Source organism: Strongylocentrotus purpuratus, unplaced genomic scaffold (assembly GCF_000002235.5).
Source record: "Strongylocentrotus purpuratus isolate Spur 01 unplaced genomic scaffold, Spur_5.0 spur5_scaffold_1, whole genome shotgun sequence".
Classification (NCBI taxonomy): Eukaryota; Metazoa; Echinodermata; class Echinoidea; order Camarodonta; family Strongylocentrotidae; genus Strongylocentrotus; species Strongylocentrotus purpuratus.
In genome coordinates this window covers 8572011-8644099 of record NW_022145594.1, presented here as the reverse complement: position 1 = coordinate 8644099, position 72089 = coordinate 8572011, and the positions used below count along the sequence as shown (strand labels likewise).

Genomic DNA, 72089 nt, shown 5'->3' with positions numbered 1-72089 from the left:
TATCCCGTGGAAAAAAAGATAATAATAATAACAATAATAGGTCTTGTTTACTCAAGATAGCCTCATCAGTATTCATACTGTACTCCTCAAGGGCCCTGTAATCATGTTATTCCCCCTTCTTGAGATTGATTTTCTTTCTCGAGAAACTTACCAATACTTTATTAAAGGTATGTAAATATTTCCCTATAGGCTGACATACTAATGCATTCAGATTGTATGGATTATTCTTGCACAAACATTTCTAGTTGGGCAGTTTGTGATTTATCTTAATTTTCCAATATAGAGCCAAACAAAAACTGTAAGCATACCATGTAACTTTTTTGCCATTATCAAATGGCATTTGTCACCAGGATCTTTCAAAACCAACAATTAACATACAGTAATCCTCTAATTTACAACATGATGAAAAATTCATCAATATTTTTTCTTCTAACTGGCAATTTCAACTATTTACATCTTATCTCTCCATGTTCAGCTACATTTTAAAATGTAATTGAGCAATAAATAAAATGTGTTGCCAATTTGATCATATAGCCCTCAAAAATCCTTTGAAGAATGAGTCAAGATCACTCTTTGATGAGTTGACAAAAGACAACATAAAAGGAACAAAAAAATTGAATCATCACTGTCACTGTTAGTCTTCCCTCAATCTTCACTCCAGCTCCTTGCTCCATACCAATGTATTCCAGTAAACCATCCTGGTCCTCGACCCACATATTCCATTCACCATCTCAGATTACCTCACGCAACCCAATACATTCAGCCCTACATCTCTTCATACACAATCCTTCCAGACAAATGTTTGGTCTGTCATATTGCTGTCATTCCCTTCAAAACGACAAAAATCAGGCTTTTCCACTCCGTATTTATAGTTCAATAGACGCTGGCGGATGACCGAGCAAGCCAGACAGCAAATTGTCAAACAGCATTTTTTTCCTTCCCCATGCAGTGACTGTACTTAAACATTATCTGGATATAGTTTCCTATTCAGACCTTTTAGCATCTTTTCATGAATAAAGATGAATTGAAAAATAATATGAATAAGAAAGGTGGTCCATAATAAGTCATGTACTCAAATTGATACAAGTTTACTTAGCAATGACCTATTGCATTAACATGTACCTGCTACTTATTATGGTTTCATTAGTTAGCATGTGAAGTGCATACAGTACATTAGTTGTTGCTAGGTAGGACAAACATTATATGGCTTGTCCCTTACTTTTACACCAATTCTACATTTTTCTACTATTTGCTTTGTCTAGATTGCTTTGTGTTTATTTATTATTCACCAATCTAATGCTTATATTCAACAATCTGCTTGATATGTTTATCTAATTTTAATTCATACCTTTGATGCTTAAAGTTTATATTTATTTTTAATGTTAACTATTATTGTAAACATGATATTATTAGTCGTCAGACTACATTCATGTCTCATCTTTTATATTTTTATTTTCTATATTAATAAGACCTAAATTTAATTGAATTTGATAATGTATCATTAGTTTAGCATTGCAGCATTCTTCTTAAAATTCTAATAATATTGGATTTGAACTTTAGCTCAATCATTGTATTCTGGTATACAAAATAACAACCCTTTGTATTGTGTAAATTCTATGGCAGTTTGCCTGAAGCTTGTAAGAGAAGTCAGATTACCTAAAGGAAAAACTCAGAAAGTATTTTGTATCCCCATAGCAATTCTACAGCCTGTTTTTAATTCAGATGAGACTTGTAAAAGCTAAATCCTATTAATGCAAGTTCAGTAAGTGCAACTACACCTTACTAATAGTAATGGGCGCCTACAAATATAAAAATAACTAGACATGATTTTAATATGGAAGTATTTGAAAGGTTATTCAACCCTTTGATAAATGAAAGTATATGTTTGACTATCTAGACATATGTATCAGTATCTTTTTTTGTTTAAGTACATTGTATACTCAAGTGAAGTTTTAATTTGAAATCCTATTAATGAAAGTTCACTAAGTGCAACTATACCTTACTAATAGTAATGGGTGCCTACAAATATAGAAATAACTAGACATGATTTTAATATAGAAGTATTTGAAAGGTTATTCAACCCTTGGATAAATGAAAGTATATGTTTGACTATCTAGACAGAAGTATCATTATCTTTGTTTGTTTAGGTACATTGTATACTCGAGTGAAAGTTTTGATTTTGATGAGACTTGTAAAAGCTAAATCCTATTACATAAATTTCATCAAGTACAACTACACCTTACTAATAGTAATGGGGGCCTACAAATATATAAATAACTAGACATGATATTAATATGGAAGTATTTGTAAGGTTATTCAACTCTAGCTTGGATAAATGAAAGTACATTTGACTACCTAGACAGAAGTATCAGTCTCTTTTAGTTTGAGGTACATGCACATTGTATACTCCAGTGAGATTATATCTGGCTTGTTTGAATAGAGACCCACAGGGAAACAAAACACAACAAAACATGTTCATAGTTCTCACAACCTTAAGAACAAGAACATAACAATAAACAACCATTAATTCATGTCTGCATAGACCTAATTAGTTTCTAAGTGAACTTGTCCCTTCCTCAAAAATGAAATGACAATGATAAAATAGCAAATAAATATAAAGGCCTTAAAAAATATATGAATATATTAGTTAATCAATGCATATATAAAATGAATGAATTAATGTTGTCTAATTTTAATAGGCGGTAACCTGGACAGAAATAACTCTCTGGTACGGGGAATTCTTTAAATAAAACTGACATTTGTCAACCTTCCACATAGGCCATTGCGTCAGTAGAGCGAGACATATTTTCAACAACCGTAGATATCAGAGACTAAGGATTTTGATCTAGGAGTACACTGTACTCTCTTAAAAAAAGAGAGTGAATAAGTAGAGTACCTAAATAAATAAAATTAAAATAAATAGATAGATCTAGGGTCTAAATAAATTACTTGATTATTATCAATTTAAATACAGGCTATAGTCTACAGCCAGGTGTAAGTAATTTTTGTTTTAACGAGATAGATATCTATAGACTATGCCCTCAAGGCTAGACCTAAATAAAGGGATAAACAAATAAATAAAGGAATGATGTAAACAAATGAAAAAATAAAAAGGGTCTAGATCTAGACTAGATCTAAACATAGTTTGGTCCTAAAAATAGAATTTTAACTCCTCCTGGTTCTCCTAGGATAAAAACAACCCGACTTATAGTTGTACATGTACCGTGATTGCAGCACCAAATACGGGACCAAATAATGCCGATAATAGAATACTAGTACAAATCAATGAACAACACATCTTTCTTACCTTCCCAAATTAGCTCCACTCCAGTAAACGGCTATAGGCTACGCTATCTCTGTGTCAGTTTCGTTCACAAGGTCCAGCCAGGTTATAGACAGTTCCAAGTACCCGTCTAGTACATTTCATATGGGGATTTGTTGTTTATAAAACTGAGATTTGTCAACCTTCCCCACACACAGACGGTCACCCTTGACGCACGCACAAATAATGGGGGGCTAATTACAGATTTTTTTTAAATATACCATCTCTGCTTAGCTTTGTTGCTGTTCCTTCCTTGAGCCAGGCTTGCGAAGTTAGATCACCTATATTTCCTCTTTACGTCCATGCAAGATTTGAATGATAAGACACCGAAATTTGTTCGAAAAGTCGGGACGTACGCAAAAGTGACAAAGTTCTGCCAGCGTTGACGTAACAAGTTTGTTGAACTTTTCAAACAAAATCCCTAAAATTCTTGACTAATTTACAGTGGCGGATCCAGGGGGGGGGGGGGGCCGAAACGGCCGCGGCCCCCCATATTGGCGGCGCAAAAAAAAAAAAAGATAAAAAGAGGAAGAAAAGAAGAGAAAAAAGGAAAGGAGAAGGGAAGAAAAAAAGGAGAAGAGGAAAGAAAGGAGAAGAGAAAAGAAAAGAGAAAAGAAAAGAAAGAAGAGAAAAGAAACAAAGAGAGAGAGAGAGAGAGAGAGGACAAAAAGTTGAAAATAAACCGAAAGCCCCCCCCCCCCCCCCTCACCCCCCCCCCCCCTTCCCTCCCACTCCGGGGTCGGAGGGACCGAATTTGTGTTCCCAAAATCTCCAAAAAAAGGGTTACTTTTCACGCAACAAAGTCCGGCCCGTAATACACAAAAATGGGGGAAGAGAAAAGTCGGGTGAGAAAGGGGGAAAGACAAGGAAATGGCGCTAATTGACAGTAACGACGAATAAGGGAAAAACTGTAATCGGGAGATTTGAGGGGGCCGGGCCGGCCGCATAAAATCTCGAGCTGCGGATTCAAAGTTAAACGTTAAAAACAGCCCCTGCACTACAAAGGTCATCACTCTTCAGTGAGAAATTTGAAAAGGGCACCATATTTTGGATGTCTTTTAAATAGAAGCTATATACTCATATAATTTTTAATTAACGGTAGGGCCGCTTCACAACTCTTATTTTGCCCTTCATTTAAATTCAGCTCATACCGACTCGCTTGTTCTTGTATTTGAACTGTTCGTAGTAATCGTGGACAGGGGCGGCAATCCTGGGCCCGATATAGGGGGACACGTCCCCCAGGAAATTTAGAAATATAGCTAGAAAAAAATATAGCGGAAAGGAGGTATATATTGGGCATAGGTATTTTCTAGAATGCATAATTTCAGCATTCAACATTGCAAAATCTCGATTGGCCGCTACGCCCCGGCCCTCGCCCGATAACACAAAACTATGATATACCGGCCGTGATTTATCCATGGTTATAGATCTTTCTTTCCTCCCCTTTCATTTCTACTAAACTAATTTTGTGCTATCACAATCATGATCGTTTCATTTTCCCTTTAAAGCAGGCGCGTAGCCAAGGGTGGTAGGGGCAGTAAACAGAGCAGACAAGGAAACATTTTTGAAAATTCTGACAAGTCTAGAACGGTACAACGAATCGTCTTCTTTCTCTAATAACTAAATGAAATGTCAAAGCTTCCGCGCTTCGCTCGAGAGGGGGGCCGCAACTAAATTCAGGCAAGGATTAAGAGTCGAGAATGGTACAACGAATCGTCTTCTTTTTCTAATAATTTAATGAAACCTCAAAGCTTCAGCCGCTTCGCGCGGGAAGGGGGAGGGGGAGGAACTCAATTCAGACATGGACAAAGAGTCGAAGACGGTACAACGAACCGTTTTCTTTCTCAATTATACTTTAATGAAACGTTAAGCTTCCGCGCAAAGCGCGGGAGGGGGGAACTGAATTCAGACAAGGATTAAGAGTCGAGAATGGTACAACGAATCGTCTTCTTTCTCCGAAATTAATGAAAGGTCAAAGCTTCCGCGCTTCGCGCGAGCGATATAAAACTGACTTCAGACAAGGATTACGGGTCGAAAATAGAACAACGAATCCTCTTCTTTCTCTAATAATTTAATGAAACATCAAAGCTTCCACGCGCTTCGCGCGGGAGAGGGAAAACTGCATTCAAACAAGGATTAAGAGTTGAGAATGGTATAACGAAACGCCTTCTTTCTCTAATAATTTAAAGAAACGTTAAGCGTTTGCGCGGGAGGGGGGAAACTGAATTCAGAATCGAGAATGGAACAACGAATCATCTTCTTTCTCTAATAATTTCATTAAACTATGAAAGGTCAAAGTTTCCGCGCTTCGCGCAGGAGGGGGGAACTGAATTCAGACAAGGATTAAGAGTCGAGAATGAAACAACGAATCGTCTTCTTTCTCCGAAATTAATGAAAGGTCAAAGCTTCCGCGCTTTGCGCGGGCGATAGGAAATTGACTTCAGACAAGGATTACGAGTCGAGAGTAGAACAACGAATCCTCTTCCTTTTCTTATAATTTAATGAAACATCAAAGCTTCCACGCGCTTCGCGCGGGAGAAGGGAAAACTGCATTCAAACAAGGATTAAGAGTCAAGAATGGTACAACGAATACTCTTCTTTCTCTAATAATTTAATGAAACGTTAAGCGTCTGCGCGGGAGGGGGGAAACTGAATTCAGAGTCAAGAAAGGAACAACGAATCATCTTATTTCTCTTATAATTTCATTAAACTATGAAAGGTCAAAGTTTCCGCGCTTTTGCGCGGGAGGGGGAGGGGGGAACGTAATTCAGACAAGGATTAAGAGTCGAGAATGGAACAACGAATCCTCTTCCTTTTCTTATAATTTAATGAAACATCAAAGCTTCCACGCGCTTCACGCAGGAGGGGGAAAACTGCACTCAAACAAGGATTAAGAGTCAAGAATGGTACAACGAATACTCTTCTTTCTCTAATAATTTAATGAAACGTTAAGCGTCTGCGAGGGAGGGGGGAAACTGAATTCAGAGTCAAGAAAGGAACAACGAATCATCTTATTTCTCTTATAATTTCATTAAACTATGAAAGGTCAAAGCTTCCGTGCTAAACGCGGAAGGGGGGGGGGGGGACTGAATTCAAACAAGGATTAAGAGTCGAGAATGGTACAACGAATCCTCTTCTTTCTCTAATAATTTTATGAAACATCAAAGCTTCTGCGCTTCTCGCGTAATGGGGGGGGGGGGGGGGGGCTGGAACAGCGAGCTGCCCGAATATGAATTTTTGATATCTTTTCTCGTTTATTTTAGTGATAAATAACACTTTCAAAGAATACATAATATGCTCAAATTTTCGCTCGATCACTCACGAGCCGAATTGTGCAACCAGAAAATTACTTTTCGGGCAAGAGGCTATAGCCCTCCCCCCCCCAATGAAAATGTCAAAAAAATTGTACTGGTATGGTGCTTCTAATATGACCTTGTCAGTATTGGTATGTTGAGTTAAAAAACGGTCTGCGGGGGGTGACCTGTACAATCATCCCTCCAATAATTCACCATAAAAAAATTAAAAAAAATGAAGAGAAAAATTAATGATGAGAGCCCGATGAGAGTAGTTGGTTATTACTCGCAAGATGACCATCAATATACACATTTTGCTATCTCATTTTCATAATACATGTACATACGTAAATGAGACAACCGCTCATACGGCTTCATCAGGAATTGATCAATTTATTCAATTTATTCAATCAACAGCATCATAAAAATGCAGTGCGCCAAATGCAAAGCCGCAGCGTTAAAAAGGCAACGAGCTAAAAGTGCAAAAAAAAAAGAGTAGAGAGTGTGAGAGAGAGATAATGAGAGACAGAGAGGATACAGGCGCATAGCCAGGGGGCGGTAAGGGCGGTCGCCCATCCCCCCCCCCCACAAAAAAAAAAAACGCCGGCCAAAAAAAAAGAGAGAGAAAGAGAAATAAAGAAGAAAGGAAAAGAACGTAGGAAAAAAAAAGATTAAGAGTCGAGAACGGTACAACAAATCGTCTTCTTTCTCTAATAATTTAATGAAACGTCAAAAGAAACTGAATTTAGACAAGGATTAATAGTTAAGAACGGTACAACGAATCGTCTTCTTTCTTTAATAATTTAATGAAATGACAGAGCTTCCGCGCTACGCGCGAAGGAATGGGAACTTGATTCAAACAAGGATTAAGAGTCGAGAACAGTACAACGAATCATCTTCTTTCTCTAATAATTTAATGAAACATCAAAGCTTCCGCGGAAGCTTTGATGTTTTATTAAATTATTAGAGGAACCCCCCCCCCCCTCCCTGCACCCGCCCCCTAGGGAGCGCGCTTTGCGCGCTATGTAAGTGATTCGCACGCTTCGCGTGCTCAATACTGCCCCCTTAGAATAAAATCCTTGCTACGCGCTTGAGAGGATAATAACCCAAGTTGCAAGCCCATTTTGGACCCACATGGGTCCCATATTCTCTGAAATGTTATCTTTATTGAGGGTGACTTGAGAAAGTTAATAACTTGTAAGGGAGGGGGTGCAACCTGCCACACGCTTCTACCTCTTGGTTGCTTTGATCCATTGCCTAAAATATTTTGGCATCTATCATCCCCCCAACCACGGATACAAATCGACACCGTTGCCTGTCACCCCCCCCCCCTCTCTCTCTCTCTCTCCCCCTCACTGTCCATCCTATTTCTCTCTCTCTCTCTCTTTCTCTGCATGTCTTATTTTCTTCTCTATTATATCCTATATTTTTCTATCAGTTTCCCTCTATATTTTTGTCTGTCTCTGCTCTCTCCACACACACATTATCTCTCTCTCTCTCTCTCTCTCTCTCTCTCTCTCATTTTATGTTGTCATTGTCTTCCTACATACACCTTATACACCTAACAACTCAATTATTCATACCCTTACCAAGTGTTATTTATGTTCAAGTATTGAAAATTGATTTGTCCTAATTTATGTTTCTTGAGAATGTGACATACTAAACCTTAGATCTTAAAGTATTCAACAAAGGCATTAATTCAACCAGTCCACCTTGCATTTCTTGAGTAACAAAAAACACAAAAAACACATCAAATTTACAAGGAGTATGAATAATTTAAGTTTTTAACTGTATACCTCCCTCACCCTCTCAGTAATTCACTTCTCTCACATTTTCCCATTTTCTGGGGACTTCAAGGAAAGAAAACATACATTTTGTTTTATGCTGAATTCAATTTATTACAACAAATTAATCTTACTGAAACTTTTACAATTGCACATGCAAATGTTACATATTTTCATGTCAGACGTAATTGCGCTACAACTGAGTTTCAAGCAAAACATAACATTACCATGGCATATAATGACAAAACATGCACATGAAGCAATATTTACAAGTTTGCCATAAATTATAGATCATTGGGAATATTGGAAAACTTATCGGAAGATATATATATGAACTAATTCATACCTATCCAAATGCAAAAATTGCTACTATTTTGTGAATGCCGCCAATCAGGAATGGGCGGTCCGCACATCGGATCCCTTCACAGGCAATGTCCTATACTAGTCATTCTCCTGAAGACGATCCAAACGTCACAAACCAAGAGCTCTTAAATGATGTAACCCTGACAAATTTACAATAATGTTTATCCCTGTTGAAAAATGTAATAGGTTGAATGAATCAAGTATACATTTTGTTGCCACTGAAAATTAATACACTGATCAAATAACTAATAGATCTATAACAAACATATAGGCATATGTAATACAAGTACATGTGATCTGGTTGAGTAAATATTAAAATTGTAAATTAACATCACTGAATGATTCAAAATGCTTTACATGTGCTTTTTCAACAAAAAATGTTATCCTGGAATATTATGTGAGCTGACTTTCTTCCATATGAACCTTTTCATCCATGCAATACTTTTTTCAATGCCTCATTGTCACAAATGGAAGATCTTCATTCCTACTCATGAGACTATTTCATACTCAATAGTTATTGGTTGTAATACATATTCACCAGGACTCAATACCTTACCCATCCATAATCATAAAGCACCATACAAATGTATTACAATCTAGGCCAATCAACACATGGATTTATTAAAGCTTGATATCAAAGCCATAATAAGTTTGCATATCATATTCTATCTACTTTAATATATTAAAATATATAAGAAAATTAACAGATGTAATGAACTAAAAAGAGATAAACATGTAAGTTGTAATTCCAGCTGTTACAATCATGAGATCATCTGCAGAGCCAGGAGGGTATCAACTCTGTGAGAATGAGACGAGTTAAAACCTTTCTGGCCCTGAGCAGAGGATACTTTAATCCCAGTATCTGGATTATGAATCAAAGAAACTGACAGGCTGAAAATAAAATCAAAGGTTTCTTTTTATCAAAGCTTTCTTCTCATTGTATGAAATGTATTACTGTATTGCTGCTGGTAAAAATATCAAATCAAATAAAATCAAATATCAACAATGTCGGAAGTTGTGTGGCACCTAGCAGGTCGACCCCTTCTCACTCTCTTTGGCGCCTTGAGTAAAAAATTAGATAAGTGCGCTTTATATGTATTTATTAATATCATTAATATTGTGTTCATAGATTTGATACACAAGAAGAACATGATGCTTGTTGTAACAGAAGATCTTTTATGACAGTATTTGACAAAGTTGATGTGGCAAAATACTCTGAGATTATGACTCTTTTGTTTTCCTGCTTTTATGCAATTAAGGATATCATATTTAGTTTGAACTTTTTCAAAGACACAGATTGCTTTTAGCTTTTCATTCTGCTTTTAATGACAGGATAGCAAGACTCACTGCTGTACGAGCACAGCCAAATTTAATTTTGATTTCAGTGTTTATTTAACAGAGCATCCAATTGACTGACAAGCCAGTCTCTTGAGCCGCCAATCAACCGGGCTATAGTTTTTTCTATGCGACTTCAATTAAACACCTGCTGTTCGTGATAAACCAAAATGATATATCAAAAGCAACATTCCATATACATGTATATATCATTAATAATAACACAACATACATATTTTGTTTACAGATGAATAAAGCTAACATTTTTTCCAGACAAACCTTTTGATGAAATAGGCCTCAAAAGTCCCTGATTGCAAGTAACGGATTAGTGATGTTCTACAGATACACTGTATTCTTATCATGCATTCAGGCTTCAAATATTTGCTTGCAAAACGTCAGTTGCAATCATCAAGATCGACTGATAAGAAATTTGATTGCCATCAGTTATAATCATTATGAAACAATTTAAGCCATTTACAAGTGATTGCAAAACTTATCACCCGGACTGGGCATCAGAGTATTTGATTGTAATATCTTGCAGTCATATTTACCTCCTGACAAAACAACTATAAACCTTTTATTCAAACATAATTTCATGAACATTGCTGTTGTTCAAATGTTTTGAAAAAACATATAATGGTTATCAACAATCTTGTATACAATAAGATCCAGTAATGATATTGTGAAATCTTACAATAGAGGGATCATACTAGTTCCCTGTAAATGGAAACTATATATATATATATAATACTATGAATATCATTTATAACACTTTTAATACTATAGCTACTTTTAATACTAGTTTCTACTATCTATGGATGTACATAAATTGAACCATATAAGATTATAACAAGTTATTTACGATGAAGACTCTTCCTAAAAACATTTCTCCATATCTTCATATATCTTCTATTCATTTCACAATTTGTTCAAAAATATTTCAATAAATTACCATCTCATATCAGTATCACCATGTCTTATACATGGCACATAAATATATATATATATTTCTTTCTTTATATGTTTCTCGTTTTATTCACACTAATTTGTATACCTGTACAGCAATGGATATTTCATATATATATCTGAACTTCCCCAGAGCAAGTAGTAACGTGCTCTATTTCTCAAATAATTGTAAGTAAAATGCAAATGTAAACTTAAAACAAAAGCTAACTGTTCAGTAACGGCAATCTGCTGACATTGATATTTCGAAACAACTACTTAAAATTAAATAGAATCATATTCTAATGACTCTTTAACGAGCAATCAATGTTCATAAAATGTAATAAAAAGCACTAATAGCTTATCTAAGGTATAGAAAACTAAAAACTAGTTTATGTAAACAGGGTCTTCTACGTACCCTTCCCGGTAAAACCCACCAAGGTTCATACATACGAGTACTCTCTGAGAGGCTATACCCGCAATATATATTTTCTATTTACAGATGATATCATTTTCTCATTACATGTGACTTTATACCCTATTTCTACAGCACCCCCAGCTATGGAACACGATTCCATGAGCGTTCCATGGCCGGCCAGTGTGTGGCTGGGGGTGCTGTAGAATAGGGTTAAAGACTATCACTACCTGTGCTTTTTTTTTTCATTTTTTTTTTTTTACTGCTAGTGATAAAAATACTGCTTTGTATGGCACATTATCAATTGCAAATATGCATATTTCTTCCTACACAAGGCACATGCTTTGATTATCTACTGTTGGTAGCTGTGATGATTGACTCAACTTCTCATCTCTCATAGGCATCTCTTAATGGCAAAATCATGAGAAACACCAGATTATGCAGGCTACAAGTTAAATAAGTATTTCTAAGAGTAAATTAGCACTAATTTCTAATTGTCAGCAACATCTGACTGATATATGTACGTTTCTATGTACATTTATCTACTTAAAAAAGAAAAAGAAAGAAAAGAAAGAAACTAAATAGACAATAAACTTAAAAACATACCCGCTTTCATGGAACTCTTCTTTGAATAGCTTGCCATAATTATAAAGTAAAAAAACAAAAACATATAGAGGAAATTGCCCTAATGCTACCACCAATCTACGATAAGAGGGTAAAAAAAATAGCTGTAAAAGTGCTCATAGAATACACAAAAACCCTGCATCAATTAAAAGGATTTTTCTTTTCTTCACAAGAACCTACAGCCTTAACAGATGATATTAGAATAGGCACCTCTACAGTTAAAATCGCTTCATGTCTATCAAATACATCTACCTTTAGAAGCATAGTGGTATATACAGAGAGAATATAAATCAAATAAGAAATGGAAAAGATCTGATATTTGGATACAAATGAACAGAACTTTTGTATTAATACTAATATAAATCTCCATTTATATTGGTATGTATCCATCCCAGGGGATGCTCAAGGCATCCACAAAGTAGTATTATTCTGGCTTTAGCCCAGCTGCTCTGAGATGCTCAAAGCATTCAAGGAATAACTTCCTAACAGGTACCCATTTACTACACCTGGGTGGAGAGTGGCAAATGTAGATCAATGTCTTGCCAAAGGACATTAGTGCTGAGGCGGGATTTGAACCGCAAACCATGTGATCCAGTCCGGTCCACACCTCAACATGTACACGAACCCTCATACCGTAAATAATGAATACAAACTGTGAAGAAACTAATCGATAAGAGCTTCATAAAGAATTCCGTTTAACACCTATGATATTGATATATATCGTCGCTGTTTTCATGTAGTGACGGTAGTGAAAAAAATTGCATTCACTTTGAGTGACGATTTTCCTCACTACCGTCACTTCGTAAAAATAAGGGACGATATGTACATTTGCATAATTTTTAAGGAATTGAACATGTTGAAATTATGAACAGGAATAGCAGGTTATATTTGAACGAGTCCGTGAAATACATAACATCTAAAAGTCAGCACCTTCATATAGTCTCCTAACATTTCTTAAATTGCATGGAGCATATGACCAATGCCTTATTGCACTATCTGTGTTACTAAGACGTAATAATAGGAAAGAGCATTGAAGGGGAAATATGACAAACTACCTATCTTAACAAGGCTTTTGATACATTTCAGCTATGATGGATCCAACTCTATGTCCCTAGCCAATCAGGAGTAGACTGTCAAACCTTTCAAGAGGACCAGTTGATACCTTGTTTGTGATTGGCTAATAAAGAAGTTGAGAGGACTGAACATGACTTGTAAATGATGTCATTTCTTTGTGCATATAGGCCAATACAATGATGCTGTAGAATAAACCAAATACCAAATGGAGAGTAGCTTCAACCATTACGTCTCAAATTTCTCGGTGCATAAAGAGCTAAAATACCCGGTAGTGTAAACAACAAGTACATCAAAAGGGAAATGCCAAGTAAAATGTGAACAACAAAATGTAGGTGTAAAATGGAATGACAAAAATAAGTACATAATCATCAAGTAAAACATCAAATATAGATTTCAAAATGTGACAAGTATGAATGAATTGTAGTGATTTAGATAAGTCTACTGTTCTCAATGCCAGACACAAGAATAAAAGTAACAGAGACTGAACAACATTTTTTTACAAACAGCCATTGATCATCATCAGCTGACAGGCATGAGAAACAAAAGAAAATGAACGGTCGCTGGAAATAAGGACCCAAAGATCAACGAAAGAAAGCTGGATCATTGTAGGACCACCTAATGATCATCAGAAAGTGGTAATAATCTCAAGCAGCAGTGTCAAAGACTTCCAAACAGCTCCTTTAATTAAGGGTCCTGAAGGTCAGACCATGTTGTCTTTGGGTCACTCCACAGGTATTGGGAAGCTCTACGCGTAACGCCTCTGTTCTGACTTTGGATTTTCTTCCGGGGCTTCTTGGGGAGAACTGGGAGGTGATCATTTATTCCCCCACTGCTCTTAAGGTGGTCAGAAGTAGACTTTTTGGTTTACTCCTAGTCTTCCTGAACTTTTCCCATAGTTCTGACCTAACAGTCCATTTGATTTGATGCTGTTCCCTAAAACAAATGAGCCAGTGCTCTCAGCATACTGAATCACTCATTTCTAGTCTCCCAGAACTTTTTGGAGAGTTCTGGAAAGACATTCTGTCTGGTCTTGCAATGATCAAAGGAACAGAAATGAGCTTTCCATACAATGTCTCCCATTCTTCTTGGAAGGTTCTCCCAATCTGGTATTGTGTGACTCCACAGATAGCAAGGAGTTTTCTACACAATGCATCTGTTGGTTCTCATCAACTAGAAGTTCTTTGGGAGAGCTGCGAAATGTTCACTCTTGTCTTGAGCCGCTCTACAGATGGTCAAGAGCTCGCCACACAGCGTCTCATGGCGGAATGCTACTCGGATGTCAGGTACATTGGTACGGGTGATCTCGTTACCTGCTGGCCCCTCCTTGCGATGGTTAGGCCCAAGCCAGTGGTCTTTAGTCTATACAACAAAGCAAAGAAAGTTAAAAGTTTAGTATCATGTTGCACATTAAAATAAAATAAGATATTTGTATACCGCAAATTGCAAATTGCCTCTAAGCGGTTTAATTTCTAATTTTGTGGCCAAACTGCTATGTAAATTATCAAGTTTTATTTGAATTTTTGTTTTTGTCTTGTTATATTTGTTTTCCTTTACTTTTCTCTTTGGTTATAAAAGAATTTTTGATGAGCATGTAATTGGATTATCAAGCACTGAAACACTGCAATGAATTATGAAAGAATGGGATAGAATGGGATGTAATAAGATAGACATTAGCCTGTACTCAAATCATACGTGTTTCTTATATAAGCAGATCAATGATCATAGAGTTGATTTTCATCATTGAGGCTACAGTATTCTTTCTCAAGGAATCTCTCCCAACAGTGCTTGCCAACAGAGATTTCATAGACTTTGGTTAGTATTGATAAAGGGGAATTAAAGGGGGTGTAGCAAGGCAAATACTGGTTAATGCCATCTATGACTTTTTTTGCAACACTGCGCATAAACGAATGGACTTGATTAACGACCAGGGCGCTAGAGTTCGCGAAACAGACTGAAGTTCTCCTCACGCTTCGGTTTCGCGTATGTTGCATGTGAATACTGCGGTCGCGTCCTTCGTAATCATATTATACCTGATTGGCCCAGAGTCAGGCCACGGGAAAGACATGAAGTCTCGTCATGCTACCTTCCCTTTCAGTTAACTATGGCAGCCTGTTCATGCCACTGTTTTCTCTCACCATTATGATCTTTGGCTAATATTTTTTTCTTCCATAAAGATTTCTCAAAAAATGTAAATTCTGTAGATATGTGACCATGATTTGTACATCCCTTGAGAGACCAATGCCAGTAAACGGTGAGAGCAAACAGTGGCATGAATGGCCTGCCATAGTTAAGTCCAAATTAAAGTTGATCTTAGTCTTTGTGAAACACCCCCCTGGTCTTCACTTTATGTCACTCCATATGCATTTAAACAATTTAATTCCTATCAAACTTACGTCATTATCGAATCCACTCATGACGACACTGTTACGTGCAAGCTCACACATATCACACGTAGTAAGCTTCCAGACCTGTACTGCAATGCTGTACTCCTCCATCAACGGCTCCTGAAAGACAGATCATAACGAGAGTTCTTAAAGGCATTCTTTAACAATGTTGACGGTTTTACAATCGGAGATGCATGGCCCTACGTCTTATCAGAGTCTGTGATATGGTGTTATATTGAAGCCCTAAACAAATTGTGCTTCAAAATGATCATGAAGTACTTCAAGAAAGTTTTTAAAAATAACTACTAAAGGGCATTCAACTCTTGTTTTTATTTCTTGCTGTTTGTTCCTCCCATGATTGTAATTGTTAATATTATGAGCAACTTAAAGAGGAAAATTGAGATGAGTTATATCCAACTACCACTTACATCTGTAAATCTTGATGTACACCCCCTCTTTCTTTCTTTTTTTCTCTCTCTCTTTCCCCTTTTACCAATATTTTTTTCTCCATATTTGTATTGTTATGTATCCCTTGAGGGTAGTCATGCTATCAAGCTTTGCTTACTTTGTCAACCCTCTTGTTTGATGTTTTTGATTAGTTACAGCCAATTACAGCTTTATTCTCTATATACATTTTGTCATGTATAACATTTGCAATGATTTGTTTGTTATATATTTGTAAAAATGCAAAAGAAAAAGAAAATCAAACAGAAATAAATAAATAAATCAAATAAAATGTTAGTTGACTATACCTTAGTGAAGTGGAACTGAAGAGGGTCGTCGGTGGAGATGGAGACACAGAGACCACGCGCATGGAACTCTGGGAGCGGGTTACGATGGTAGTTGAGAAAGAGAGAATTGTTGCTGAGAGGTGACATGGCAATACCGATCTGACTCAGGAAGTACAGGTACTGCAACACTGGTGACTGGGGAGAAACACAAGAGTAAGAAGTTAAAGGTAAAGACCAGTTCTGGTCATGCGATTGCATTGTGCAAGAAACGTTGTGGAATCGATCAGAAAAGGTTGATCATCTAGCATATAAGTATTGGTGTGTACTGCAAGGTTCTGGAATCATCAAAATGATGAGAAATTTGGCCTAGTCTTAGTAAAGTTACAAACACTGTACACAGAAAGATGTATATGGGACTGACGGGACACATGCATGATATCTATCAGGTCCAAATAGATATATTAATTTACTAAATATATAAATTAGTAGGCGGTTTCCCAGCAAAATTTGTATGGTGAGGCTGATGAAAACAGTAGCAAGAACTCGAAATGAAATTACTCAAGGTAAAATGTCACTACCGGTATTCTGTCAGAAGATGTAGAGGGTGCTGCTAATTACAGATTCATAAATAATTCAAAATACATTCAAAATTTATGTCAGTCGTTGTTTTTATTGTGCCAAGAAACTGTACCTAAGGATCCCAGGCAGAGAGCAATGGATTCATGCAAAAGTTTAAACACACGTTACACAAGCATGGAAAGGTTTGTAAAGAAAAAGGCTACATTGTCTATTTTGTTGAAAAGTGCTAAATTTGATCAATTGTTAAGATTTAAGAAACTTATTCTGGCCTAAAAACAGATTGTTGATTGAATAGGTTTTCTTTTCATAGCCAACAGGCCTAACACAGTCTTTCTTGGTACTAATACCAAAAAAAATTGGATGGAATCTTTGTACCTTTCTGAGTAGCAAGCCATGAGAGATGTTCTCAGCCAGCATGAAGGACGTTACAAGATGATGAACTGGACCCGCTTCACCACAGTGAGGTCTCAGGACAAACATGTTCATGTTACGCTCTCTGAATGATCAAACGTAAAACAGTAAAAGAGTTATTTAGAGTATGAACAGGACCAACTTCACCACAGTGAGGTCTCAGGACAAACATGTTCATGTTACGCTCTCTGAATGATCAAACGTAAAACAATAAAAGAGTTATTTAGAGTATGAACTGGACCCGCTTCATCGCAGGGGAGGTCTCAGGACAAACATGTTCATGTTACGCTCTCTGAATGATCAAACGTAAAACAGTAAAAGAGTTATTTAGAGTATGAACAGGACCAACTTCACGACAGGGAGGTCTCAGGACAAACATGTTCATGTTACGCTCTCTGAATGATCAAACGTAAAACAATAAAAGAGTTATTTAGAGTATGAACTGGACCTGCTTCATCGCAGGGGAGGTCTCAGGACAAACATGTTCATGTTACGCTCTCTGAATGATCAAACGTAAAACAGTAAAAGAGTTATTTAGAGTATGAACAGGACCAACTTCACCACAGGGAGGTCTCAGGACAAACATGTTCATGTTACGCTCTCTGAATGATCAAACGTAAAACAATAAAAGATTTATTTAGAGTATGAACAGGACCAACTTCACCACAGGGATGTCTCAGGACAAACATGTTCATGTTACGCTCTCTGAATGATTAAACGTAAAACAGTAAAAGAGTTATTAGAGTATGAACAGGACCAACTTCACCACAGGGAGGTCTCAGGACAAACATGTTCATGTTACGCTCTCTGAATGATCAAACGTAAAACAATAAAAGATTTATTTAGAGTATGAACAGGACCAACTTCACCACAGGGATGTCTCAGGACAAACATGTTCATGTTACGCTCTCTGAATGATTAAACGTAAAACAGTAAAAGAGTTATTAGAGTATGAACAGGACCAACTTCACCACAGGGAGGTCTCAGCACAAACTTGTTCATGTTACGCTCTCTGAATGATCAAACGTAAAACAGTAAAAGAGTTATTAGAGTATGAACAGGACCAACTTCACCACAGTGAGGTCTCAGGACAAACATGTTCATGTTACGCTCTCTGAATGATTAAACATAAAACAGTAAAAGAGTTATTTAGAGTATGAACAGGACCAACTTCACCACAGGGAGGTCTCAGCACAAACATGTTCATGTACTCTCTGAATGATTAAACGTAAAACAGTAATAGATATATTTAGAGTATGAACAGGACCAACTTCACCACAGGGAGGTCTCAGGACAAACGTGTTCATGTTACGCTCTCTGATTGATAAAAAGTAAAGCAGTAGCATATTTATTTAGAGTATGAACTGGTTTTACATTTGACTATGAACTAGACCTGCTTCGCTGCAGTCAGGTCTCAATACAACTGTGTTCATGTTAAGCTCTCTGAACAATTCATAGTAAAACTGGGAAGGACTAGATCAGCTCACCACAATGAGGTCTCAATACAAATGCTCTCTGAACGATTCATAGTAAAACTGGGAAGGACTGGATCAGCTCACCACAATGAGGTCTCAATACAAATATGTTCATGTTAAGCTCTCTGAACGATTCATAGTAAAACTGGGAAGGACTGGAGTAGCTCACCACAATGAGGTCTCAATACAAATATGTTCATGTTAAGCTCTCTGATTGATTTAAAGTAAAACAACAGAGGATTTATTTAGAGTATGAACTGGCCTAGTTTCATGACAGTGAGATCTTGACAAAAATGTGTTCATGTTATCCTCTAAAAAAATGTGTGTGTATCTTTATTGTGTTCTTTGCACATTATATTAAAAAAAGTGGTGTTCTAAGTTGTTATGAAGTTCAAATGCTTTGATCATTAAAATCATAAGCTTGTAATCAGCAGGCAAGCTTGCCTACATACATACCGTTTCAACTTCATACATCTTACGGGGCACTGCAAGAAAGTTGAAATGAATTGCAAATTCCCAAAATCAAGCGCAAGTCTTGCGATTAATTGCAAACCTGCAGTAGATCGCAACTCGACTTTTTTGCAATGCTCCATTAGTAAGAGAGAGAGAGAGAGAGAGGGGGAGTATAAAAGCTAGATCTAGTTAACTTAATTTAATTGTTGAAACTTTAATCCCAACAAAATGATATGAAATTTAGGAGACTAGTGGGGTGTTGCAAGAAAGTTGAGTTGCAATCGGTTGCAAATATCAGTGCAACTTGCAATCAATCGCAACTTTCTTGCAACGCCCCAATAGTCTTCCAATGTGCCTGTACCCGGTTCACATGATTGGTCTTACCTTCTGAAGTTGTTGAGGACTACGATGTTAGAGTACATGTAGTAGAGGTAGTAGCTGTAGGGTGGGTTGTGAATACCACTCCAGTTCTCTGGCTCTGGGCTGTCTGCTGAGAAGATCAGGTCCTCAGGCTTGGACTCATCATCTACACTGTCAAACCCAGACACCTAGCAAGAGACAGAGACAGAGAGAGAGAGAGAGAGAGAGAGAAAGATGGAGAAGGAGAGAGAGAGAGAGAGAGAGAGAGAGAGAGAGAGAGAGAGAGAGAGGGAGTAATCCAGGGGGGTGTTTCACAAAGACTAAAATCTACTTCAAGTAAGACTTAACTATGGCAGGCCCTTCATGCCACTTTTTGCTCTAAATATTTACTGGTATTGGTCTTTCAAGGGATGTACAAATCATGGTCACATATCTACAGCATTTACATTTTGTGATGATCCATTATTGAAGGAAAAAATATTACATAAAGATCATAATGGTGAGATCAAACAGTGGCATGATGATGATGATGATGATGAAGATGACCATCATCATCATCATCATCATCATCATCACCATCATCATCATCATCATCATCATCATCATCACCATCATCATCATCATCATCATCATCATCACCATCATCATCATCATCATCATCATCACCATCATCATCATCATCACCATCATCATCATCACCATCACCATCACCATCATCATCATCATCACCATCATGCTGTTCAAATCTTCAACATTGTCAAAAAATATTGAAAGATTTCTACAGACTTGGATGTCTCTAGAGTGAATACTTACATATTTGAGGAACTTGTGAAGGTCTGGATGAGAGCTGGGGTCCCTGGTCACCTCAAAGAGAGGTCCAAACAGGTTGTCCAGGAGGTCACCAAAGTTGGACACCAGCTTGTTGGACTTGTACACATCGCTGCAAAGGGTCAAGGGTCAAATCAAGATGAGAGGAATGAAATTACTGTGAGAGATTCTATACCCAAACAGAACATCAGAGAGGTCTGGAAATGTGATATGACATGCACAAGTAACGGACAATAATAGTTGCGGTCTACCTGTGTCAAGTCATACATGTTAAAGGCATTGTTTAACAATGGTTTGACAATGTTTCCAGTTTTGACAAATCTGAGATGCATGGCCCTACGTAATACCATTATCTTTGATATGGTGTAATATTGAAGCCCTAAAAAGATTGCGCTTCAAAATGATCATGAAGTGCTTCAAAAAAGTAAAATATTAAGTGACCAGTTTTACCATACTCATTTCCCTCAATAGACTGTAGTGCTGTTCAAAACTGTTCGGCAAACAGTTTTTTTTACATTTCTAATTCCAATCACAAATATCTTGATAATCAGACTGGTGATCAGCTTGTAAAAGTCATGCGATTCCTGGCTGACCTTATAATTTATGATTGCATCCAGGATTTTGTTAGAATCTGAGGCAAAGATACCCATGCACAAAACCCAATAGTGATAACCAGGGGAGTGTTTCACAAAGACTAAGATCTACTTAAAGTTGGACTTAACTATGACAGGCAGTTTATGTCACTGTTTGCTGTCCCCATTATGATCTTCAGATAATGTCTTTTCCGTCTTTTTATCAAAAAATTTAAATTTTGTAGATTTGTGAACACGATGGTACGTCCCTTGAGAAACCATTGTCAGTAAATGATGAGAGAAAATATTGGCATGAAAGACCTGCCAAGGTTAAGTCCAACTTCAGTGATCTTAGTCTTTGTGAAACACTCCCCAGATCTACACATGTCTCTCTGCTTTTGCCACATTGACTTACTATAGTCTCGGGACCTGTATGAGCCAGCGGATGTTATCAGAGTAGACATGATGCTTGACGGCCCATTTAGCAAGGTTGTCCCATTCATTGCGGTTACGTCCATAGATGGACAGTCTGTACTCTGCATTCTGGTACTTGGACTCTTCCAAGTCTGCTGCTACCTCCTATGGACAGAATGGAATATTCCAGGGTCAATGGGGGTCAGCTCATAACATATTGTAAATGTGTTTGTGTACTGTGACTCATTGAAGTTTGCTGGTACTTCTACATTCATTGTGAAAAGAAGACAAATCCAGGGCCCCAGTCTTCTCAAGATTTGAGATTGATTCAAATTGATTGCAACTTGAAAAATAATCACAATTCATATCTCTTAAGTACACAGTAGTAATTCATTTTAAGTTGCAATTCATTTTAAGTTGTGATTGACTTGATTCAATGGGGGCTCTTTATAACACAGGGCCCAGGTGTCAATGTGTGACATTTAAAATCTGCTCCTACCCCCTACAGGCAGAAGGGAATGATCCAGGATCAACATAGGTATATCTGTTATACAACAATGAGTTAATCTCCAATCTCTTGAAGACGTATGAAACAGTCCATGCGTGCTCTACTCTTCAAAGTATCTTATGGATACAATGGTATAATCTTATTCTTTATAACACATGTAATTATATTTCCTTCTGAATGTGCACTTTTGGTTGTGATGATCACTTCCTTGCTAACATAAGTAATTTCGCTATAGAGGTAATGATGCATAAACATCTCTGCTGTATATACATTATCTATACAAACAATATACCCGGGTACGAACTTGGTTGAAAAGTTGGAAAATTGTCAACTTTGATTTTTAGAAAAAACTTAATGATTTTGACCTCTCAATGTGTTGCCGATCTAAGGAATTTAAATATTTTTTCTTTTTAAATATTCTCTGTATTGTACCCTGATAAGACTATGTGATTACCTTGATGAGCTGAGCAAAGTATTCTCCTCCGATGAAGTTATCAGTCTTGATGAAGATCTCTCTCAGCTTACTCTCTCCGATTGGGTTGTACTTAGAGTTGAACTTGTCAAACCGATGAAACGTGTTGCGATCCTGATATAGACAAATAATGCATTTTGTAAGCTTGTAAACAATGCATATTGTAAACAATGTATTTTGTAAACAATATATTCGGTGGACATTCTATACAAATAATCTAGAGGAGAGCAGAGTTATTCACTTGTGGAAAAAATAGCAATGTCTTTTTAAAACTCAAAGTACCGGTAATGTTCTGTAAAGACATGGAACAGAAATCAAAATTTGTATGTTTAATATCATCCCAATTTCATTATTTTTGAATAAGAAATTCAAGGGTCTCTGGTAAGATTTTACACTACATGTACATTCACTACATTATCATTGCAAGGAATGAATTTTCAATTGTCAGAATGCAAATTGCATATATTATGTGTTGTTAGGTAGAGCAAGCCATAATGTTTTTTCCCTATTGAGGGACTGGCCCCTCCGTACAGACCCTGACAGTCATTTAAAGCCCCTCTGTACTAGTTTAGCCAGGGGTTTAGACCTCCCTGCAAGGTCACTGACAGGTGGTTATCTCATCAAATCAGCTCTCATCTAACATAAGAAAAAGAGGATCATGGGGGGCCAATGGTAACCACTTAGGCATTGTTTGCTATATAGATGGCACAAGTAGCTATAAGTAGTGCAGTGTGGCTTTAATACATCAATGTTATGTGACAGTAATGTCTAGAAATGAATACTTACGGCATGTACGTCCAGCATATCTACATTTATGTCATATGCATTGAGATTCATGCTGTCAAACACCTGTAAGTAAGAGAGAATCAAAGGAGAAAGTCTGACAAGTTGCTTGATCAGCATAACATAGCGTGAAGAAATGGAACCAATTCCCTACTTCTATAAAATTAAGTTCAACTTCATCCTGTTTTATAAAGCTTTGTCACAAAATACCTAATTGAAAATTTGTAGCAATACAGTATTTCCTGTAGGTATGTGTGTATGCAGTGTTTTGTATGTGTGTTTTTGTGTGAGTGTGTGGGGATGGAGACTGAATCATATTTAATCAATTTGTGCTAAATGGGATTGTGCAATTATTATCTTTATAATAACTAGAATATGGTACAGTCAAACCTGTCTATAGCGACCGCCCAAGGAAAACACAAAAAGTGGTCTCTGAAGACAGGTGGTCTTTGTAGACAGGTTCCTTTAGTACATGTTTCAATGAGCTACCACTTTCAAGGGAAACAAAAAGTGTGGTCTTTGTAGACAGGTGATCACTAAAGCAGGTTTGACTGAACATATACTGACCTCTTTGAGTGTCAGCGCCCGTCCAAGTTTCTTGTCAAAGTAGACCTCTCGTGATGCTTCGGTTTTCATCTTCTTCTTGATGAAGCGGAGAAGATGCTTCTGATTCATGCACGATGCTGCGTGAACGTGAGTATCAACCTACAATCGAATCAGAAATGAAAAGTTTACTTCCAAACTGAAAGTCAATTCACGATCATCCAAGCACGTGAAGTTGCTGTGAAGTTGCTGTGAAGGGTATTTCTATTACCCTTTATCTTTCTTTTATTTTCCTGAAGAAGACCATTGTTATATGGATAAATCATTCATTCATTCTCATAGGTTTAAAGTGTACCGATCACCTAAAAAATAATTTATGTACGGCTAGAATTTTTTTTTTTTAAACTGATCAGGCTTTCGATGAGCTAACGGATAAGGAGTATGAAAAAAATACAGAATAACAAAACAATGCCTTTGGAACCCAAGTCAGAGTTGAGTTCCATGCAGGCCCTATTTTAAACGAGCATGTGGGACAAGTAGTCTATTCACAAGTCACCTTTATGTTAATTGAGAGTGCATCTAATCTTGCTAAATATCTTTATGAAAGTAATATTTGAACTACTTACTTACAAAACAAAATAGTTTTTGGATGATTGGTTCATTTTAATACAGGGCCCCCTGCTTCCAAAAGGTAACGGGTTGATATACATAGATTAGGGAATGAATGGGATGTTAGACTGAATGGTTGCCTTTGCCACAAGATAAATGGTATTATACAACTCACTCCTAGATCCTAATCAAATGATTGGTCATGTGCAGTCACAGTGTGATTCATTTGCTGAGACTAACCCACGTTTTTTCATGAAAAAGCGTGCAATAGTGGGCCTATTCTTGTGCAGCACTTTACGTCCATGCGTATAGAGGTAAGTGCGCTTATCTATGTGTGCGCGCTAAATTAAGCCTATCAAACTCGAGATTTATTTGTCAGCCATACTGTCACGAAACAATCTTAAATTCAATCCTTTACATCAAATAACAAGGACCTAGGAGTTCCGTAGTAAAAAACAAATGATGCATGTTTTTATTCGTTCATTATACAATCTAACCGCCCTCGTTGATGCTGTGTGTATCTATCGCACTCAGCCTAACAGCTTCATGCAATAGATACACACAGCCTCAACTCGAGTGCGGATAGATCGTATAATGAACTCATGAGCATGCATCATTTGTATACTAGTAATATAAAATGGATAGGAGGGAGAAGTACCTTTCTGAGGTTGTAGAAGTCCCTGTGCGGCACACTCTTCTGAGCTGCTAGTTCCTTCATCTCATTCAGGAGGTTGTGAAGATGAAATTTAGAGGATAGGTAGGACAGGCGCCGATAGGAGAACGATTTACTGCAGAGGAAATGGATAAATGTTTAAGTTACTGTCTAATGGAGCCTGATGACAAACAGTCAATCTGTTCAGAATGTCCAACCTTGCTCTCTCTCTTTCTCTCCCCCCCTCTCTCTCTCTCTCTCTCTAGTACTACTATCTACACAGTGCAACAAACTTTTCTTCTCCCATCAATGATGGGCTAACTATCTTTCATCACGTGATTTACTTTTGACCAATCGTAGAGCAAGATTCTTAGTATGTGGAATATAAATTTTGTTATCCTTAATGAAATAACAATGATGCGCCTCAATCTTTTTCATTTTCATAGCAAAATGGAACATAATCGGACAAGGGTGCTTAACTGCTCCAAACTCACATGGGTCCATTAGCAATGAGAGCAAGCATCTTGTTGCTATCAATAAGGAACGTAGACCTGTCCGGGTAGGCCAGCTCAATGGGCTCATTCTTCTCTAGCTTCTCCTGATTCTCAAAGACTCTCATCACACCTTCCATCAGCTTCAACTCACAACTGATCGCATCAGGAAGCTCCATCTCAAACGGGTCCGACTTAGACGGAGCATTGATAGGATGATCTGTTTAAAAGAGACAAAGTACAGGTGTGTAACAGATAATCTCAAACGGGTCCGACTTAGACGGAGCGTTGATAGGATGATCTGTTTAAAAGAGACAGACAAAGAACAGGTGTGTAACGGATAATCTCAAACGGGTCCGACTTAGACGGAGCGTTGATAGGATGATCTGTTTAAAAGAGACGGACAAAGTACAGGTGTGTAACGGATAATCGAGCTGTCTAGCTTTCCTTGTCAAATGTGCACGGCCAAGGGTGCATTTATAATACCTTTTTTTGCATAGAATCAGCTTTTTTAAAACGTGTTTCAGACAAATTTTCATGGAGATAAATGCAAGCCTGTTTTTTAAACATATTTAGATATGGGTATATTGAAACGCCGAAAAAAAGTGCGTATTGAACGTGACATAGAGCCAGAATCACGTTTCTGAGAGATGAGAAATGCAAAGCTGTTTTAAAACACACATACATATCAAGGCTAATTTCCGGTTCTTGGTGTTCATTGTTTATTATCTCTTGTTTACCATAGGATTTACCCAAGTTAATATTTTCAGCCTGCAAAAGGGACACACCACCTTTAAAAAGACCGAAGCACCCAGCATAGCACACATGAAGCATTTCACACTTGGGCTTTTCGTATTAATCAAGAACGGTAATTCTCAACACAATCATGTTAAAACAACCACAGATAAACTGCACTGGAGTGATAGGGAAAGTTAGACATCCTTACACAGAGAAAATTGAACAGAAACATATGTGATAATTGTGTCTGTCATTAAGATGAGGCAAACAAAACTTTGTCTGATTGTATCAACATGCTTTAGATGCCAAACTACTAACATGATGACAATAGCTCATGTTCTATAGCCAACTCAAGGCTAACAATACAGGAACTATAGGGTCTAGTAACATGTCCAAATAGGATTCAATACATGCACAACATTCTAAGGTCTTGAAAATTAAACCAAAGAAGAGTAGAATTATTTTTTGGAGGTATTATGAGTTTTCTAGTAAGAGCAAAGGTATGACAAGCTTCAAGTTACAGTAAAATGGACACGTTAGAAGACTGCTGACTTGGCAATCAGCCTTTGGGCTTCTTATCAGTTTGAAAAACTAAAAAATCCCTTCAAATATCATTAAAATTTATCTAATTACAGTTAGGTCAAGGTGTGTGGTGCACTTTACACACTATTTCAATTTGACTCAAAACAAATTTATGGCAATTTTGTATTGAAAATAAAAAATTGTCTTGCGAATCGTATTTAAATATACTCAATACTTGTTTAGTTTTCTATATCTTTTAATGTTTCATTAATGTACTTTTATGCCATGTACTTCTTACTCTGTAACTTGAACAATTTCACCTATCAGCTGCGTGTTCAATGATTATCTCAATAAACATTTTACATGAGGTATCAAATGAATTATGATAGATAAATGTTAACAAACAATGAATCCGGTGAAATGGGTATTCAACATAGTTAATAACAACCATCATAAGTACATATGTAGACTTGCAACAGTTCACCTAATTTAGGTCAAAGTTGGCTCATGCTCATGTAAGTTAGCTTACAAATCAATGGAATAATAGCACTGGGATATAACAATTGTTGTTTCCAGACTCAAACTGTGAATTCTGTAATTAGTTAAATGTTTACTATTTCATCTTGTTTCTTGGTTTCTACAGGTAAAGACCTACATACAATCATATACATGTAGATCATATATAAACCCTTCAAAACGTTCAATGAAATGGGTAGTAATGAAAGAGCACAACATTCACCACAAAAATCAACCATAAGATTCTGGTTTCACTTTTTTAGAAATAAGAAAAAGGCAAGAATTTGTACTTTTCAAAGAGCCATATTTGATTTTTATCCTCAAAAGAAGAATATTAGAAACTTGTGCAATAATTCACATTAGGAAGAAGCACATCACAGGAAATGGGGGAAAAGCCATGTGCACAGATTTGTTCTAGCTAAGGTCAGACCAGATTGTTGGTAGTTGAGGTAAAGTTCCATGACAGCAGTTCAGTGACACAAAAAGAGGGTTCACACAAACAAACTTACACTGGATTTCTTTGTCGGGGCTTTTAGCCTTCTCCTGGTTCTTAGGCTTCATCTTACTTACTAATACAATGCAGAAACATAACAATTAATAATGGTGCATCTTTGCCCTAGATATCACATTCCTTCAAATGAGTTTTCATCATGCAAAGCTGTAGGTACCATTTAACATTTAAATAGAAATCGAACCGCATCTTTTAAAATTAGATCATAACAAGTCAGCAAACATGGACAGTTTCAATCAAATAATAGAAGTTTAGTTTATCAAAAGAGAAATAGAGGCACTTGCTAGGTACCTGGGCTGTGTGAATGCCATGCTGAAATTTACTATTATTGTGTTAATTACCCAGCTACTTGCAGCTCCTCCATTCTATTCTGTCTTGTCAAAGAGGTAAAGATAGTTACATTGGTGTGTTTACATTTTCCAGATAAGATTTGTTGGCTACTTTGAAAGAGCAAAACAATTTTTCACAATATCATAACATATTAATGAAATCATATTATATCTTGATGCACCTCAAGAAAACTAAATGCTCACGATTGCACTATAGCACAGAGCTGAATTACACTTTTGAGTTATTACATGCAGGCTTGGAATGCAGGGACTAATTTGTCTATACAGCCAGAGTATTTGTGGGCAGCAAAGCTTGGCCAAAGGCACTTTGATTGTTTTTTTCTTTTCTTCTGGGGATTCTTATATCACCTTCACAATTTGATTTCTTATCATGAAAAAGAATACTTTCCAATGTACAGTGATAACTCTTGCTTTTAACATAATATGTGAGATTTAAAGGGTAACCTTAAACATAATTGTTGAGGCATATCTGAAAAACCATCTGACAGAAATTTCTGTCATTGTTGTGTTTTGTAATGTCCAGTCAAACTACTTCCTAGCTCCTACTGACAAAGTAGCATGGGCTAGATAGATGGGTGAAATGGACCCAACATTGGGGTCTGTTTCAGGAGCTCTTGGGCTAAACCACTGTGGGCTGACAACATTTTAATCAATGAGTGAAATGGTCTAGGTAGCTTTAAGAGGTTGGACCTTATGGGTAAAATGGGATGACTATTTCTGGACTGGCTCTGATACTCTAAAGGAATCAACCTCTTTGCAACTGACCATCCTGACTGGTAAATGCTACAGCAGGGGAGTGTTTTACAAAGACTAAAATCGATTTAACTATGGCAGGCCATTCATGCCACTGTTTGCTCTCACTGTTACTGGCATTTATCTCTCAAGGGACGTACAAATCATGGTCACAAATCTACAGAATTTACATTTTGTTGATAGTTCATTATTGAAGGAAAAAATGTTATCTAAAGATCATAATTGATCGACCAATAGGGAGAGCAACCAGTGGCATGAATGGCCTGCAATATTTAAGTCCAACTTAAAGTCGATCTTAGTCTTTGTAAAAACACTCCCCTGCTGTATCATTTACCAGTCAAGATGGTCAGTTGCAAAGAGGTTGATTCTTAGTCTTTGTGAAACACTCCCCAGAATACTTACTGTGAGCGTCTTCAACAGAGCTTGATTCATCCAGATTGAGAGGCTTCCGGTCCACCTGTCTCAAGAAGTAGGTAGTGGTCCTGGGGAAGGTCTGGGAAGCCAGCTCCATGTACTTCTCACGGATCAACAACGCTTCCACCAAGGACATAGAAGCGAAGTGAAGGTCTTCAGGTGGAACCTTAAGGATTGGAAAAAGTAAAGAGTTATATGGTCAAGATCATAGGGTTCACAGTCCTATCTGAGGGACAATCTACAATGTAAACAACAATGCTTCCACAAGAGACAAAGAGGTGTAGGTCTTCAGGTGAGATGAATTTGTATTTGACGTTCCTCACTTCATAAGTGATGTACCACTTTCATGAATGAAGCCTAGTAATGACATTTTCATGTATAAGAATTGGTGTATAGTGTGAGGTTTTGGATACATCACAATGATCCGGAATTGAATATGTCTTGCTGAAAGTTGCAAGCACTGTACACAGAAATTGTATATGGTACTACAAAAAAAATGCTCAAAAACACTTTAGCTATTTCTTGTCATATTTCAAATGCGAGGGCTCTTGAAGAGCAATCTTTTTTTCAGGAGACTTATTTTTCGGTTATTCTATCATAAAAACATAAAAGTACTGAAAAAAAAATCATAACTTTTGTATCACCTTTCCCTGAAATGCTCCTTCTCTTTACTGATAAAGTATACTCACCCCACTCATATCTTCCCCACTGATGGACACACGCTGGTACTCCAGACTGAGCTGTGACGTCATGTGACTGAATCGTTCATGGCTGCTGGGATCAGGTGACTGAGTGAGCTCATCTTCAGCTTCATCTCCCATCTCAAAGGTCTTGGAGTGGTGTCTAAATCAACCATGCACAAAAGATTATTGTTATCAAAATTCCTGTTTGAGTCTGTTCATTCAGCAATAGGCCATTTTCGTAATGTAACCAAATTTAATGCATTAGTCTTTTTGAAGTGCCTCAATACAAATTATTTCATTCACCTGATAAAAAAAATAGTATTTCAATAGTCAGAATGCAAACTGCAAATATTAAGTGTTGCTAGGTAGGGCAAGCCATAATGTTTGTCCTACCTAACAACAACTAATGTATGCAGTTCGGATTCTGTCAACTGAAATACTATTATTCTTAACAGGTGAATGAAATAATTTGTATCAAGGCTATTTACAAAGACTTACATGTATGCATTAAATTTGGTTACATTACGAAAATGGCCTATTTGAGTACGAACAATTTTTGTTTTTGTTTGTCAGTTTGTTTTTTGTTTATAACTCTTTCCCTGCTATGGATGACTAATGGAACAGCACATGTACCATATATTCCAAACAATGTGACAGTATTCGCTTTCATTCCATAGTGAATAAAGAATGAATGATATGACACAAATTCTCAACAGTGATCATTGATTAAAGTGTTTCTTCCATGCCATTGCAGTCCACCACTGGCATCTTATTGTAACTATAAATTGCCACAGGCCGAGTAGAGTGGGAGTAAAAAGGTACAAAATTGAACTCTATGTGCAGCTTCCAAAGAGTAAAACATATTTTCTACAAGGAAAAAAAGTTCTGCCTGTTTCACTAACACGCTGTCTGCTCCTTACAATCCAATGAATCCCATTGATTCTATGCCTTCAGGTAATTTATATCCTTAAGAATAATTGAAAATGTTCTCGAAACAAATGATAAGGTGTGAGAAATCAAGAATAGAGTTACGCCGCAGAGGATGCATAAGTAAGACAGTTATACAAGTGAACTCTGAGGGAACTGTATGCCTACACAACTTTGCTGAGAAAGTAATTATAGATCTATATTCTGGGGAAAGGACAATCATTAACCTCGTTACCGGCTAATAATAGCTCACAAAGAAGCTCAAAAATATGCCTCATTGTCTATAGATGATTTATGTAGATACTGAAGCCACATACAAGCGGAAGTTTATCACATGCGTACTTGATAATATGAGAAGTACGGGTCACACATTCCAGTGAACTTCAAACATAGCATTTTAAACTCAATTACCTTTTGCTAGTGTACCAGTATTATCACATTTAGATACATCAACAAACAACTTCTTAGAATTTATGAATATCAAACTTCATTATTTGGTTAAATGTGCCAGAGACCAACCACCCAAATGAATTACAAAATCTTATTTTGAGTTCCATGCTAATAAGCCTTATTACAGTCAAACCTGTCTTAGTGACCACCTCTCTACAAAGGGCACCTTTCTATTGTAGTCACCCATATTGCCTCCCTGTAGAAGGGAATGTGTTTTGTAGAACCTGGCTAGAATGACCACCACCTGTTTAAAGTGGCCACTTCTTGTGTTTCCCTTTGGTGGCCTTAATAGACAGGTTTGACTGTATTTGGTTAGTGTTGTAATGAGGTTTAGATAGTAGTACAGTAATTCCTTTAAACAGGATACCCAATGGATGGTATGGTTTGTGGTTCAAGTCCCTGTCTGGATGTGTCCTTTGGCAAGACCTCAGTCTTCATCTGCCATGCACACATGTAATGGAGTCATAATGAACATATCTGTTTCCAATACACATGTAGTAATCATTTAGACCAGAGGGGTTTTCCAATCTACATTACAGATCCTATTTGACAGGGAGTTGATGGCCTAATGTTATTCTTCCACAGATGGAACAATATTTCATGCGTGTCAAAAACATAAGACCTTCACCATATTGTGTAAGATGTACATGTAAATATGAAGAAATAAACAACATGCAAATAAAATGTTTCTTAATAGTCAGAATACTCTCTAAATCTGAACACATGCAGATTGCAAAAACTTGTTCTACTCAGAAGAGGATTTCAAAACTGAATGTAATTAAATATTTAGAAACACAGTTAAACACCAAATGCACTCCATAGCTTTAGCAAATGCATTTAATACAATGGTCAATGTATAAAATTCAACATTTTTAATGGCAATTTCACTTTTTTCTTTATTTTGAGCAAACAATCACAAGTGTAAAATTGACATGTACTGCTGATGCCAATAATGAAGCAAGAAATAGTGATAAGTTTCAAGGCAAAATGTTAAGCGCATTGAAATGTCAACAGACATCAAATGCGCTATAAAAGAACAAAGTATTATTATTAACAATGAATGCTAATGAAACATTTGCACATAATTAATAAGTCATCAGTTTACTTTGCTATGGTATATGACTTATTTGTTTTTTTTATAATAGAGTGCATTTGCTTGTTTCAATAATAGAACTCTAAAAGGATTAGTAAAAATTATGATCACACAGATTGTCAAGAAATCAGTAACGTGGCAGCTTCAACACCTCTTTGCATTGTACATAAAAAACATTTTGGATTAGGTTATCTGTCATGGCAGTGTTTCCACATTTCAATGGTGGCAAAAAAGGGCTATTGAAATTCCACATTGGATGATTTCTTGAAAGTCTCTGCAACCATGTCAAAAGCAACTCACGGCAACACAGTTTTGGAAGAGGTGCTGGTGCCTGTCGCCCTCTCTGGGCTCGTGTTTGCCGAACGCTGCTTAAGAGCGCTATGGAATCAACGTGGCCCAAAGTAGGGTGGAAGACAGGAGCGTGTCCAAGGGGATCCCAAGTAATTACACAGCAAACCATGGGCAGTTAACATTGGTGTGATGTTGGGGAAGGGGATAGGAGAGGGGGAGGGGATAGGAGAGGTGGAGGGTGTAGAAGGGAATTTGGAGTGGAAGGGGGAGGGGTTAATAAAAGGCCATGAATGTAAGTCATAGATGGGTATGGTAGGGGGTCATATTTTTTTTTGGGGGGGGGGGTATAATGATAGTGATGATGGTAATGGGGAAGGGGTAAGGGGTTAATCGAGGAAAGAGGCCAAGCAAATAGGTCAGAAATAAGAAGCAGAAAGGCAAGGAAATGAACTAAATAGAAAGTGATATACATAGAGATACAGGAAGAGGAAACACCCTTTATATAAAGGTGACAGAGTGAGATAAAGATAATACATTGGTAGCAATTACGTCAAGATAAGATATGAGGTGGCAAAGGTAGAGAAAAAGCATGTTACAGATGCAATTGATAGAATATGGGACATGCCAATGGTTAAAGCAAAAGGATTAAAGTTTCATGATGTTGTGCAAATTGAAGATTGTTGAAGAAATTACCCCACAAAGAGATGTCCAGCAGTGTTTGCAGACAGACACACAATGTTGGAGATTATCAGGTTTGGTCAGGAATAATAGGGTTATTTGGAAGGAATAGAATCAAATGGTTGCAGAAGAAAGAGCCATGGAAAAAATGAACAATATAAAGCAGTATAATAAGTAAAACTCAAAGCAAAATGAAATTAAAAATAATTTTTTGTTAATTGAAATCATGGTCAGATGTTTGTTTCAAATCCATCATAGGTGCATTTGACAAATTTTGTTTTAATCAAAGGAAATTAAGATACATGGTAGATACATGGAAATAGATATTTAATTTGAATTATTTTAGGAATAATTAGAGAGACCAAGGTTTTATTTTAGTACAAAGCAAGTTGGTCATGTCAAGCAATATGGCATTTGTTGGGATTATAATTTTTGATGGGAATCGCATGAATTGATTATACAGTTATGATGTTATAGATAATTGAAAGAAAGTATTGATTACAATAATAAAAAAATTAAAAAAATCATCTCATTAATTTGAATATTGAAAAATATCAGTTCATGTTCATGGTAAAATGAGTGACACACAAAAATAATCAGATTAAATGATTCATTATTATGCCAATTTGTAATTTTATGGACATACAAAGTTAAGAGCATGAATTTCATAAGATGATAATCAAATGACCAAACAATATGGCAGGAATGTTAATTAATTTCAAGTTGATTTAATTTTAGCATGAAATAAATGAAAGCAGAAGATGAAGGAATGAGAGAATGGGTGATAAAGAAGGAACAAGGAAGGAATGTAATAATGGAGGGGTAAAAGAGAAAACAAGGAGAACACACATTAGTTATCAATTTCAAACGCCAACTTCAAAAGGATTAGGAATTCAAACAGCAATTCAAATGACAGTAATTCATGAAATGTAAATTGATGTGAACAATTAACTTATTTCACATCTGGACCACAATTTCTAATGGGTTTGGTTTGATCTGAGACATGTACATTGTATGTCTTTAAGAAGGTGATTTTAATCCAACATGTACGTACGGTATATTTCACTTTGTCTAAAGAGGATGGGCTTTATTACATCCATTTTTTTTGAGGGGGAGGGTTTTTTTTTTCTTGCTAATGTCCTTTAAATACACCAGCAGTTCTTCATGTGCTTCAATAAGAAAGAACTTTTCAAAATATTTTGATAGAGTACTGTGTGAAAGCATGTGGAATCATTCACACTATCAACAATTGAGAGGTTAAGTGTGAAAGGAACTAGGGTTTTTCACATTATCAGACCAATCCAAACCATTTCTAGTGTCTATGAGGAGTGTCCTAACATTTGCTCCTGCAACAATTGCTCCAAGCTTAAACTCGTCAAAAGTATGGGATTAGGGTTAGGTTGCCTTTGGGTTATAGGTTTGATTTAGAGTTAGAGTTAGAGTCAGAGTTAGGTATGGTATTGGGTCCAAGGTGAAAGAGTTTGGTAAGGAAATTGATGCGGAGCAATTTTCACAGGAGCAAGTGTCATACACCCACACAAGGTCTCAGACTGAATTAGTAGCAATTAAATTCATGAAAGTAACTCTGTGGTGACAAAATAAACATAAACATTAATAAACACACATACCGTACAAACCTCCATAGGTACTTCAATGTCTTGCTAGTAAATGGTGTTTTTTAAATGAGGTTCCATATACAACGTAGTTCAGAAGCAACAAACAACATCTATCAATGTTCTATCATGTACAGTGTACATGTATGTACATGACATGTGTTTCTTGATCATGTATGTTGTCTGATGTGAATATTATTTTAGTGTATATAGCAGCATTTATTTGTTTCATTTCACAGTAATTTCTGAGAGGTTTTTCATGTGATTGCATCCTCTTCATGAATTATGAAGACATGTCATGAACATGTTAAGAGTGTTTACATGTGTATCATATCATTGTAATGTTCAATGTCAATTAAAAAACTATAATGATAATATGCCATACTTATATACATTGTAGCGCATATCGAAAATGCTATTCAAATTTTCAACCTTCAGATTTAAAAGAGAGTCAACTTCAAATGTTCATACATATACTATTTAACTGTAAAAGTGACTAAGTTTTAATTTTCATAACATTGAGATGTAAATAGCAATTCATACTCACTTGGTTTATAACTTATTATCCGATCACAAACATGATAAAATACAATTGACCTTCCAAGCATTCCAACATTAAGGAAATGTCTATCTTTTCCATATCACAAAGATTTTCAACATATGCAGGAAAAAATCTGGCTGGAATTTATCAGAGTTAATAACATTCAAAAATAAGATCGCCGAGCCTCCAATGTGTATACACACCAATCACAGCAGAAACGTGCAGCACTTTGCGAAGCCATCACAAAGTATATCATATTCTGGGCTATGGACTTGTATGATACATTATGATTATGCACACAGGTTGCTTCATGCTTCCTACAGAGTTACACATTATATCAAATATACTGCTCAGTTGTGTTATAATAAGATCACACATATCAGTAACTCCAATCCAATTAAAATCCAATATCAGAGATGAGCAAACAGGTCTAGTAATCCATGTATAAGTCCATGTATGTACATATACATGTACGCTGCATGTAAGATGATAGAAATACGATCTCCTTATACAAGACCTTCTTTTTGCAATTTTACACAAGTAGATAGTACCTGCTTTATTCCAACTAGATCAAAATGACAGACTCAAAATGTGCTTGAATGATGTCAATGCATAGATGTATCCACATACTTAACGGATGTACATTTGTTAGCCAAGTCTATTTTGGGGACTCACTGCGGGCTGACCAATGCACTAATGAGCAGGGAATGAGGAAGAATGGCATTACACCTATATTCAAACAAAAGAAGCCAAGAGTAAGAGTAAGACGGACAGATATTCACACAGAGAAAAGAAAGCATAACAAATACAGAAAAGGAGAAAGGGAGAAAGAGGGGGAGACAGGCAGAGAAAGAGAGGGGGAGAGCTATGATAAAGAGATACAGAGACAGAGAGCAAGCTGAGAGAGAGAGGGAGATAGAGAGAGAAAGACAGACACAAAGAGAGAAAGAGAGAGAGGGAGAAAGACAGACAAAAAGAGAGAGAAACAGAGAGACAGTCTCAAAGAGGGAGAGAGAGAGTTTGCAGAGAGGTGCTGCTTTTATTTATGCCACTTACAAGGAAATACATCATCCAGTAACATCCATTAGTGTAATAAATTTATTCAACTTCTTGTTTTTCTTCTTCTTCTTCAATATACATGTAGCTATTCATACAAGGGTCTTCGCGTGCAACCTATGCAGTTAATACCTTCCTATATAAGTATGGCACTATCATAGTGTAATTTGAGAAATAGTATCATGAATTATCTGTTGATGAACATCAATACATGTTATGTTTATTGTGAAACTGTCTTATTTGAATACTATTCGACTTGATTTGCCAGATTTTCTTGGATGGACAGTTTGTCTTTCTGTTTATTTTTTATTTTTCATTTATTTGTATTTATTGAAGTATTGAAGAAGGATAGATAAAAGTTAAGAATAGTTTTTTACTATTCAAAACTGTATTCTTGTTAAACTACATGTACATGTATCTATCTGTAATGAATTTAAATGAGATGTTGATCATGTCCTTATTATTATGTTGTTATTTTTCTCTAATATTTCAACATATTACACCACCGAGTACCCCTATTTTGGTGGAATACCGACCTAGCATAACTGACGACCTTTTGAACCCTGGTGTTCTTCTCCTCAATGTTCTCAATGGGTATCTCATCAGGGAATTCATAGTTAGCACAGCGAGACTCGTCTGTACGGGAGTCCTTCAGCACCTGTATAAATCAACAAAGGAGAAAAACAAAGCAATTTTAAAGTTTGATATGACCCCTTAGGAACTAAAAGTTTTGTGCCACTCAATGTTTCATCAAGGTTCGATTTGCTGACCCAAGACTGCTACATTTATTTTAAAGCCCCACGGTCCTACATGTACATGTACTTGTAGCTACTTGCTCCCTCTATATAGAAAACTTCCCCAATCGGTGCCTGTTGGTCCCCCATGATCCTCTATTTCTTATGTTATTTGAGAGCCGAGTTGATGAGATAGCCACCTATCAGTGACCTTGCTATGTGGTCTAATCCCTCCTAGCCACACTAGTGTTGATAAGCTTTAAAGACAAAAATCAAGAAGAAGAATAGAAGAGGAAGAGGAAGAGGAAGAAGAAGAAGAAGAAGAAGAAGAAGAAGAAGAAGAAGAAGAAGGGGAAGAGGAAGAGGAAGAGGAAGAGGAAGAGGAGGAGGAGGAGGAGGAGGAAGAGGAAGAGGAAGAGGAAGAGGAAGAGGAAGAGGAAGAGGAAGAGGAAGAGGAAGAGGAAGAGGAAGAGGAAGAGGAAGAAGAAGATGAAAAGGAAAATGAAGAGGAAGAGGAGGAAGAAGAAGAAGAAGAAGGAGAAGAAGAAGAAGAAAAAGAAGAAGAAGAAGAAGAAGAAGGAGAAGAAGAAGAAGAAGAAAAAGAAGAAGAAGAAGAAGAAGAAGAAGAAGAAGCAGCAAAAACAGTTGTAGATGTCACAAAATCCCTCGATTCACTGATGCTTGGACAAATATCATGCCTGTAAACTATAATGGCTTACCTGCTGAGCGAGATCTGCATAGGTGCTGTCCATTGGAGAGGGCTTGTGTTTGGGGAACCGAGGGGTGCGTGAGGGTGAGAAGGGGGTGACATGATGAGGGGAACTGCTGCCAGACACTGCATCAACAATCAGAGAAAATGAGACAGAAAACATCTTATTAGAACTTGTTTATTCATTGCAAAAATTAAATAAACAAAGGCTGGTGAAAAGCTGATTCGCATTTAAAATCTGATTGGTCCAGCACATTATCGGTCAGTGCCATTGGTTTAATAGGAGAGTTTGGCCAATTCGGTTTGATTTGGGCACAATATGGCAAATACTGATTTGTTGGGCAAGCACAAAACAACAAAATCGATGCCATCTAAGTTGATTAAGTATTTCATCAAAGCTGAAAACTTAGTAAAATACTCATATTTCTGACTTAAGAATGGAATTGAATAGCGGCCCATGTCAGGATTGTGGTTATGGTTGGAGTTACATGTAGGAATAGTATTGGGGTTAGGACTATGACTAGGCCTCTGAATAGCATATTATGTAATAAGGAAATAACTATGTTAGCATCTAGGACCAATGTGATATAATCCATTCTTAGTGTGTAGCAGAATTTTTTGTTTTCATTCGCAAATGCAGGCCTGTGTTGTGTATTAAGTCATTCAAGTTTGAAAGTGAAATAAATTTCATAAATGCATACAAGCTGTCACAATTCAATTGAATGATGATTACAGTCTAGAATTAGGGGTGCTGATAAAGTTTACCACAAAGTTCAAATTACTTCAACTGAATTGTATATCGTTAATGGTTTGTAGTAAATTCCAACTGGGAACTCACTGCTCTATTTTATCAGAACAGATAACTACTGCACACATGGGGTCAAGCTCCTACTAAGATAAATGTAAATACTCAAAGATAAAATGAAAGAAAAGAACAGAGGGAAATACAAATAGCACATAATGAGGAAATGTGTTTTGATAAAGCCCTTTGAATCAACACCTTATACAATAGGAGATCGTTAATACAAACGTACACTTTGGACTTGAAGATCCATTGTTTGGGGTACTTCAAACAAGTGTATTGCTTCCACTCCTACAGTATAATGCTTATAATCTGAAGCATTGAAGAGTGTACAGTGGGTTTGCCATACAAATGCGACATATGATTCCTCCTTTTAATTCATCAAGCATATTAATTCAGCATAACATTTCTCATCACTGCACACACGCACGATAAAGTTCATTAATGTATTTTGCACGTGTATCTAGGCATCCAAACTGTCCCATTGGTAATTAGATTATGAGACAAAGCTGGGGGAGTGATAGATTTTCATTTTAGCGTACATGCACAGTACATCACGCCCCACCTTATAAATAGTTGCGATCAATAAAAATCAATCGCAAGTCCTCTAATCAATCACAAGTTTGCAGTCCTCTATTTCTTATTTACCTGTACACATATTTGCTATTAAAGGTAAAGATCAGTTTTTGAAAATGCCCCCCCCCCCCTCTCAAAAAATGAAATGGAAGCTCTTATTACCAATCATGTGAAAGAATATGTTTTGACTAATACGTGATACTAACCGCCTACTAATTGATATATTTGGTAAATTATTATATCTATTTGGACCTGATAGATATTGTGCAAAGCTGGGGGAGTGATAGAATTTCATTTTATCATACATGCACAGTACATCACGCCCCACCTTATCAATAGTTGCGACTGGTCCAAATCAATCGCAAGTCCTCTAATCAATCAAAAGTTTGCAGTCCCCTAATTCTTATTGATATATATTAGCCATCAAATTTAATATCAACTCTTTATACCACGGGGCCCTGGGCTCATATTCATAAAACCATGTACAGTGTATGTACACCATACCTACATGTACATGTAGGCTTTGTATCCCTTAGCCAGAGACTGACAAAGCTAGGCTCTGCTCAAGGGTTTAAAAAGTGTGGTCAAGTGCCAAATTGAAGTCTGTGTCTTCAGACTATGCAATGCCAGCTAGGGCATGATGAACCATCAAAGTCTTTGACCTGTATAAATACAGGTATATACAAAATATGTACAGTATGCAAGCCATTGTGATATGATCCGTAAAGCATAATAGTAAACATTGCGCAAGGTGCGAAGACAAACTTAGTGAACTATTGTGCAACATGTTGTGAAATCAAGAAGATTCACTTCTATCAGAATGTGTCATCAACATCTACATGTACATGTATCAATTACCATTTAGTAAGTTACATGTATGCTTTGAAATATACATAACCCCTTAAAAGTATAATATAAGGGTGTCTGAACGATTTTTCAATTTTCAATTTGGGATCGTTTTTCACCATGTTTGTTTGATATTTGAATAAAAAATGTTATCAGAATAATACATTTCAAATTTCAAGTCTCACCGATGTTTCTATCAAAAGATACAGCCCCTCAAAAACGCTGGTATATTCATATAATTTTGGTCAAAATCGACGAAAAAGACGTCCAAGCAGAGTGATGTTGTTTTGCTAAATTCAGACAAACAGCTGTATCGCGCGATATGCAAGCGTATGCATATAGTACGCATGTTGCTAAGCCAATGCGCGACTTGCAGCTTGAGCCACGCTGTCTCTGCGATATGTGCCATTGACTAGTATGGGTGGCCGTTCGCGCCATAGAATCCGGAAGTGAATACACGTTGTAGTCAATGGTAATATCGCGGAGACAACATGCACGTTGTCTCCCCTTTGGAAATATTGGAAATCACCTGCTCTTTCATATGACACCTCATTTATTGAGTATCACCTTCAGGATCACAACAGATAAAGGTTTCAATCTCGAATTGAAAAAAAAAACTTGACTTTTTTTGCATGGTCGCGCAATGCACGTAGACTGCATAGGGATGCGTGTAATCTCTATGGGAAGAATTTTAGCACACAACATCGGGTGCGCGATCAGACACCCTAATAATATAATGATAATAATCTGGATTCAAACAGCGCTTAATAAGGAATACTGTCTCTAAGCGCTTTACAGATACCATTACCCCAGTCATCAGATTCATTCAAGCACAATGTGCACCATCTCCAATCCCTGAGAAGTATTCCTACCACATGGTCCCCGTGAGGGCATAGGCAATTATTAACACAATTTATGCTTTCGTCATCCTACCGTGTCCCCATTTCTCTCTTGGGTATTGAGTGGCAAATGTAGATGAATGCCTTACCAAAGGACATTAGTGCCATGTCAGGGATCGAACCACGATCTTCGAATTTGAAGTCAAGTGTTTTTAAACCACTCAATTAACTTTTAGTTTAACATGACAGATAATAATAATAATAATAATATGTCTTGTTTACCCAGAGTAGTCTCATCAGTATTCATACTGTTTTCCCTGAGGACCCTCCTACTACCCATCCTCTCCAACTGGCGCTATAGTTCTCCTTATAACTATAAGCTAATAAAGATAACAACAGTCTTTTTCAAGACTACCAAACAGTCCTTTCCAGGACTACACACACTCAAGAGAGAAAGATTACCGAGTCCTTTCTGGGTCTTCCCAATCCTCCCCCTCTCTCACATGGTGCAACCGCAAGCCTACCGTATATCTACAGGACCATGCAAGCCGATACTTATAAGCAGCATCTAATCATTGAGAAAGTAAAGAGTAGTTTTTTTTTTTAATTGTAGAAGGTATTTCCATTTCCTACCTGCTGGTCTTATGAGACGATTCTCAGCTTTACCTTTGCTGTCAATGATTGATGGCAGAGACATGGATTTCTCACCACTCTTCGAAAAATCTGTATCCATGATGGCTATATCACACCAGTTCTTTAATAGAGTGCAGTCCAGCGCCACTATGGCAGGGAGGCTTTCACCACTGCCTACCCTGTCTTCAACCGTGGTCTTTGAAACTGTATCTTTAGCAAGGCTTTGGGTTCTTCTCCGCTTGAAGGGAGAGAACTTGGAGAGGGTTCTCCTTATCTTCTCTAGGGCCGTGTCCCCTGAAGGTTTGTCCATCTTCTTTGCCTGGCTCATGATTGATCAGACAATAAGTGGGGAATTATAAATATTCTTGAAGAAAATATCGTTTAGAGAGGTAGAACCCTCAAATGGCAACAGTTTTGTCCAGCTCCCATACAATGGTTTGTCTACATGTACATAACATGTGTATTAAACTGTACAATATTAAAGTTCAAAGAATCTCACAAAAACCAATCCTTCTACAAAATGACTTCAGCAAAGCTTTGCATGACAATTAGTAGCTGTGATGGATGAAGTATGAAAGAAATCAACCAAGATCATTTGAAACTTAATGATTCCAGAAATGATGGCCACTCTCATCAAAGAAAGACTAAATTGAAGGAAGTATCACTGGTTGCATAGGAATGCTCATACTACCATCACTGCACACATGTACATGTAGCTCCTCATCAATGTTCACCTCCAAAGAAACTTAGCATCAACTGAAGCTCCTCAACCCTTCTTATAGCACTTGACAATTTTAGACGGAATTGCACTTTCAGTGAAATTTTATCAAACAATGTGAGTTTGAGCACAATTGCAGGAAGCTTCCAGGGTTAATGCAATATTATTGATAGCAGATAATTGGTACAGAATGTAAAATAAGGTGTGTCCTCATCAGCTTGAGTTTACCAAATATGATATTATCCCTAAGCTCGAAATTGCGTCTTAACCAGACCAATACGCTCATCACAAACTAGCTCGGATGGGCATAAATTAGCTTACAGTGTATTTCTCAAATAGCAGGGTATTTTGGAAACAAGGCCAAGATTTTTTGGGATATTTTCTCAACCAAATATCCCGCTAACTGCAACTGCAGGCTGGTGAGGACGCAAATTAACTGGTTAATTTGCGATCGGGATAGTTTAAATAGCAGGTTATTTGGCAAACTTGAGCTGATGTAGACAGGTCTATAGATTGTAATCCAAGGACAACCCGCCCTCCACTCATCCCAAACCAAGCCCATGTTATATATTTTTTGTTTTTGAGATTTGTCTATCATGACATTCAAGAGTTTGTGTCCTCAGTGACTCCACACAGCAATATGTGTCTGAAGGAGTATTTACATTGCAAGCAAATAACATAGATTTTTCTCACATTCTGAAGATTTGTCAGAAGTTGTTCGGCAACTACTCATAAACACCCATAAAACCTGAATAGAAAAACCCACTCCTTAATTTATTTATTTTCTAAACACTGGTCAGCCAAACTCTGCAAGTTTGTTCAGTGTAAAAGCTACATGTACAGTAGCTCTCAAAATAATAATAAATAATTCTGATTTTTGCTCCTCACTCGACTTATCTTTGTTTCTGTGTTATCACATGCAGAGCATAAACGCCTGGCAAAAAAACAACAACAACCAAAAAACAACAGAATTAGCAAACGCAGACAGTTTTTTCATAGATTTTTATGGTAGCGTAAATGAAAAAAGGAAACCTGGCAGTTTAAAAAAAAAATATTTTGCAATGTAAATGGTCCTTGGGATATCTGTCTGTTTTGTACAAAATTATCAGAAGGAAAAGTCAGTTGTGCAATCCAAACGCAAATTATCAAACAGGTTAATGCACTGTGTACTATGAACTGAATTTTGTAGAATAACATAAAATCAGCACAATGTTATAAAAAAAATCATGAGAAAGAAATTATCAAAAATTTGTATTGATAGGCCTAAAAAAAGTTAAATGTAAACAAAGAAGAGTTCATAAATGTGTACCAGGGTACATGTATAATGGACCATCAACTATAGGAAGAACTGTGAATCTGTTTTTTGTTCTTTTTCAGGAGCCTGGCCTATTTTTCATGATAAGCACATCAGGAAAAAGGCTTAACATACAATTCATAAACTCTCAATGTCACTTTATATGTTGAATAGGGTATACGTGCACATTGTTAAATGTAGGATGTTTGAACAAGACAGATAAACAAATATCTCTGGGTAGGTTTAAAAGTGGAAACTATATATCCCCAACAATTTCCTGTCGCCCAAAGACATCTGGGTTAATTGTGCAACATTCAGTTCCTGTGAGGTGTAGAGAATAGACGGAAGTACATTGGGGTGATCGTATGGACTGTTCTAAACATGGGTGTTACAAATGAGCTTAGCCATGACCTAATCCAGCAGTTCCTAAACTTCCTGACCTTTTAGCCCTATTTATAAATATTGCCCAGCAACTTGACCTAAGGGCTAAATCAAGAAAATTATTCCTGCTCCAAACTGACAGGTGCCTAGGAGACACAAGTCCCCCCAAAATTTTCACCCACCAGGAAATCTACCAAAACTTTTCCTACATATTACATCAATAACAATAATAATAATAATAATATAGGTTTTCCCGGCCAATTTCTTAAAAGCAGCAATCAATTTCATTAACGTGCATTCATGTTCGAGCAAAATTTCTCCACTCGTTGCTCCCCCGTTTCATTTTTAAACTTGTTGCATTCAATTTTGTTTCTAGTCACCGAATTGTCTAAACATGCACATTCAAATTTAAGCTTGGGTCATTCAATTTTGCCAATGTTGAGTGGGAGGTGAATTCTTTGGCGAATTGCGGTTTCATTTTCGTCTATGGGCAACCTCTTTCGCAATCGGGTCATTCAAATTAAAACTAGACCTCCTAATCATAGTATGAGGCTCAATGAATTTGGATATTCAGTATTTCATGTTCATTTTTTAATTTTTTTTTATCTATGATCTTTTCTTGCATGATTTCAAATTATACAATATTCTTATTTATCTGATATATTTATATTGCATTTTATGTTATCTCTTTCTTTCAATATTCTTTATTTTTGTTGAAACATCACTTTATTCTTATCTTCATATTTTTCATTATAAATGCCTTAGGGGTTACATTTTAAATGGTTTGTTTTGATCAATCTTGATTGAGTACATGTAGGTGATCTTTCTTTCTTTTCATTTAACATCTTTTTCTTTATTCATCATTGTATTTTGTTTCCATCATGTTCATGTCTATTAAACCTGAACTACCTCTGTCCAAGATCTTGTGCTTAGAAGAGAAGTCACAAATTGTGCACCTTCTCTGGGGACAGTTACCTGTGTAATGACAGAATGAATACGCATGTCATTCCTCCAAGTAAACTTTGCATAAAATTATTTAAACAGAAGTGTATTAAATGACAAATTAACATCAAATGAAAAGCAATGCACAAATGTCACAAATGCATGCCTAATCACGAAATTGAATGAACGAAGACATACCGACGTCTGTCCGCCGCGAATTTAAATGCTCTTTCCACGCTTTTCTAAATTGAATGCTCGTTTTGCACGTCTCCGTGACGAGAGTATGAAATGGCATGCTACTAAATCAAAATGAATGACGCAATTAGCTTTTTGAATGTTGATCTACATAGTGATTCAATTTCGCACTAACTTGAATGAAAGTAACGTTAATTCGGATGCTAAGTTTACGAAGTTGGGTGGGAAAACCTATAAAAATACAGTAATAGTGGGTTCTTGTATAGCGCTCATGTCTATCAGACTTGACACTCCTGGCGCTTCCGATTATTACCCTGGCTTTAGCACGGCTGCCATTATGGCGCTCTAGCATTTCAAGGAATTAATTCCTGCCAGGTACCCATTTACGTTACCTGGGTTGAGTGTGGCAAATGTAGATCAATAGACCTGTTTAAGTACTGAATTTCAATTTATGCATGTTTCTCCCTATCAATAAACTCAAACTCTATATTAACACACAGTTACAAGCCATTTCATTTACATGTACCTATGAGTACATGTACAATTCACTTTGTATACAATAGTTGTTGCTATGTCTGACTAGCTTCTGGCAAGCTTTTAAATCGTCAAGATCAAGATCAAGGTCAAGTTTCATATAAAAATTATGTATTAAAATTATTATGTACCGGTAGGTCTATTGGGTTCTTGTGAACAAGAATTCCACATAACCCTGAAATCAAGCTATCAACACTATACATGTACTGTATGTGTAGTTCTATAAATAGAACAAACCTGACAGAAGCCAAGCTGCCCAGCAGGTTCTACAACTCTTAACAGCTGGTTTGAGGAAGTCATTCAATGACAATGGTTGAATGAGGATTGTGGATCATTATGGATGATTATCTCTAAATAATGGGACAGCTGATCGTCCTTACAGCTGATAGTTCTTCATTGATTACATAACATGACCCAACTACAAAGAGGTGGGTGAAGATAGAACATCCCATTGTCTCCTCAATGACAATGCACTTGTCCTTTACATGACCTGGGGGTGTTTCACAAAGATCTTAAGTCAAACTTAACTCTGAGTTGGACTTAAAAATTATGGAGAGCCATTTGCAGCCTTAAAGGTAAAGACCAGTATTGGAAACGCCCCAATTTCAAAAAATGAAATGGAAGCTCTCATTACCAATCAAGTGAAAGAATATGTTTTGACTAATACATGATCATGATGATAAAAAATTTGCAGGGAAACCGCCTACTAATTCATATATTTGGTAAATTTGTTTCTCTCATGGTCTGTGAGAGATATAGGGTAGTCCCATATACCTCTTTCTGTGTATAGTGCTTGTAACTTTACGAAGAATGGGCCAAATTTCTTATCATTTTGATGATTCCAGAACCTTGCAGATGCTAGATGCTACATGTAGATGATCAACCTTTTCTGATCGATTCCACGTTTCTTTCACAATGCAATCGCATGACCATAACTGGTCTTTACCTTTAAAATAAAATATATTCAAAAGCAAATATTGAAGTATTTTAGACTTTTCATAAATTCTACATCAAGAACATGAAATCTCCTTGATGATAGAAAATATGAATGATTTGAATCAACATTTTAAGCTTTTGAAATAACTTTTACAAATTATGTTCAAGGGTGCTAACGGCTTTCCATAATTATTAAGTCCAACTTAGGATCTTTGTGAAACACCCCCAGAGTACACTGTACAACAGCACATGTACAATATACTGTACGATATGTACATGTACAAATGTTAACTGTTATAGAGTTTCAGTGAATTAATAATTGGCCTAGTTGTCAAGGTTGCTGATTCAAAAATAAATTGGTACATTAAAACAAAGGTGTGGTGATCACACCATCCCCAAACATTGAATTTGCCATGCTCCAGCCAATTGATTCAATGATTTTGTGGTGAATCTCATGCACAGGCTCTGTCCTCTATAACTAGTAACCTGGATGACGAGTGGATTTGGTACTCTACATGTACATGTAATTCCTACTCTAACCCCTAGTAAAAAGTAAATATTGAAGAACAGACTCAACAAGGCCGTTGTACTATTAGAAATCATTGATATCAATAATGTGGCCATGGATGTTCTAGTAACTACATGTATAACATGATACATCTAGATGCTGCTTATAAGTATTGGCTTGCATGGTGATGTAGATATACATACGATATACGGTTGCACCATGTGAGAGAGGGGAGGATTGGGGAGTCCTAAAAAGGACTGTCGACTACCAACAGTCCTTTATGTATAAACCAGAACATTTTCAAATGCTACCTGTACCTAGGCCATTACATCTTTAGAAAAAAGTTTTTCTTTTAAATGTTGCATGTAAGCATCATTTGTACATTTCATTATTTACATGTTGGATCATAGAGATACTCATGTATGTTCATGTGCTGGTATAGAAATAGCCATAACTGCACGACAGTGCTTGAGGCTGTGAATGTACAAGTGGGCTTATTATTTTGACTTTGTGATGACATTTAGGCCTACACTGCATGTACATACTGATATGTATTCAAATCCATTGTGGTGGAGCAGTAATCATAATATGCATAGGCCCATAGTATAGACATGAACATTTTGCAATGAACTCCCATGATTACAGTGCTCAATACAGTACGGTGTCCCTGGTACAGGAGTAGTCCACTGTACTGTGCATGCATTGTTGACATCTGAGTGGATCTAGCTATGTATTGTATCTCCAGTCCAGCTGATTTCAACACACAGACTATGGGGACATCAGCTGTAGGACACTTGACTGAACAAAATAGCACAACGTTCTTTAGAGGGCAGCTACATTGTACAATACAGTTCCAGACTGCTGTCCTTTGTTTGCATGTAAACCCTAGTAGTTTGCCTTCACTGTAATTTCACTTGGAGGTGCAATTTAGAATAATGCAATTTTAGAATAATGTGGATCTACAAAACAAGACCTTGAAAACGTAAATCTACAACTCTTGAATGAAAAGGAAACGTAGATGTTCATGTTGTTTATGTACATTAAGGCTGCGACGGGTAGTCGAATGCCGAATCGTACCCGAATATTCGGCTGCAAAAAAAAAAAATGAAAAAAAAAAATGTCCAGGCCCACGCTTACCCGTGCCAGGGAGAGCGGCGACCGCTGGCATGGTACCGTCGGTAAAAATGTTTCCCAACTCAAGCACTGTCAAACTCACCTTTCAGAAACTGGGACCAAATGTCCAGATTTCTGTTTGGACTTGGAGGAAAATGGGTTATTCTGCCATCTTTGGTTTTTAAAACAGCATTGCTTACTGTTATTATTCTTATTAAATCGGCGCCTTCAACTGCAACTCAAAGTAAAATTGCATGCTTTTCGGCGAGGGAACTGGGAAACTGCCGAGTGGTATGGTAGTGGCAAAAAAAAAAAAAAAAAAAAATTCAAAAAAATTATAAAAAAACATGGCGTCCGAATATTCGCTTGTGAGCCTGGGAGTGTACTCGGGTACCTCATTACACTGTTGTGTACAGCCTTAATGTACATGTACATGTACAAGTATATGTAATTTTATGTACCGTAAACCCATTCTTTGACATTTTGTCTGCCTTTTTTCTTCTTTTTCATTTAGTATTTAAGATCTAGACCAGATTTTAGAACTTCTGGTTATTCACCGGATAGACAATACAATCCATCTGCTGGAAAAGGTTTTTTTTTAAACATACATGTATAGGTGATTAGGTCTAGTCAGACTCTTTTTTTGTAAGCAGCACCTTGCTTGAACCAGCACTTACACTAGAAGGGGAAGGAGAAGGTTGATGATCTACTAGCCTAAGTACACAGTTATTTTGAGTTCTGGTGGCTAGAAGTTGGTGTTGGTGCTTGTACCAAGTACAAGTCCAAGGATGATGTTATTATGCCTTTATTTTTATGGATTGCATTCAGAGGACAATTATTCAACAACAGTTCATCATCATGCCAATTAGGGTGGTGAGGGAAATATCTCAAAGAATGTGACAAAGATGAAATGGAGGTCTATTTGTCTTCTGGGACCCTATCTCAATCACTCCAGCAAAGCATAGAGAGTTAATGCTAATGCATATTGACCTCTAGTACTGCATACTTGCTGTGAGGCAGGTATTATTAGACCTACATGTACCTATACACAAATATACACACCACACAATATTGCATAGACTGCACACAATCATGCCGATGCGGCTGTAAGCAAAGTTTGACAGTAGAATTACAATTTGAATTTTTAAATTATTCTTTTTAACATCAGTAAGTTGAACAAAATGTATTTTACTGCTATTTAGGTGTCATCAATTGTCACTAAAGTAGCGATTTTGAGTGAAATCAGTTAAGTTTTGTACAGTGGTGTTGAAATGTTGAGAATAAAAAGCACAGCTTTTACTACACAGCCAGGATAGTGATGTTCCTATGTGTGATCTCAATGGTCTTCATCAAATTCTAGCCTCTACGCTTGTAAAAATAGGATAAATAAAAGATTAAAGGAGTAGGCCTAACTGGGAATCAAAGTATCAAACCCATTTAGTTTGCATTGTGAAGCGATCGCTTATCCAAAAGACCAAGCTGACTAAACAGTATGGGCGCCGACAAAATGCGTCCTGATATAAGGATTGGCCACAAATTATGTTCTTCTTCTGCGCTCTGCAGGTTTTGGGTTCCCGATTTAAAAAACAGATTGCACATAACAAAATACCCCCAGTTTACTGTCTACTTTTATGGGTTGTCCGCCTTCCAAAGGATTTATCGCTCATAACGTGAAATTCTCTGTACAAAGTCAATGTAAAATGCATCAAAAAACTCATTGTGGAACCTGTTTTTTGCATCACCAATGCACGAATAGGAAATCAGAATCTTCAGCAAAAATGTGGACAATCCCTATTTTTGCAGACGCGTCTGTCCGCTTTTACGAAGACGATGCTTGTTTGTGCGGACGATCCTTATTCTCGGACCAGCGCCCCTAGGCCTAGACCGAAAACTTCAGTCTCTCTAATCGTCGGTTGTTCCACTGAGACTACGTCTGGTTCCACTAGACCTCCGATTATAGAGACTGAAGTCTGGGGACCTCTTTCTGTGAGGCACTGTACGGAACAAATGGTTCGGTTCGACCGGACCGCGATGAATGAAATATGCAACGAGATTTTCACTCTTTACATCCTCATAACTACTGCAATTATAACAAAAATTAAAAATAACATATATACATGTAGCTTATTTGACTTACGATAGCTTGCTCATTTAGATCCTAAATTAATGATTAATCTGAGAAAGTCTCGTCGTCAACATTATCCGTCTTGGTGTTAGTTGATGAATATTCATTTTTTCTTTTCGAACGTCCAATAGCTACCGTAGCTACGTACGAGTAAGCCCAGCTTGACCAACGAACTCCCACGAAACGAGTGCTCTGATTGGCCATTGGCGTAGGTTGACCCGGAAATATACCGGCCGCCGGGTCATATAGCTCTATTTTCGAGTGCATGAACGTAGTTTCACAGAAATTGAATAAATTCATATAAGTAAGTCCGAAAATTTCACATTCTATAATAGGTTAGAAAATTTTGAAAACTGTAATTAGGAGATATATAGATTCTAGACCGACCTAATTTACATCTGATTTAGAAATCAGAAAATTAGATCTAAATACAGAAAATTGGGGAGAAAATGTTTTGACAAAAAAAGCTGCCATTGTTGGCTATACAGTAGCTACCCCCACGGAGATCTCTGGGTTGCCATCTGTATTGGGGAATGACAACAAATGTCAGTTTTATTAAAGAAATGACCCAAATCAGATGGTTATTGCTGTCTACCCTAGGCCTAGCCCTATGCTAACTGCTAAATTTTGACACCATCTGGCCTTGGAGGAGAGGGATACGTTATTGTCACATGACCGATGCTTATTGATTTACAATTACATACAGTCTAGACTAGACAGATCTAGGCCAGGCTACTTCGGGCCTCTTCTCTTCCTGCTGTTCATCAATGATCTTCCTGACTGCATATCAGCGAAGTCTACAGTGAAATTGTTTGCAGATGACTGCATATTGTACAGGAAGGTGTCAAGTGCAGATGATGCAGAATGCCTGCAGAAGGACTTAGATGCACTCCAGGAATGGGAAGCAGACTGGCTAATGCAATTCCACCCTCAAAAATGCCAGGTTATGCATGTCTCTAGTAAAAGGCAGACATCCAAAGCCTCCTTTCCTTACTTCATCCATGGAGAGCAGCTACATGTAACAGAAACTGCAAAGTACTTGGGGGTCCACATCCAGAGCAACCTGAAATGGAATCACCATGTAAACGTCACCACCAAAAAAGCCAACTCTGTACGGTGCTTTCTGCAAAGAAACATGGGGGCCTGCCCACAGAAGACCAAGGAGTTGCTGTGCAAGACGTTAGTACGCCCTGTGATAGAGTATGCTGCAATAGTGTGGGACCCGTCCACCCAGGAGAACATTAGAAAGGTGGAAATGGTGCAACGCCGTTGTGCACGCTTCGTCCTGGGTGACTATCGGCGCAGAAGCAGCGTCTCAGCCATGCTGAATCAACTTAAATGGGTAAGTCTGCAGGAAAGAAGGGCTCAGCAGAAAGTAGGCATGGTTTACAGCATACTCCATGGCCTGGTTGATCTTCCAGTCACCTACTTCATACCCGTTGTTGGTCCCAGTACCCGTGGAAATCCACAGAAATTCCATGTCCCCTTTGCCCGAACTCTGCTTTTCCAAACCACATTCTACCCAGATACTATCCGACTGTGGAACTCCTTACCATCTGCTGTCGTCGATGGCACCTCTTTGGAACTTTTCAAGCAGAAGGTGCAACACATCAAGCTCCGTTGAGCTTCAGACTGTTTTTTAGCTGCACATAGAATTCTTGTAGAACCTTTTTACTTGCACTGTACACTCGGCACTTGACAAACACAAGGTACGATAATACGCCAACGGCGGACTGTACTATACTGGAAGAAGAAGAAGAAGAAGGACCATCAGTACTCGCACTCGGACCGTCGGGGTACTCGCAAAGTCGTCATCAGTCAAATCAATCGTTCCATAATTTCAGTCAAAAAATAAAACTGGAAACATCAGTAGTAGTATACACTAAATTTTTTCTTCAGTTAGTCTATCATGTCTATATAATCGATACTTACATGAGGCATGATGATCTGTTTCATCACCATTCATGTGTAGCTTATCACCAAGCTTGGCAAACGACAGGCGGAGAGAGTCCCGGTCCAGCGCTGGCCCGTCTATTTCAGTTGCATCCCCGTTGTTGCCATTTGTATGAACACGTCCTTCTTGCTGGCGCTGGCTTGCATTGGTAGCCATATTTCCGAATTTTCCGCCTTTCTCCTTCTATCTAAACGTCTCCAAGTTTATCCTCTATGAAGCTAATACACGTAGAATAGTTACAAATAGCACTTTTACATGCTCCAGCTTTATAATAGTAAATAGATACGCCTTTCCTCTCCTGAAGAACAAAGTTACGAGCGCATCATTCATATCAACAACACAGCTCAGGAAGATTACGCCATCATTTGTCCAAAATGTTACGCATGCGCATTTCGCATAGCGAGCTAAATAATCGAGGCCAGCGCCAGAGTAGTTGCCCCCGAACGAAAAAATGGGGGTGGGGGCGGGGAGGGCAAAACGCATTTTCTAATCAAAAATAAAATAACCTGAATTGAATCACATAAAAAAATTATATTCCATTCAAAGAAGAAAAGGAGAGTAAATAAGAATTAAATTTCCTAACTAATATCCTTTCTGCACTTAATTGCTACTCTCCACCCAGGTGTTAAATGGGTACCCAGTAGGATGCGACCGTCATTGTTGGTCAAACAGTTTTTGAGCGTCATGTAACGCCTGGCTGGAATGCTCCCCAGGGAGTGGAGATTGTGCACACATTGTGTGCGGGCAAGCACTGAATCCAATGACCGGGGTAATAGTATATTTGTTAAGCGCTTAGAGACATTTGTATTAAGCGCTATATACAAATTAAATATTATTATTATTATTCCGCATGACCCTGTATTTATCAATTGAGGATTTTATAATAGCGATACGCGCATATACGCGCATACAGTGGAAATATTGTAAGAGGATGGGAAAGCATGTTTTTTTATTTTTTATTATTGGGGTGACAAAAAACATGAGCCCCTGAACACTGGCGTACTGAAGAAGGGGGATGGGTGGGCGCAGCTGCCCCCAAATAAAATTAAAACATGGTTTATTTCTAATTCGATACCATGCAGTGATTTACAAATTTTGCTGAAATCACATGAATTTCTGGGATATTTTTCTCAATTTTTGGGGGTCAATTTTACATTTTTTATGCGTCTTAATTACAAATCCCCAAATTTACAGTCTGGCAAAATATATGCTCATTTAGAAGCCTTCAAGTAAGCGCCTGCAGAACGGCGGGGCTCGGGAGCTCGAGCCCCCCTCATTTTGCGAAAAGGTATGTTAAAGACCGTACCAAGGACCCGAAGGCGGGCACCTGGATACTCATTTGACCGTAATTAAATGCATTAAAACCCCGAGCTTTATCAAGTTCAGCCCCCTGTACCCCCCGCTAATTAGTGACCCGCCAGTGTCACAAATCAGGTATCATTCATCTTACCGTAATCAAATGCCTAAAACCCCTGATAAAATTATTATTTTATATTGTTTTTTTATTTTCATAAACGCATATGCCATGTAGAGTGGCGGATCCAGGGGTGCGGGGGGCTTGGGCCCCCTCAAATGGCAAATAAAAACAAAAAACGTAAAAACACATAAATTGTACCTATTTTTTGTTTTAAAATGAAAGAAGACAGGCCCCTCCCATGTGCTCAAGGGGGGGGGGGGGGGGGGGAGGATGCGATGTTCAAATTTTCTGGGGCAAAATAAAGTGGTCCCCCCCCCCTCCCAGCTTATTCACCGGCTGGCTGTCTCGCCGCGAAATATTTTTTCATGAATCAGGGCCCGTTTGGCCCCCTTCCCTTCCGCCGGCTGGATCCGCCCCTGACTGAGAGTCAATTAAACTCGACATTGCTTGTGCTAATATCGATTAGTTGGAAGAATGCTACACCGTCTGTCAAATTTAATAAGACCCTATTGGTACATGCAACATGCTACCAACTCGCGTTATATAATTTAAAGCTACCTTTCGCGGCCGTCGTCCACAAAGCTGACAGAGCGCCTATAACCAACTAGCTAGGCGGCAGGTGCAGGCGGCGGACGACAGTCTCGCCAAAGATATACCAGCTCCTTGGTCTTGCCAACGGGCAATTATTACCACCCCACCCTCCCCCTCCCATTCTCGTCTGAGGGCTAGAAAAATACCCCTTAACGCGTAAAGCAGGATATTTCAACCATTTTGAAAAGGTACCCTTTTTTTTTAAATGGCCCATCTAAAAAAAACACCCCTTTATGCTCGTTTTCTTGGTCACGCATGCTAACAGCCTAGCATTTGTATTTGGCTGATCGAGACACTGGGCTTCTCACTTAGCCAAGTGAGCATGTGCCTATATAGATCTACTTCATATATTTGGCCTAACAAAATTATTTTTGAAAATAATTTATTATTTTCTGCATAATTTTGTCATCTATGAAAATCTCATTGAACACTAGTGTAAAAGATGGACAATATGCAGGTATGCGAGGTCAGTGGGATAACATTACCTTTTTTTTGTAGTGAATGTACAGATTGGGTGGACATGGCTAGATATATATGCATATCACAGGCCTAATGAATTGCACACTTATTTTCTCTCGTCCTTTTTATTACAATGGCCTGTGCATGTATAATTATGTTTCAGCCCCCCCCCCCATGACGACACCACTTAATAGAGATCGATAGCAACATTTTGATTAGTTAAGCAAAGACATGTGTCCACTTTGACCCCCTCCCCCTTAATTCCCATGTCCTCAACATTTTCTAAGAAATTATTTATAGATCGATCTAGTGGAAACAGTCCTTCATTCTCTCTCTCTCTCTCTCTCTCATCATTATTTAACCTTACTTTCCTTGCTTGAAGATGAATGTATTAAGGACCCTATCCGATGAAAATACAACTTTTTATCAATGGAAAGCCGAAAGAACAAAATATTTCCCCTTTCAGTATTGCACGAAAGCGAATTAAAACCTTATTTTCTGCACCTTTCCGAATTACAGATCAACGGGGGGGGGGGGTCACGTTTGCCGGAGTTACAGTGACGACATAATAATTATGTGCGATCCGCCTATATAGCTGATGCGATGAGCCGTGCTTAATTAATGTAAAGTCATTGTGAATATGCGTACTCAATTCGATAGCTAGTTTTTAGGTCAACAACTCCCGATTTCCAAAGCTTTAGATTTCGAGTTTTTAAAGAGCTGTCACTCGTCCGACAGGCACTAAGTAGCATATAATTGGTAATATTGTAATATATGGCTTGTAAGCTTTCCTTTGATATATAGTTCATCAATTTAATTTTTCACTTCCGACATGGTCTTTAATTGTACGTTCACTGTAGTTGGCTGTTCTGCCTATATACCCTGCCTATACCAACCCCTTACCCACACAGTCAGCAGCTCTTAACATCTCATAAGGTTAGACTCAAACCAATGATTCATAGAAGAGAACATCAAAAAAACACCCGGGCAAAACACGCATGTACAGTAGATATTCTCAGTATTATCCGCAAAACACAAAACACCAACAAAAATAGAAAACTAATCTAATCATGCACTGGCAAAAAGATTGTATATATATATATATATATATATTTATATATTTATATATTTATATATTTACATATATATAATAGAATCAGTATTATAATACATGTATAAATGATGACATAATATATGCCATCAGTAGAACAGAATAACAAAATACATTAGCAAAATTTAGCAAAATTCTATACAGAAATCATAAAAACAATCATAATTTGGTAATTTCTTGTATATACCATCAATAAAATAATTTAACAATTTGATACATACATCATGATAAACAAACACTCGGAGAAAGATACTAAATAAAAAAAGAGGAAACTCGACAGAGGGAAAGAAAATGTTGCACCTCGGGTAAATAGATGATTTTTTTGCAAAATAATGTTTATGAATTTAGTACGATGTAAACAAAACCTAGACCAGTTGATCTATTATCTGCTAACATGTCTACTTTGAGAAAAAATGTTCTTATCACAATGATTTTTCTTCAATTGCTATACTCTACACTCATAGGTTGATCAAGTGATATAGAGAAGATATATGATGCTGTGAAGGTATATCCCAATGTTTATAATATGTACACCCCTATGCTCCGAAATTGATAACACTGAGATTGCAATTTTTTATAGACCATGCATGCTTAGGAGTTTTAGACTAGAAGTTGGGCTTGTTCCTGGTTAACTTTGTGCACAATTGTGAAGAGCTAGAAAAATCCCTTGATTTATTGCATAATATAGGGATACAGTGTATATATCTCGTTACATGCTGAAAATCTGGCCATAACAGCTCAGTTATCACATGTGCATTAATTACTCCATGATTAAAACCATCTTTGGGATAGTTTGGTATAGTTGTGTGTACTGGTACTATGCAATGGGATCCGTTTTACTACGGAGTGGTCCATATATCCACCACGCAGTTGGTCCCACACATAAGTTATTGCTACATGATCATATCAGTGGGGTCCATTTTGCCACGGAGTGGTACATATATCCACCACGAAGTTGGACCCACACAAGCTACATTGTGTTACTCATTAAATCCCATTAAAAAGTATACACAGTGATCATGAAGCACTCGATTCTGGCTTAGACCATTTGATCTTCTGTCTTCTGACTTTTCCACTAAGACAGATCTTGTGCTCTTAAAATTGTTCCTTTTATTATCGTTCTCAAAAGGAAGGTGTACAGCTCAGATGTTGAAACGAGTCACCATCTTGCATTAACAAAAATAGGCAGGCCATGTGACATGTCCAGTTTTAATGATGGCAAAGTATACCAGGCAGTCCAAATTTTCATCTTCTAGGCAAAATTTGAGTAAGTAATTTTCCTTTACAAACCCATACCTACATTCTGTGATGTGAAGAAGTAAGTTGTACGTTCTATCACATTGGTCTTTAATTATTCAAACATCGACCTCCTCATCAGGCTAATAGTAAGCTCTTGCACGTTTATAAAGGAACATTGGGCTGTCGTCGTTTTTTTCTGTTATGAAAACATCATTAAAAAATGTAACCTTTGAGTACATCGACAATGCAATAGTTTTCCCTAACACTATATCACTTGATCTATTTATGAGTACGTGTATATCAGTAGAAGGCAGACAAATATATTACATTTAGTAGACTTCATAAATTGTGATTTTCCCTCTGTTTTCAAAATAAGGTATTGTATTACAAAATGATTATAATGCTGTTTTAAACATTGCTTTAAAATGTCATTGTTGAGGCTAAAGTGAGTTTTACCATGATGACATAAATAAGATTTCATAAATGAGATATCATATAATGAGATGAATTGAAACAGTTATGATGCTGTTTATAAACATTGCTTTACAATATCACTGTTGAGGCTGGAGTGAGTTTTACCATGACATAAATAAGATTCATAAATAAGATAAATTGAAACAGTCATAATGCTGTTTATGATGACATAGAATAAGATTTCATAAATGAGATGAATTGAAATAATTATACAAGGCTGATAGAACATAGGAAATACTGTACATTATAAAGTAGCATCCCAGATAAATCCAGGAATATATACACTTGTCTATATACACGTGAATATATACACAAATCTTTGAATAACATATTCGAATACATGTACAAATGAATATCATAAAACTTCAGAAAAAGATATCTTGAATATAATAAACAAGGACTGAGAGCAAAACATATTAATAATAATATGATACATTTGAGAACATGATAATAAAAAATATGCAAAAAAATATGCAAAAAAAATATGCAAAAAATATGCAAAAAAAAACAACACCCCCCTCCCCCCCAAAAAAAAACATCTCCAAATAAGAGAATAAGATTTCATAAATGAGATGAATTGAAATAATTATACAAGGCTGATAGAACATAGGAAATACTGTACATTATACAGTAGGATCCCAGATAAATCCAGGAATATATACACTTGTCTATATACACGTGAATATATACACAAATCTTTGAATAACATATTCGAATACATGTACAAATGAATATCATAAAACTTCAGAAAAAGATATCTTGAATATAATAAACAAGGACTGAGAGCAAAACATATTAATAATAATATGATACATTTGAGAACGTGATAATAAAAAATATGCAAAAAAAATATGCAAAAAAAATATGCAAAAAATATGCCAAAAAAACAACAACACCCCCCTCCCCCCCCAAAAAAAAACACCCCCTCCCGACACCCAACCCCCCCCCCCCAAAAAAAAAAAACATCTCCAAATAAGAGAATAAGATTTCATAAATGAGATGAATTGAAATAATTATACAAGGCTGATAGAACATAGGAAATACTGTACATTATACAGTAGGATCCCAGATAAATCCAGGAATATATACACTTGTCTATATACACGTGAATATATACACAAATCTTTGAATAACATATTCGAATACATGTACAAATGAATATCATAAAACTTCAGAAAAAGATATCTTGAATATAATAAACAAGGACTGAGAGCAAAACATATTAATAATAATATGATACATTTGAGAACGTGATAATAAAAAATATGCAAAAAAAATATGCAAAAAAATATGCAAAAAATATGCCAAAAAAACAACAACACCCCCCTCCCCCCCCCAAAAAAAACACCCCCTCCCGACACCCAACCCCCCCCCCCAAAAAAAAAAAACATCTCCAAATAAGAGAATAAGATTTCATAAATGAGATGAATTGAAATAATTATACAAGGCTGATAGAACATAGGAAATACTGTACATTATACAGTAGGATCCCAGATAAATCCAGGAATATATACACTTGTCTATATACACGTGAATATATACACAAATCTTTGAATAACATATTCGAATACATGTACAAATGAATATCATAAAACTTCAGAAAAAGATATCTTGAATATAATAAACAAGGACTGAGAGCAAAACATATTAATAATAATATGATACATTTGAGAACATGATAATAAAAAATATGCAAAAAAAAACAACAACACCCCCTCTCCCCCCCAAAAACACCCCCTCCCGACACCCTCCCCCCCAAAAACACCCCCTCCCGACACCCAACCCCCCAAAAAAAACATCTCCAATCCACCGACCCCCCCCCACCCCCCCCCCCCCCAAAAAAAAAAAGAACTGTACAATAAAACTGTCTTTATACATGTTTTGTTTGGTTTCATTGAGAAACGAAATGATGCTTTAAACTTTAAGATAATATTTACAAAAATCTACTCCGTCCTTCCAGACAATAAAACAACATATCATAGTGAGATAACATAGTAAGAAATTAAAATATAAGGAATTAAAGGAACACATATTCAATGGCATTAAATTACCATAAATCAAATGTAAACTCATCTTAATTGGGCTAAATTAAAAAGAAATATAAATGTAAGGATGCATGGCAAGTAGTTCACTATATTGACAAATATAAATCTGGGTAACCAGACTCGTCTACCACCTGTGCGAACTTTTGCCCCCCTTAACAATAACAGTTTTAGACATACTCCTTTCTTGCATTTGAATATAGCATACTTTGTATCAAAATAATGTGTATCTTATTTGTAATGTTATAATGTTATTTGTAATGTTATTTATCTTGTGTTAATTTGACTATTCTATTTTCATGTTGACTTTCATTATAAAGTTTATGTTATATATAATAATATAGTACAGTACCAAAAGATTCTTGCCAAAGACAGGGAACCAGACAAACCTAGATTGTGCTAACTTCTGGTTTTAACAACAGTGTAATACACAATATTTTCTTTCATCTGTATATAAAGCAATGTTTATCTTATTTATGTGTAATGTTTTGTTATCTTGTGTTATATTGACTATTCTATTTCCTTGTTGACTTTCATTATAAAGTTTATGTTATATATATATATATATATATATATATATATATATATATATAATATTGTATAGTACCAAAAGATTCTTGCCAAAGACAGGGAACCAGACAAACCTAGATTGTGCTAACTTCTGATTTTAACAACAGTGTAATACACAATATTTTCTTTCATCTGTATATAAAGCAATGTTTATCTTATTTATGTGTAATGTTTTTGTTATCTTGTGTTATATTGACTATTCTATTTCCTTGTTGACTTTCATTATAAAGTTTATGTTATATATATATATATATATATATATATATATATAATATTGTATAGTACCAAAAGATTCTTGCCAAAGACAGGGAACCAGACTAACCTAGATTGTGCTAACTTCTGGTTTTAACAACAGTGTAATACACAATATTTTCTTTCATCTGTATATAAAGCAATGTTTATCTTATTTATGTGTAATGTTTTTGTTATCTTGTGTTATATTGACTATTCTATTTCCTTGTTGACTTTCATTATAAAGTTTATGTTATATATATATATACATAATATTGTATAGTACCAAAAGATTCTTGCCAAAGACAGGGAACTAGACAAACCTAGATTGTGCTAACTTCTGGTTTTAACAACAGTGTAAGACATAATCTTTTCTTTTATCTGTATATAAAACAATGTTTATCTTATTTATGTGTAATGTTTTTTTTTTTTATCTTGTGTTATATTGACTATTCTATTTCCTTGTTTACTTCATTATAAAGTTTTTGTTATATATATATATATATATATTTGTATAGTACCAAAAGATTCTTGCCAAAGACAGGGAACCAGAAAAACCTAGATTGTGCTAACTTCTGGTTTTAACAACAGTGTAAGACATAATCTTCTCTTTTATCTGTATATAAAACAATGTTTATCTTATTTATGTGTAATGTTTTTTTTTTATCTTGTGTTAATTTGACTATTCTATGTCCTTGTTGACTTTCATTATAAAGTTTATGTTATATATATATATATATATATATATATATATATGTAATATTGTATAGTACCAAAAGATTCTTGCCAAAGACAGGGAACCAGACTAATCTAGATTGTGCTAACTTCTGGTTTTAAAAACAGTGTAATACATAATCTTTTCTTTCATCTGTATATAAAACAATGTTTATCTTATTTATGTGTAATGTTTTTTTTTATCTTGCGTTAATTTGACTATTCTATTTCCTTGTTGACTTTCATTATAAAGTTTATGTTATATATATATATGTAATATAGTATAGTACCAAAAGATTCTTGCCAAAGATAGGGAACCAGACTAATCTAGATTGTGCTAACTTCTGGTTTTAACAACACTGTAAGACATAATCTTTTCTTTCATTTGTATATAAAACAATGTTTATATTATTTATGTTTAATGTTATTTATCTTGTGTTATATGTAATCATGACTGATAAGTTATATTTTACATGTTCTTATTGTTGTTGTAAATAATCTCAAACTCAAACCTATGCCCTTTGAGGAAGGCAAATGTTTTTTTATTATTATTGAACATGTTTTTCAAGATCATTTTATACCTGAGGAAGTAAGAATGATTATCAAACTCTCACAATTTAAGTTATATGTCCCTACGAATAATTCAGACACCAATTTATTGTTGTTGAGAATGTATCCCAAGATCCGTAAGTTTGCGGTTACATCAAGCGGGTAGTCATGAAAATGACTGTTGGGTTTGAAAGGGGATAGAGACAAAGTGAACAAAGATAGTCTTTCGATTTCTTCCTATGGAGGACTACTTGGTATTGTATGGATATAGAGGTAGAGGAATTAAGAGAGCTATGCTTTCATGAAAGGAGTCCTGTAAAGGACTGGTGACCAGGTTATGAATGTAAAGAGAGATTGGGGCTCAACATTCTTCATCCGCAGTGAATGGGCGACGGGCGTTGAGGGGGTATAAGTAGCAGGTATGCAGACTTTGAGGAGATGAGCAGGCCAGTGAGTTATGTGGTACAGAGAGAGGTGCATGGTGCTATATGGACTACGAACTCTTGTGTGGACATAGGTTGTGACAGGAAGTCTCTGTGAGTTGTGGTGACTGGAGAGTGGTGGATTGGTTACTATCCGAGCTGGCGGTCCTCTTGCGTGAGCGTAGGTTGTGGCAGGAAGTCCTTGTGTGTGGAGGAGGTAGGAGAATGCTGGGCTGGCTTGTGTCTAAGCTGGTTGCTACTGTGTCTTGAGTTGGCTGAACGTTGCGCTGGGTGGTGGGTAACAGGTGAGTGTCGGGCTGCTGGTTGGTTTCCCGGCTAGAAGCTGTGCTGCATTGGGTGGGATGGCCTGCGGACGGCGATACGTATTCCTGGGGCAGGAGTTGGGCCTTGTAGAGGAGAGGGAACCAAAATGTTGACGTTAAGTCCGGTGTCTTGAAGTACTAGTTAAGTCTGTGTCTTTCGATGGCCTCTCCAACCCTTCCAGTTCTCTAGTGTGTGGTTGAAGTGATGAGATGGCTTCAGTCGTACGTCCCAGTTGATGTGATGCCCATGTTCTTAGCTGTGTTTACAACAGTGGCTGATCTGTCCGACTTGCGCCTGGTGTTGAATTTGTGGCCGGTTTCGCCGATTTAGATATAGCTTCCAGGCTGTGTATTGGATGTTTGTCTTTGTGGAAGTGTAGGGTGGAGTGAATAAGCTTGTTTGAACGGTGTCGGACTAAGATGCGAGGATTTGCTGTATCTCGAGGGATGTTTTGCCAATGTAGGGTAGAACAACATTCATGGATGATGTGGTGGTTTGGTGCCGTTGTTGGTGGTGTCTGATGGAACCCTTTGGTGGGCTAGGAGTTTGATCTTCCGTCTTTGGTACTGGTTGATGGTGGTGAGGTAATATGGCAGAGTCCAGTCTTGGTCGATAAGTTTGTAGGCTTGTCGGATGAATGTGTTGCGGGCTGAATGTCCGATGGACAGATGGTGGAAGCAGTTATGAAGATATGTCGGATGGGTAGGTTGCAGTAGACCTGGGAACCGTTTCACAAAGCAATTTTCAATGAAAAATGACAAAAATCAGTGACAAATCTGCTGATAACCAATTTAAAAAAATGTCATTTGTCACTGAAGACAAGTTTGTGAAATGGGTCCCAGATGTAAATACAAGCAGTTGGGTTTTTCCTTCATGAGGATTTCAAGAAAGGGAACGGAGTTGTCTTGTGGGCGAGGAATACTAAAGGCCTGGTTTCTTGCGGAGCCAGGTAATAAAAGGTCTTGTCAATCTTCCAGAGCTAAAGAGATGGACGTGTCTGCGTTGTCTTCAGGGGATGGGTTTTGAGATTTTCCAGGGAGATATTGGCAACGATGGGAGAAAGGGGGAATCTCATGACAGCCCTATTGTAATTTTAGGTAATATCTGTTACGCCACTGGAATGAGTTGGAGTTCAGGCATGTCTGAAAGAGTTGTTGGTTGATTATTGTTCTGCTGCTGGTTTTGAATCTCCTTTGAGTTAGGACTAGGTTGTGGTGTCATCGAGTATTTCTGGAATCTTGTCATCGTAGTCCCGTCTATCCATGATAAGAGAGAGGTGCCGTAGTCTAGTCAATAATTCTCCCGACTGAACCACGTGGTTCGAATCCCGCTTCAGCACAAATGTCTGTTGGCAAGTCATTGATCTACATTTACCACACACAGGTGTGGTAAGTGGGTACTTGGTAGGATTCATTCCTTGAATGCACTGAGCGCTATGGCTGCTGGGGCTAAAGCCGGGGTAATAAAATCCAAAGTACTTTGGAAGTGCATAGAAATGTTATTATGATATGAGCTATTATAGAATAGCATATTATTATCATAAATGTGGCCTACTCTTTAATTGTCAGCCTGTAGGATGTCGATGGATGAAAGGCTTTGGTGGCGGCTTCTTCTTTGCTGATTTTGGATTGTGGAGGTTTTGTTTTTGTTTGCCTCAGAGCAGCTAGGCAAGGGCGATCTTGAGGTGCATGTCTCCTGTAGCGGTGGCAGGTTAGGTATTAAGGAATCTGCGTTTTGGTTCTACTTGTTGGATGACTTCAGTCTGATAACAGGACTCCATCGGGGGAATACGGCGTATTTAAGACATAGTGAGAGGAGTTCCGCTTCGGAGAGCTTGTGTCGGTAGAGGTTGACATTGTTGTCCTTGGGGAGAGGGGGAAACAATCGGTTGTCGTTGGGTTTTCAATGTGGAGTAAATTCCTGCTGAATTTTCTAAGTTGCTGATGTCGAGTAGTTTCAACCAACAAGCTTCACTCCATCCTGACATTCCACAAGAACAAACACCCACCCCCAAAACAGCGTGGATACTATTAAATACCCTGCAAATGCAGCAAGATTTACTGGTTGATGGTGACGAGTCCGGAGGTAGCATGGTGGAGTTCCTGTTGTAAGTGGGCCTGGTCAGTAAGTTGTTAGTCCAATCGAATGAGAGTACTGACTGTCAGAGGGACAGATGATGGTGGGAGCCGTAATAAATATATCTGTTGGTGTGGAAAGCTTTGTGGTAGACTTCATGTGATGGTAAACTGTTGGGCGTTTTCATAAGGAATGAAGAAAGGAGATGGAGTTTGTCTTGTCCGATTTCTCTTGTGAACTTGCTGTATAACGAAGGTGTTGTCGACATACCAGAGCTAGATAGACTGACAGGTGTGTTCGGTCTTAGGGCCTGGGTTTCAATATTTTCCTTGAAAATATTGCTGATGATGGGGGGGGGGGGGGGAGCCGGGGTCCCATGGCAGCCCCTTGTATTTGTCGGTAATAACTTATACACCACTGGAAGGAGTTCGTGCATGTCAGAAGATTGTAGATTTGGTCAGGAGTTAGCCCATGCCTTGGAGGTCGGGTTCGGAGTTGAGTCGTTGCTAGGTGACGTCACAGGCTTTCTTGACGGGGATGCTGGTGAAGGTGGAGATTGAAATGGACGGCTTAAAGTGAAAGTCCACCTTAATCTTTAAGTTTGTGTTGATTCAAGCAGAAGAATAGAAGGAACAGGTCATTAATTAAAAGTTTAAGCGTAAACTGATTAATAATAAGGAAGTTATTTAGTTTGAAGATGCGATTGATCAAACACAAATTGGCGACTAAGTGTCATATTGTTGTAAGATTTGTCATAGTGTTGCCAATTAGTGTTTCACTGATGACAACTTCCAAAATGCACAACTTTCCTATTTTTAATTGGGTATTGCTTACATTTTGTTGATTTGTCTGACTTAGGGGGTGTTAGGGGGACTTAGGGGGTTTGCGTACCCTAAATAACACTGAGAGGGGGGCGGGCTTTGATGACGGCTTCTTTTTTGCTGACGTTGGTTGTGGTGGTTTTAGCGTTAGGGCAGGCACTTAAGAGCAATCTAATTGAGGCGTATGTCGTCGGCGGCAGGTTTGGTAAGGTTTCTTCTTCTTATCGAGTCACTACACAAGTCCCGTCCAGTGGTCCACACAGGCTTTGGCACGGCAATTAACGGCTTCCAGGTCATCTTGGGTGCATGGCTCTGGCAGGAGTGGGCAGACTAGCAGGTGTTCCATTGTCTGTTCCTGGCCGCATTCACATGCCGTTTGTTCGTCTCCTAGACCCCACCTCTGCATTAGGACTCTGCATCGACCGTAGCCAGTTCTTAGGCGGTTGAGGCTAAGCCAGGTAGGCCAAGTCTCACTGGAGCCGGTGCGAGGGATTCCTTCGGGCTGAGGGAGAGTTTATGTGGAGTGGTCTGAAGGTGGTTAGACCACAAAGTCATCCTTTGGTTGTGAGGGCTAGTATTAAGAGGCTCTACCGAGTGCAGAAAGCTGTGTCTGGATTTGAGCTGCTTGCCCACTGGCTGTTGTTCGAAGAGTGGGTGGAGTGGATTGTTTTCTTGTTTGTCCTTTTCTTTCTGGGACAAGACCAACCTTCTGACGTGTGGAGGGGCAATACCGCGGAGCAGGTAGATGTCTTCTACTTTAGTTGGCCTTATAGCATCCAGTGATCGCTCTGCAAGATGAATTTAGAGTTGGGTCAATCTTGGGTGCATGGGCCGACCTAGTCCATACTGGTGATGCATACTCCGTAGCAGAGAAGCAAAGCGCGAGGGCTGTCGTCCGGATTGTTCTGGCATCAGTCCCCTAGTTGGTGTTGGCTAGCTTCTTGAGGATGCTGTTGCGGGCTCCAACTTTTGCCTTTGTGTTGGTAATGTGGTTCTTGTAGGTAAGGGAGCGATCGAGTGTGACGCCTAAGTAGACTGGGTTGGGAGTGTGCTTTAGCCTTTTCCCATACCAGCTGATCCTTAGTTGATGGTTGGCATCCCTGTTCTTGAGGTGGAATGCGCTTATCTGAGTTTTATCAGGGTTAGCTCTCAGGTGGTTGGTCGCATAGTATGGGATGAGACCGGCCAGGGCATCACTGAGGGACTCCTCAGTAAGGTAAGGTAAGGTTTGATTATCATAGATGAAGGGGCACTTATCTTGTTCTTCTTCTTTTTCTTCTTCTTCTCCTTCTTTGGTGTAGTTTGCTTCCTTCAATCTTGGATATTCTTGCAGAACGTTGGTGTAGTGTGTGTCACAAGGATAGGGTGCATGTGCCAATAATTAACAAGGTGCAAGTAAAAGGAGCATTGTATCTAGCTGCTGCAGCCTCTCATCAATTATCAGAGGTGGTAAAAGGCACATATAGGAATGTGGAACGGGCACCTACTAGAAAAAAGAGATGGTTATCTAAGGTAAAAGGGGACGCCTTTCCTATGTAAAAAAAAAAGGCACTATAGGGGTACTTGAAAAAAGTAGGTACTGTGTCCATCCGACTGTAGACGGTAGACTTGATGTGATGGTAAGCCGTTGGGTGTTTATACGATGAGGACATCCAGAAATGGGATTGAGTTATCTTGTCCGATTTCTGTTGTGAACTTGAAGCTGGGATGCCGTAAGTTGATGAGGGTGAGGAAGAGTTCAAGGTCCGCTTTGCTGTGTAACAAAGTTGTCGTCGACGTACCGAAGCTAGAGAGATGGACGGGTGTGTTTGGTCTTTAGGGTTGAGGTTTTGGGTCCTAGGGCCGGGGTTGACGATTCGTGGATCCCGGGCTGGCCAAAGTGATGAGGCAGCTGGAAGTAGATTTGTTTGGGTAGAACATCAGATCTGTGTATAGAAAGGAGTTGTTGGTTGATCTTTCATTCAGCTGCTGATGTTGTTGTTGTTTTTGAGATTAATGGCGATTCCATCGTCATTGGATGATTTTCGCCATATGTTGGGCGGTGGTGTCGTTTAGCAGTTCTCCAATCTTGAAATTGTAATCTAGCTGTCTATCCATGATAACGTTGGTGTGCCGTTTGTCAGCTTGTAGGATGTGGGTTGTTGGGTTGTGATGGATTTACATTGAGGAGAGGGTCTGCGAATGCGCTAAGATCAACGACTGAGACAAACCAGCCATTGTTAAACACATCCGACAACTTGAATATATCGCATCAACTAGGACGTCAGCCCTCTCATCACTACGATCAAACACTTGAGCACTATACAAGTGCGTCCCAGAAAAAACGAAACCGAGGATTATCGATGATTTATCATAACTTAATCACAATTATAACTAATAAATGACACATATCTGTAAAGCTTACATCCTCCTCTTCCATGTGATGCGTCTCATATGATGTATATTCCATGCATGAGGGATTAAAACAATTTGAAGAGAGGGTACCAACAAGTAGATTGGCATGCGGAATCTGAATTTCAAAAGGAAAATCACATTTCAAGAAGGTTCATTTTCTGCCTTTTCATATGACACCTCAATCAGGAATAATGAGCCAGGAATAACAGTTCTGTTTGTTTTAAGCAATGCTTGCATTTCCATATTTGATTAAACAAATTCGTTTTCACTGGCTGCCTGCCGTATCAACACAGAGGGTTGCCAAATGACTTAACTCGGTTTCGTTGACGATCAGCCATGCACAAAGAAGACGAAAGACTTGATGCATGGCTGATCGTCAACTAAACGGAGTTAAATCATTTGTCAACTCTGTGTGTTGCTACGCCAGGCAGTCGGTGAAAACGAATTCGTTTAATCAAATTATGGAAATGCAAGCATTACTTAAAACAAACAGAACTGCCAATCCTGGCTCATTTTTCCTGATTAAGGTGTCATATGAAAGGGCAGAAAATGGACTTTCTGGGAATGTGATTTTCTCTTTGAAATCCAGATACCACCCGCCAAATGATATCCTCTCTACAAATTGTTTTTAATCACTCATGCGTGAAATATGCATAATATGAGTTGCAGCAAATGAAAGAGGATCTATACTTTAAAAATATGTGTTATTCATTAATTGTAATTGTGATTGAGTTACAGGCGCGTACACAGGGGGGGGGGGGGGGTTAAACCCCCCCTTTGGTATTTTTTTGTGTGTAAACTCCCCCATTACTCCCCTAAACCCCCCCCCCCCCTTTTGGTTTTTTTTTTCTTTTTCAATTATTAAAAAAAAAAAAAAAAAAAAAAATTATTCACATGGCTGACCTAAAAAGGTGACTTTACCCCCCTCCCCCAAACGGAGCCAAATTTTCAATTTTCGAGACCCCCCCCCCCAAAAAAAAATGTCCTTTTACCACCCCCCCCCTCCCCCCCCCCCACCACTTATTCAGCTGCTGGCTGAGTCGTTGCGAAATTTTCAGCCCGATTTATAAATGTTAAACCCCCCCCCTTGAAAAAATCCTGCGTACGCGCCTGTTGAGTTATGATAAAACATCGATAATTCTCTGTTTCGTTTTTTTATAGGACGCACTGTAGGAGGATCAGAAAGCCATCCAAATACACAGACATGACTAGTACACCAAGACACCGAACTTAACATCAACATTTTGGTTCCCTCCTCTCTATGAGACCCAAATCCTGCCCCGGGAACACGCATCGCCGGCCCCAACCCACCCGACCCGAGACAGTACAGCTGCTAGCCGGGAAACCAACCAGCAGCCCGACACTCACCTGTTACCCACCACCCAGCGCACCGTTCACCCTACCCAAGACACAGTAGCAGCCAGCTTAGACACAAACCAGCCCAGCATTCTCCCACCTCCTCCACACACAAGGACTTCCCGCTACAACCTACGCTCACGCAAGAGTACCGCCAACTCGGATAGTAACCAACCCAGCACTCTCCAGTCACCACAACTCACGGAGACGCCTTGCCACAACCTATGCCCACACAAGAGTACGTAGTCCACATAGCACCGTGCACCTTTCTCGGCACCACAGAACTCACTGACCTACTCATCTCCTCAAAGTCTGCATGCCTGCTACTTACACCCCCTCAACGCCCGTCGCCCATTCACTCCGGATGACGAATGTTGAGCCCCAATCTCTCTTTACATTCATAACCTGGTCACTAGTCCTTTACAGGACTCCTCTCATGAAAGAATAGCTCTCTTAATTCCTCTACCTCTATCCATACAATACTAATTGGTCCTTCATAGGAAGAAATCGAAAGAATATAACCCGGGAATTAACTCTTTCACTTTGTCTCTATCCCCTTTCAAACCCAACATTTATTTTCAGGACTAAACCCAATAAATGAAACGGCAAACTTAGGGATCTTGGGAAACATTCTCAACAGCAATAAATTGGTGTCTGAACAATTGAACATCATTTGTATTAATCTCTATAGTCACACATAAAGATGAATAAAACCTTCATTTTTTTCTTCAAAACAAACAATATTCCCCCGCTGCAAGAAATATAGCTTTGCTTCTCGGTTAAACACGATTAAAATTCTTTAAAATAACTTTTCACCGTGTCATATTTTGTTCTTCTTGATCCAGGTTTAAACAGAGTTGTATCGTTGTCCATTGTGATATGTATGTATTTGTTTCATTTGAAAGATATATTTACGATACTTTACATTGATATTTTCATGATAAATTGAAATCATGCTGATAAAAATATAATTTGATTGTGTCAGCCATAATGAGACATGGGAAGTTATGCAGAGGATGGGTTTTCCAAAATACATTATCGACTTGATTAGTTCACTCTCTAAGCAGCAATAATCCTCAGTTAGAACGAGTACAGCTAGTTGACACCGAGTGGTTCGGTATAAGGAGAGGATCTCGCCACGGGTGTATTCTTCTCATCAAGCCTTTTTAATGTGTATTGGGAGGAAATAATGAGGAAGGCACTAGAAGGAGTTGATAGAGGTATTTTCTTGGTGGCATGAAGATCACCAACCTCAGATGTGCCGATGACACTACCCTCATTTGTGCAAGCAGGAAGGAGTTGGTGGAGTGTGAAGCGTTTCAAGCAACTTGTAAATTAAGAATGGTCTGCTATTGAATTTTTGTTTTGTATATATTTATGTTTTGTTTATGATTTTTGTTTGTGATATAATTTGAATTTTGTTTTTAATTCAGTTAACACAGACTTTCTGAAAAACGGCCGTTTATGCCGAGAGAGTTACCGTGTTTAAAGAAATAAATGAAATGAAATGAAATGAAATGAACACCAAGAAGACCGAAATAATGGTTTGGGACAAGTCACAGACAGCTGATGCATATATCTTAGAGGGCCAGCAGATTACCTAGGATCGCTCATCAACATCGAAAGCGACACTACTACTGAAATCAAAAGACTGGCAATTCCAAGGAATACCATCCAGAACATGATTAACATCTGAAAGAGAAAGGCGTATCCACAGAGCTGAAGCAACGACTCCTTCGAGCGACAGTCTTCAGCGTTGCCACTTACGGCTGTGAATCATGGGCGCCAACCAAAAATAATAGGAAACGCATTGATGCATTTGAGATGTGGAGCTATTGATGTCGTCTAAGGATTCTGGCAAGACAAAAGATCAAATGATCGGGTGCTTGAAAAGACCTCATAAGAGAAAGGAAGCTGAAATATTTTTGGCACATCACTAGGAGGCAAAACAGCATTGAGAAGCAAATTATTCAGAGTGCCGTGGAAGGATATCGAGGTAGAGGTCGTCCGACCACAGTTTGGACAGATGAAATAAAGGTCGTGTCAGATGGAAGTATGACAAGAGCTACAAATATAGCTAGCGATAAAGGAAGATGGTGAGCTTTAGTGAACGCCACATCAGTGCATATGGGCACCATCTGACAACGAGAGAGAAAGAGATTATTGTAATTAACAGCTTATTTGTTCTAATTTGTGTCATTATTCAATTCACCAAACTATTCCTTATTTTTACGTATATCTGCACTATTGCATATAGAGAACAAGATAAGTACTTAAACACAAGCTTAATGAGATTTGAAACATATCTAAAATGAAATGTAATGCACACATGGTCGAGATGTCGGCAACTAAACCGTCAACCCCACCTTATTGGTGAGGAGGGTGTGAGGACACCCAGTAGGACTAAAAACAAGACCTGTCAAAGGGCGGATTTATATGAATGCTTTTTTTAATGTCATGACTCTTGTTTGAATGTATGTACATTATAAGTGATGTATACACCTAAGTGTTTATCAATTATCATGTAACTACATTGTATTTTGTTTATGTGCTGCCAGTGGAGGCCAATTTTCTATGTTTTGAATGTGGATCAATAAAATAATCTATCTATGAGATCCATGTGAGCCAATGGCCATCTTCCGTGGAAAAGATTGAAGCCTTACCACGTATTCTCTAAAATAGTATGCAATGCACAGAAACGACACAGAAAGAAGTCACACAGATGAGCTTTGGACCCTTGTAAGTGATGCATCTGTTATAAATAGTGCCAAGAATGAGGATAGTGCCCCTTCGAATTGCAAGTCTTCCAAGAATGATAGGTTCACACCAAAGCGGAAAGGAAGTGTGGCACTGGATAATGGCAGGCTGAAAACTAGGGGAACTCTTCTGCGCATCAGCACTTGCAAC

The 72089-nt window shown here is 37.6% G+C and overlaps 1 protein-coding gene across 4 annotated transcripts; it reads right to left on the bottom strand.

The window, feature by feature from the left end:
* Window positions 1-12584: 12584 nt before the first annotated feature.
* LOC587814 (AMP deaminase 2) lies at window positions 12585-52773 on the bottom strand. Of its 4 annotated transcripts, XM_030977610.1 has the most exons (18): window positions 52371-52773; window positions 38007-38122; window positions 37090-37211; window positions 32675-32752; window positions 29911-30064; window positions 29210-29387; window positions 25421-25637; window positions 24933-25062; window positions 23690-23827; window positions 23126-23188; window positions 22322-22453; window positions 21361-21524; window positions 20359-20485; window positions 19570-19733; window positions 17222-17342; window positions 16289-16462; window positions 15546-15656; window positions 12585-14511 (listed from the first exon to the last, which is right to left on the bottom strand). In XM_030977610.1, the coding sequence occupies exons 1-18, from the start codon at window positions 52546-52548 to the stop codon at window positions 14323-14325; spliced, it is 2556 nt and encodes an 851-aa protein (XP_030833470.1). In that variant the 5' UTR covers window positions 52549-52773; the 3' UTR covers window positions 12585-14322. The 4 variants fall into 4 exon arrangements, with proteins under 4 accessions (XP_030833470.1, XP_030833471.1, XP_030833473.1 ...); XM_030977611.1 differs by lacking the exon at window positions 32675-32752; XM_030977613.1 differs by lacking the exons at window positions 32675-32752; window positions 37090-37211; window positions 38007-38122; window positions 52371-52773 and adding an exon at window positions 33359-33537.
* Between the last annotated feature and the right edge of the window lie 19316 nt (window positions 52774-72089).

Coding starts and splice junctions, on each gene's coding strand:
- LOC587814 (XM_030977610.1), bottom strand. CDS start 52,548: ATGGCTACCAATGCAAGCCAGCGCCAGCAAGAAGGACGTGTTCATACA. Junction 17,343..19,569: donor GTCCTCAACAACTTCAGAAG/GTAAGACCAATC, acceptor TTGATCATTCAG/AGAGCGTAACATGAACATGT. Junction 15,657..16,288: donor TTCAGTTCCACTTCACTAAG/GTATAGTCAACT, acceptor TCTGTCTTTCAG/GAGCCGTTGATGGAGGAGTA.